At 52.1% G+C, this 70,383-nt stretch overlaps 2 protein-coding genes across 5 annotated transcripts in view; both read left to right on the forward strand.

Annotated features, from left to right (window-relative positions):
- Positions 1–10,689: 10,689 nt before the first annotated feature.
- Positions 10,690–56,288, forward strand: LOC137302470 (uncharacterized). 4 transcript variants are annotated; one of them, XM_067972159.1, is made up of 10 exons: positions 10,690–10,806; positions 25,748–25,875; positions 29,516–29,607; positions 32,028–32,375; positions 36,451–36,768; positions 45,181–45,241; positions 49,939–50,298; positions 51,478–51,597; positions 52,727–52,794; positions 55,862–56,288. In XM_067972159.1, the coding sequence occupies exons 3-7, from the start codon at positions 29,535–29,537 to the stop codon at positions 50,024–50,026; spliced, it is 888 nt and encodes a 295-aa protein (XP_067828260.1). In that variant the 5' UTR covers positions 10,690–10,806; positions 25,748–25,875; positions 29,516–29,534; the 3' UTR covers positions 50,027–50,298; positions 51,478–51,597; positions 52,727–52,794; positions 55,862–56,288. The 4 variants fall into 4 exon arrangements, with proteins under 4 accessions (XP_067828260.1, XP_067828259.1, XP_067828261.1 ...); XM_067972158.1 differs by lacking the exon at positions 25,748–25,875; XM_067972160.1 differs by lacking the exon at positions 25,748–25,875 and having other exon boundaries at positions 55,890–56,288.
- A 12,739-nt stretch (positions 56,289–69,027) lies between these two features.
- The window catches only part of LOC137302177 (leukocyte cell-derived chemotaxin-2-like), a 10,183-nt gene continuing 8,827 nt past the window's right edge, over positions 69,028–70,383 (forward strand). The window contains exon 1 of the mRNA XM_067971840.1: positions 69,028–69,119. The gene's annotated coding sequence lies outside the window, so the exon portion shown is untranslated. The remainder of the gene's footprint in view (positions 69,120–70,383) is intronic.

Below are 70,383 nucleotides of genomic sequence, written 5' to 3' on the forward strand. Positions count from 1 at the left end.
TCTCCCTGTCCCTCTCTCCCTGTGTATCTCCCTGTGCCTCTCTCTGTCCCTCTCTCCCTGTGCCTCTCCCTGTATCTGTCTCTGTGTCTCTCCCTGTGTCTCTCCCTGTGTGTCTCTCTCTCTGTTCCTCTCTCCCTGTTCCTCTCTCCCTGTGTCTCTCCCTGTTCCTCTCTTCCCATGTCTCCCCATGTCCCTCTCTCCCTGTTCCTCTCTCCCTGTGTATCTCCCTGTCCCTCTCTCCCTGTCCCACTCTCCCTGTGTTTCTCCCTGTATCTGGCTCGGTGTCTCTCCCTGTGTCTCTCTCTCTCTCTGTTCCTCTCTCCCTATCCCTCTCTCCCTGTGTCTCTCTCTCTCTCTCTGTTCCTCTCTCCCTGTCCCTCTCTCCCTGTGTCGCTCCCTGTCCCTCTCTCTCTGTCCCTCTCCCCCTGTGTTTCCCCCTGTCTCTCTCTCCCTGTCCCTCTCTCCTTGTGTATCTCCCTGTGCCTCTCTCTGTCCCTCTCTCCCTGTGCCTCTCCTGTATCTGTCTCTGTGTCTCTCCCTGTGTCTCTCTCTCTCTGTTCCTCTCTCCCTGTTCCTCTCTCCCTGGCCCTCTCTCCCTGTTCCTCTCTCCCTGTGTCTCTCTCCCTGTGCCTCTCTCTGTCCCTCTCTCCCTGTGTCTCCCTGTATCTGTCTCTGTGTATCTCCCTGTGTCTCTCTCCCTGTTCCTCTCTCTGTCCCTCTCTCCCGATGCCTCTCCCTGTGTCTCCCTGTATCTGTCTCTGTGTCTCTCCCTGAGTCTCTCTCTCCCTGGCCCTCTCTCCCTGTTCCTCTCTCCCTGGCCCTCTCTCCCTGTTCCTCTCTCCCTGAGCCTCTCTCTGTCCCTCTCTCCCTGTGTCTCCCTGTATCTGTCTCTGTGTATCTCCCTGTCCCTCTCTCCCTGTCCCTCTCTCCCTGTCCCTCTCTCTGTTCCTCTCTCTGTTCCTCTCTCCCTGTCCCTCTCTCCCTGTGTCTCCCTGTATGTGTCTCTGTCAATCTGCCTCTGTCTCTCTCCCTGTTCCTCTCTCTGTCCCTCTCTCCCTATGCCTCTCCCTGTGTCTCCCTATATCTGTCTCTGTGTCTCTCCCTGTGTCTCTCCCTGCGTCTCTCTCTCCCTGTCCCTTTCTCCCTGTGTATCTCCCTGTGCCTCTCTCTGTCCCTCTCTCCCTGTGCCTCTCCTATATCTGTCTCTGTGTCTCTCCCTGTGTCTCTCCCTGCGTCTCTCTCTCCCTGTCCCTCTCTCCCTGTGTATCTCCCTGTGCCTCTCTCTGTCCCTCTCTCCCTGTGCCTCTCCTATATCTGTCTCTGTGTCTCTCCCTGTGTCTCTCCCTGTGTGTCTCTCTCTCTGTTCCTCTCTCCCTGTTCCTCTCTCCCTGTGTCTCTCCCTGTACCTCTCTTCCCATGTCTCCCCCTGTCCATCTCTCCCTGTTCCTCTCTCCCTGTGTCTCTCTCCCTGTGCCTCTCTCTGTCCCTCTCTCCCTGTGTCTCCCTGTATCTGTCTCTGTGTATCTCCCTGTGTCTCTCTCCCTGTTCCTCTCTCTGTCCCTCTCCCCCTATGCCTATCCCTGTGTCTCCCTGTATCTGTCTCTGTGTCTCTCCCTGCGTCTCTCTCTCTCTGTTCCTCTCTCCCTGGCCCTCTCTCCCTGTTCCTCTCTCCCTGTGTCTCTCTCCCTGTGCCTCTCTCTGTCCCTCTCTCCCTGTGTCTCCCTGTATCTGTCTCTGTGTATCTCCCTGTGTCTCTCTCCCTGTTCCTCTCTCTGTCCCTCTCTCCCTATGCCTCTCCCTGTGTCTCCCTGTATCTGTCTCTGTGTCTCTCCCTGAGTCTCTCTCTCTCTGTTCCTCTCTCCCTGGCCCTCTCTCCCTGTTCCTCTCTCCCTGAGCCTCTCTCTGTCCCTCTCTCCCTGTGTCTCCCTGTATCTGTCTCTGTGTATCTCCCTGTCCCTCTCTCCCTGTCCCTCTCTCCCTGTCCCTCTCTCCCTGTCCCTCTCTCTGTTCCTCTCTCTGTTCCTCTCTCCCTGTCCCTCTCTCCCTGTGTCTCCCCCTGTCCCTCTCTCCCTGTCCCTCTCTCCCTGTCCCTCTCTCCTTGTTCCCCTGTCCCTCTCTCCCTGTCCCTCTCTCCCTGTGCCTCTCTCTGTCCCTCTCTCTGTCCCTCTCTCGCTGTGCGTCTCCCTGTATCTGTCTCTGTGTATCTCCCTGTGTCTCTCTCCCTGTTCCTCTCTCTGTCCCTCTCTCCCGATGCCTCTCCCTGTGTGTCCCTGTATCTGTCTCTGTGTCTCTCCCTGAGTCTCTCTCTCCCTGGCCCTCTCTCCCTGTTCCTCTCTCCCTGGCCCTCTCTCCCTGTTCCTCTCTCCCTGAGCCTCTCTCTGTCCCTCTCTCCCTGTGTCTCCCTGTATCTGTCTCTGTGTATCTCCCTGTCCCTCTCTCCCTGTCCCTCTCTCCCTGTCCCTCTCTCTGTTCCTCTCTCTGTTCCTCTCTCCCTGTCCCTCTCTCCCTGTGTCTCCCTGTATGTGTCTCTGTGTATCTGCCTGTGTCTCTCTCCCTGTTCCTCTCTCTGTCCCTCTCTCCCTATGCCTCTCCCTGTGTCTCCCTATATCTGTCTCTGTGTCTCTCCCTGTGTCTCTCCCTGCGTCTCTCTCTCCCTGTCCCTTTCTCCCTGTGTATCTCCCTGTGCCTCTCTCTGTCCCTCTCTCCCTGTGCCTCTCCTATATCTGTCTCTGTGTCTCTCCCTGTGTCTCTCCCTGCGTCTCTCTCTCCCTGTCCCTCTCTCCCTGTGTATCTCCCTGTGCCTCTCTCTGTCCCTCTCTCCCTGTGCCTCTCCTATATCTGTCTCTGTGTCTCTCCCTGTGTCTCTCCCTGTGTGTCTCTCTCTCTGTTCCTCTCTCCCTGTTCCTCTCTCCCTGTGTCTCTCCCTGTACCTCTCTTCCCATGTCTCCCCCTGTCCATCTCTCCCTGTTCCTCTCTCCCTGTGTCTCTCTCCCTGTGCCTCTCTCTGTCCCTCTCTCCCTGTGTCTCCCTGTATCTGTCTCTGTGTATCTCCCTGTGTCTCTCTCCCTGTTCCTCTCTCTGTCCCTCTCCCCCTATGCCTATCCCTGTGTCTCCCTGTATCTGTCTCTGTGTCTCTCCCTGCGTCTCTCTCTCTCTGTTCCTCTCTCCCTGGCCCTCTCTCCCTGTTCCTCTCTCCCTGTGTCTCTCTCCCTGTGCCTCTCTCTGTCCCTCTCTCCCTGTGTCTCCCTGTATCTGTCTCTGTGTATCTCCCTGTGTCTCTCTCCCTGTTCCTCTCTCTGTCCCTCTCTCCCTATGCCTCTCCCTGTGTCTCCCTGTATCTGTCTCTGTGTCTCTCCCTGAGTCTCTCTCTCTCTGTTCCTCTCTCCCTGGCCCTCTCTCCCTGTTCCTCTCTCCCTGAGCCTCTCTCTGTCCCTCTCTCCCTGTGTCTCCCTGTATCTGTCTCTGTGTATCTCCCTGTCCCTCTCTCCCTGTCCCTCTCTCCCTGTCCCTCTCTCCCTGTCCCTCTCTCTGTTCCTCTCTCTGTTCCTCTCTCCCTGTCCCTCTCTCCCTGTGTCTCCCCCTGTCCCTCTCTCCCTGTCCCTCTCTCCCTGTCCCTCTCTCCTTGTTCCCCTGTCCCTCTCTCCCTGTCCCTCTCTCCCTGTGCCTCTCTCTGTCCCTCTCTCTGTCCCTCTCTCGCTGTGCCTCTCCCTGTATCTGTCTCTGTGTCTCTCCCTGTGTCTCTCCCAGTGTCTCTCTCTCTCTGTTCCTCTCTCCCTGTTCCTCTCTCCCTGTGTCTCTCCCTGTTCCTCTCTTCCCATGTCTCCCCCTGTCCATCTCTCCCGTTCCTCTCTCCCTGTGTCTCTCTCCCTGTGCCTCTCTCTGTCCCTCTCTCCCTGTGTCTCCCTGTATCTGTCTCTGTGTATCTCCCTGTGTCTCTCTCCCTGTTCCTCTCTCTGTCCCTCTCTCCCTATGCCTCTCCCTGTGTCTCCCTGTATCTGTCTCTGTGTCTCTCCCTGCGTCTCTCTCTCTCTGTTCCTCTCTCCCTGGCCCTCTCTCCCTGTTCCTCTCTCCCTGTGTCTCTCTCCCTGTGCCTCTCTCTGTCCCTCTCTCCCTGTGTCTCTCCCTGCATCTCTCTCTCCCTGTCCCTCTCTTCCTGTGTATCTCCCTGTGCCTCTCTCTGTCCCTCTCTCCCTGTGCCTCTCCCTGTATCTGTCTCTGTGTCTCTCCCTGTGTCTCTCCCTGTGTGTCTCTCTCTCTGTTCCTCTCTCCCTGTTCCTCTCTCCCTGTGTCTCTCCCTGTTCCTCTCTTCCCATGTCTGCCCCTGTCCATCTCTCCCTGTTCCTCTCTCCCTGTGTCTCTCTCCCTGTTCCTCTCTCTGTCCCTCTCTCCCTACACCTCTCCCTGTATCTCCCTGTATCTGTCTCTGTGTCTCTCCCTGCGTCTCTCTCTCCCTGTTCCTCTCTCCCTGGCCCTCTCTCCCTGTTCCTCTCTCCCTGTGTCTCTCTCCCTGTGCCTCTCTCTGTCCCTCTCTCCCTGTGTCTCCCTGTATCTGTCTCTGTGTATCTCCCTGTGTCTCTCTCCCTGTTCCTCTCTCTGTCCCTCTCTCCCTATGCCTCTCCCTGTGTCTCCCTGTATCTGTCTCTGTGTCTCTCCCTGCGTCTCTCTCTCTCTGTTCCTCTCTCCCTGGCCCTCTCTCCCTGTTCCTCTCTCCCTGTGTCTCTCTCCCTGTGCCTCTCTCTGTCCCTCTCTCCCTGTGTCTCCCTGTATCTGTCTCTGTGTATCTCCCTGTTCCTCTCTCTGTCCCTCTCTCCCTGTGTCTCTCCCTGCGTCTCTCTCTCCCTGTCCCTCTCTCCCTGTGTATCTCCCTGTGCCTCTCTCTGTCCCTCTCTCCCTGTGCCTCTCCCTGTATCTGTCTCTGTGTCTCTCCCTGTGTCTCTCCCTGTGTCTCTCTCTCTCTGTTCCTCTCTCCCTGTTTCTCTCTCCCTGTGTCTCTCCCTGTTCCTCTCTTCCCATGTCTGCCCCTGTCCATCTCTCCCTGTTCCTCTCTCCCTGTGTCTCTCTCCCTGTGCCTCTCTCTGTCCCTCTCTCCCTGTGTCTCCCTGTATCTGTCTCTGTGTATCTCCCTGTGTCTCTCTCCCTGTTCCTCTCTCTGTCCCTCTCTCCCTATGCCTCTCCCTGTGTCTCCCTGTATCTGTCTCTGTGTCTCTCCCTGTGTCTCTCCCTGTGTGTCTCTCTCTCTGTTCCTCTCTCCCTGGCCCTCTCTCCCTGTTCCTCTCTCCCTGTGTCTCTCTCCCTGTGCCTCTCTCTGTCCCTCTCTCCCTGTGTCTCCCTGTATCTGTCTCTGTGTATCTCCCTGTGTCTCTTTCCCTGTTCCTCTCTCTGTCCCTCTCTCCCTATGCCTCTCCCTGTGTCTCCCTATATCTGTCTCTGTGTCTCTCCCTGTGTCTCTCCCTGCGTCTCTCTCTCCCTGTCCCTCTCTCCCTGTGTATCTCCCTGTGCCTCTCTCTGTCCCTCTCTCCCTGTATCTGTCTCTGTGTCTCTCCCTGTGTCTCTCCCTGTGTCTCTCTCTCTCTGTTCCTCTCCCCCTGTCCATCTCTCCCTGTTCCTCTCTCCCTGTGTCTCTCCCTGTGTCTCTCTCTGTTCCTCTCTCCCTGTGTGTCTCCCTGTGTCCCTGTTCCTCTCCCTCTCTGTCTCCCTGTGCATCTCTCTGTTCCTCGCAAGGATCAGTGCTGGGGACTCAGCTATTTACAAACTCTATTAATGGCTTGAATGAAGGGACCGAGTGTATCCAAGTTTGCTGATGATACAAAACTAGGTGAGAAGATAAGTTGTGAGGAGGACACAGTGGGCGTTAAATTGGGCCGTGTAGCGCCCGTTGTTTCGGTGCTACATGACCTCTCTGACATCCAAGATGGCGTCTCGGATGCGCACGCACGTTTCCAGCGTGATGTGCGCCGGACGCCATCTTGATATAGGAGTTAGCGTAGGCGCAGATAACAAACGCTGGAATCATGTAAAGTAGGGAGAAAATGGCTTCAATCAGTGCACAACGCTGATTTAAAGTGATAGACACCAATTTAGCACTTAACGCTCAACTCAACGCACAGTCTTAACCCCAACCGTCTGAACGTGTCTTAGAGTGTCTGGAGGACCCCCCACCGGTGCTATTTAAAGGGACCATGCAGGATTTACAGGTTCGTGGCTGGATTATTGCTTCTGGCTGCCCAGACATTTGTAACTGTTTTTGGAGCTCTCCTAGACTTGAATACTGGGACGCGGGGACATAGCCCAACATTTAGAGCCAGGACACGCAGGAGTGAAGTTAGGAAATGCTTCTACACGCAAAGGGTGGGAGATGTTTGGAACGCTCTTCTGCAGATGGCAGTTGATGCTAGCTCACTTGTGAATATTAAATCTGAGATTGATAGATTTCTGTGAACCAAGGGTATTATGGGATATGGGGCTAAGGCGGGTATATGGAGTTAGGGCACAGGTTCACCCTGATCTCATTGAATGGTGGAACAGGCACGAGGGGCTAAATGCCACCGCCACTTGCTGCCTCTTGATATGCGCCACCTTCTCCTGCAATAAAGTGGGACGTGTGATGTCTGGGTGATGTGCCTATCATGGTTGAATAGCGAGTGTGTGTGGCCTGTGAGTTGTGGGTGGGCGGCTTGAAACAGTGGCAATGTGTAAGGGTGAGAGGAAGCATCTGATTGGAAGAGTTGAGTACTGATGGAAAGAGTTTGTTGGTATGTGGGTGATGGGGGTGTAGTGCCTGGTGCAGTTGGTGGGAGACGCCACTTGACAGTTGACCTCACTCACCTTGACCACTCGTGTCAAAGCATTGAATTTCTTCCTGCACTGCATCCATGTTCATGATGCTGTGCGTCTGGGCATTGACTTCGTCCCCCGCTGCCTCCCACTGCCTTTTGGATATATGTCTGGAGGGCCTCTTGCCACCCCCCTGCCCCCCGCGGATATGGGATATCCCTCCTTCTGTCCACCTCTTGCACCAAGGCCTCTAGTGCATCATCAGAGAACCTTGGTGCACGCCCTCTCACAGGCCTGGTACCAATTCAGATCGGCAGAGCGGTGAGGTCTGGCATGCAGATTGGAGGATGTGGGATTTAGTAGTGCACAACCTTTATTCAATGTTTTAACATAACTCATCAGTGTGTAAACATAAGGATGGGACCTGCACTGTATTTTACGTGTGCGATGTCTGATCTCCGTTCAGACTCCGTGCAGCCAGTAGACTGTTATTTTCAGCAGATACCTTTAAGAGAGTTCTGAGAAACATCCTCCCTTTAAGAGATTGGGCTCCCTCTGTTGGTGAAAAGTGCGAATTGCACTGATTCCAGGTGCAAGGCCTGGAATGAAACACTGATTGCAGGTGAGTCCTCGGGCCGGGTGAAACTCACGTCCTGCCTGCGCAGGGATCATTGGGCGTGGGGTAATATCGCATCACACTACCCGCGCCCAAAAACGGCCCTTATCCAATTTTTCCCCCCCCCCCCAAAGAGTCTGCAAAGGGATATCGACAGGTTAAGTGAGTGGGCAAGAAGGTGGCAGATGGAGTATAATGAGGGGAAATGTGAGGTTATTCACTTTGGTAGGAAGAATAGAAAAACAGAATATATTTTAAATGGTGAGAAACTATTAAATGTTGGTGTTCAGAGAGATTTGGGTGTCCTGGTACAAGAAACACAGAAAGTTAACATGCAGGTACAGCAAGCATTTAGGAAGGCAAATGGTATGTTGGCCTTTATTAGAAGGAGGTTGGAGTACAAGAGTTAGGAGGTCTTACTACAATTGTACAGGGCTTTGGTGAGACCACACCTGGGGTACTGTGTACAGTTTTGGTCTCCTTATCTAAGGAAGGATTTACTTGCCTTAGAGGCAGTGCAACGAAGGTTCACTAGATTGATTCCTGGGATGAGAGGGTTGTCCTATAAGGAGAGATTGAGTAGAATGGGCCTCTTCTCTCTGGAGTTTAGAAGAATGAGAGGTGATCTCATTGAAACATATAAGATTCTAAGAGGGGGCTTGACAGGGTAGATGCTGAGAGGATGTTTCCCCCTGGCTGGAGAGTCTAGAACTAGGGGGCATGGTCTCAGGATAAGAGGCTGGCCATTTAGGACTGAGATGAGGAGGAATTTCTTCACTCAGAGGGTTGCGAATCTTTGGAATTCTCTACCCCAGAGGATGCTCAGTCAATGAATATATTCAAGGCTGAGATGGATAGATTTTTGGACTCTAGGGGAATCGAGGGATATGGGGATCGGGCGGGAAAGTGGAGTTGAGGTCGAAGATCAGCCATGATCTTATTGAATGGCGAAGCGGCTCGAGGGGCCTTATGGCCTACTCCTGCTCCTATTTCTTACGTTCCTCTCTGTGACTCTCTCTCTCTCTCTGTTCCTCTCTGTCTCCCTTTGTCTCTGTTCTTCTCTCCCTATGTGTCTTACTGTTCCCTTCCCTCCATTTCTCCCCTGCTTCCACCCCTACCCTCTATCCTCCACTCGCTCTCTAACCTTCCCTCCATCCTCCCCCTGCCCCCTCCCTTTCCCTCCATCCTCCCCCTGCCCCCTCCCCTTCCCTCCCCTTTCCCTCCATCCTCCCCCTGCCCCCTCCCCTTCCCTCCATCCACCCCTGCCCCCTCCCCTTCCCTCCATCCTCCCCCTGTTCTCTCCCCTTCCCTCCATCCTCCCCCTGCCCCCTCCCCTTCCCTCCATCCTCCCCCTGCCCCCTCCCCTTCCCTCCATCCTCCCCTGCCCCCTCCCCTTCCCTCCATCCTCCCCCTGTTCTCTCCCCTTCCCTCCATCCTCCCCCTGCCCCTCCCCTTCACTCCTTCCTCCCCTGCCCCCTCCCCTTCCCTCCATCCTCCCCCTGCCCCCTCCCCTTCCCTCCATCCACCCCTGCCCCTCCCCTTCACTCCTTCCTCCCCTGCCCCCTCCCCTTCCCTCCATCCTCCCCCTGCCCCCTCCCCTTCCCTCCATCCTGCCCCTGCCCTCTCCCCTTCCCTCCATCCATCCTCCACCTGCCCCCTCCCCTTCCCTCCATCCATCCTCCACCTGCCTCCTCCCCTTCCTTCCATCCTCCCCTGCCCCCTCCCCTTCCCTCCATCCTGTCCCTGCTCCCTCCCCTTCCCTCCATCCATCCTCCCCCTGCCCCCTCCCCTTCCCTCCATCCTCCCCCTGCTCCCTTCATATCCTTCCATCCTCCACTCGCTCTCCTTCCCTCCATCCTCTCTCTGCTTCCCCTTCTCTCCATCCTTTCTCTGCTCCCTCCCCTTCCCTCCATCCTCCCACCCTGCTCCCTCCCCTTCCCTCCATCCTCCACATTCCCTCTTCTTCCCTCCGTCTTCCACATTCCCTCCCTTCCCTCCATTCTCCTCTGGTCTCTCCCCTTCCCTCCATCCTCCAACATTGTCCCTCCCTTTCCCTCCATCCTCTCTCTGCTCCCTCCACTTCCCTCCATCATTCTCTCGCTTCTCTTCCCTCCATCCTTCTACTCGCTCTATCCCCTTCCCTCCATCCTCCACTCGCTCCCTCCCTTTCCCTCCATCCTTCCCTCCTCCCTATCCTTCCATCCATCCTCCCTCTGCTTCTTCCATCCTCCCCTTCTCCTCTCCCCTTCCCTCCATCCTTCCCCTGGCTCCCTCCTCTTCCCTCCATCCCTCTCCAGGTTCCTCCCTTCCCTCCAAACACCCCTTGCCTACACCCCCTCCCTCCATCCTCCACTCGCTCCCTTCCCTTCCCTCCTTTTCTCTCCATGCCCCCTCCCCTGCCCTCCTTCTTCCCGTTGCTCCCTCCTTTTCCCTCTCCCCTTCTTCCATCTTTCCCCTGCTCTCTCCCCTTCCTTCCCCTGCTCCCTCCCCTTCCTTCCATCTTCCCCCTGCTCTCTCCCCTTCCTTCCCCTGCTCCCTCCCCTTCCTTCCATCTTCCCCCTGCTCTCTCCCCTTCCTTCCCTCCCCTTCCTTCCATCTTCCCCCTGCTCCGTCCCTTTCCTCCATCCTCCCTCTGCCTCTACCCCTTCCCTCCATCCTCCACTTATCCCCTCCCCTTCCCTCTATCCTTCCCCTTCCTCCTCCCCTTCCCCTTCCCCTCCATCCTTCTTCTGGGTCTTTTGGAAGTGGCTAGAGTGAGGTCTGTGCCTGCAACAGGGGCAAGGCCCACATGACCATGGAAACGAGGCAGATGAGGGGAGGGTCTCTCTGGCTCTGCTGCCTCATTGCTTCCTTCCTGTGACCCGGGGTGGGAGGGGTGCCCCGTGAAGCTGGCAGTGTGCCTTGCTGATGGCACCCCCTCGGACTGCAGGGCCTGAGGCGGGGGGAGGGAAGGAAGACTAAACCACAGGCTGACATCTCGGGGGGGGTCTCCAACCCTCCAGGATTGTCCTGGAGTCTCCAGGAATTAAAGATTAATCTCCTGGACACCGTGTGTGTGTGTGTTAAAATAAAGCGATAGGAACACTTTTGTTTATTAATGATAAAGATAGCGGAGATGAGCAGAAGAGGCTGAGTGACCGACAGTCAGGAATGATCCAATCCGGTAACGAAGAGTCTGTTGGCCCCCTCCAATCGGCCACGGGGAAGGCGGTGCCTCATGATGATGGACGTGTCGGGCGACCAATGGCGGGAGTGTGGAGGTAGGACGTCATGTGATGAAACTTCTTGGAACGTGTCAAGGAGAATTGGCAACGGTTTTCGGCTTTGGGGAAATCCCAAGTCTCCGCACATTGCTCGGCCTCATTCTTCACTGTCACTCGTGGTGTTAACTCCCTGCCCTCCTCACCTGCTCTTTGGTAAGTGCTAAACATGTGGACAAGTGGACTTGCACACTTCCGTTTTTTATCCTTCAACTGATTTTAACGTCAGCTCTGAGATTATCTGATATTCGACAGAAACCCCAGATGAGTAAAAGGCATCTCTCCCGTCACTGCAAAAAAAATTCTGCTGTTTTCGTAATCCAGCGGGGCGCCAATACAGGGGGAACTAAGTGGGAGGAGTAGTCGTGGGGCTAATACTGGAGAGGCAATTACACTTGATATCTGTGGAGATGCTCCCCTTTATTCCTATTCTGTATCAGTCGCAAATGATGGTGGTAATAATTTTTGGGACACCTTCACGGACGTGATTTATTTTTGTAGATCTGGGGGCTGTAAGATATTACATTTTTGAGACTTTTTACATGGACGTGAATATTTTCTGATGTATGCACTGCTAATTCTCAGAGGGCCTTGAAACTATCAATCAGACACCTTGAGATAATCTGTTACGAACGCAGTAACAGCCTTGTTTCTTGCGACACCACGAAAGATTTTCTCAGACTGGAAGTTAAGAACACAGGAACAGGAGTAGGCCATTCAGTGCAGGGAGCTTTACTCTGTATCGAACCCATGCTGTACCTGCCCTGGGAGTGTTTGATGGGACAGTGTGGAGGGAGCTTTACTCTGTATCAAACCCATGCTGTACCTGCCCTGGGAGTGTTTGATGGGACAGTGTAGAGGGAGCTTTACTCTGTATCTAACCCGTGCTGTACCTGCCCTGGGAGTGTTTGATGGGACAGTGTGGAGGGAGCTTTACTCTGTATCGAACCCATGCTGTACCTGCCCTGGGAGTTTTTGATGGGACAGAGTAGAGGGAGCTTTACCCTGTGTCTAACCCATGCTGTGCCTGCCCCTGGGAGTGTTTGATGGGACAGTGTAGAGGGAGCTTTACTCTGTATCTAACCTGTGCTGTACCTGCCCTGGGAGTATTTGATGGGACAGTGTGGAGGGAGCTTTACTCTGTATCTAACCCATGCTGTAGTTGCCCTGGGAGTGTTTGATGGGACAGTGTAGAGGGAGCTTTACTTTGCATCTAACCCGTGCTGTACCTACCCTGGGAATGTTTAATGGGACAGTGTAGAGGGAGCTTTACTCTGTGTCTAACCCATGCTGTACCTGCCCTGGGAGTGTTTGATGGGACAGTGTGGAGGGAGCTTTACTCTGTATCTAACCCATACTGTACCTGCCCCTGGGAGTGTTTAATGGGACGGTGTAGAGGGAGCTTTCCCCTGTGTCTAATCCATGCTGTACCTGCCTCTGGGAGTGTTTGATGGGACAGTGCAGAGGGAGCTTTACCCTGTGTCTAACCCATGCTGTACCTGCCCCTGGGAGTGTTTAATGGGACGGTGTAGAGGGAGCTTTACTCTGTATCGAACCCATACTGTACCTGCCCTGGGAGTGTTTGATGGGACGGTGTAGAGGGAGCTTTACTCTGTGTCTAACCCATGCTGTACCTGCCCTGGGAGTGTTTGATGGGACAGTGTAGAGGGAGCTTTACTCTGTATCTAACCCGTGCTGTAGCTGCCCTGGGAGTGTTTGATGGGACAATGTGGAGGGAGCTTTACTCTGTATCTAACCGATACTGTACCTGCCCCTGGGAGTGTTTGATGGGACAGTGTAGAGGGAGCTTTACTCTGTGTCTAACCCATGCTGTGCCTGCCCCTGGGAGTGTTTGATGGGACAGTGTAGAGGGAGCTTTACTCTGTATCTAACCTGTGCTGTACCTGCCCTGGGAGTATTTGATGGGACAGTGTGGAGGGAGCTTTACTCTGTATCTAACCCATGCTGTAGTTGCCCTGGGAGTGTTTGATGGGACAGTGTAGAGGGAGCTTTACTTTGCATCTAACCCGTGCTGCACCTACCCTGGGAATGTTTAATGGGACAGTGTACAGGGAGCTTTACTCTGTATCTAACCCATGCTGTACCTGCCCTGGGAGTGTTTGATGGGACAGTGTGGAGGGAGATTTACTCTGTATCTAACCCATGCTGTACCTGCCCCTGGGAGTGTTTGATGGGACGGTGTAGAGGGAGCTTTACTCTGTGTCTAACCCATACTGTACCTGCCCTGGGAGTGTTTGATGGGACAGTGTAGAGGGAGCTTTACTCTGTATCTAACCCATGCTGTAGCTGCCCTGGGAGTGTTTGATGGGACAGTGTAGAGGGAGCTTTACTCTGTATCTAACCCGTGCTGTACCTACCCTGGGAATGTTTAATGGGACGGTGTAGAGGGAGCTTTAATCTGTGTCTAACCCATGCTGTAGCTGCCCTGGGAGTGTTTGATGGGACAGTGTGGAGGGAGCTTTACTCTGTATCTAACCCGTGCTGTACCTGCCCTGGGAGTGTTTGATGGGACAGTGTAGAGGGAGCTTTACTCTGTATCTAAACCGTGCTGTACCTGCTCTGGGAGTGTTTGATGGGACAGTGTGGAGGGAGCTTTACTCTGTATCTAAACCGTGCTGTACCTGCCCTGGGAGTGTTTGATGGGACAGTGTGGAGGGAGCTTTACTCTGTGTCTAACCCATGCTGTACCTGCCCTGGGAGTGTTTGATGGGACAGTGTAGAGGGAGCTTTACCATGTGTCTAACCCATGCTGTACCTGCCCCTGGGAGTGTTTGATGGGACAGTGTACAGGGAGCTTTACTCTGTATCTAACCCATGCTGCACCTGCCCTGGGAGTGTTTGATGGGACAGTGTGGAGGGAGCTTTACTCTGTGTCTAACCCATGCTGTACCTGCCCCTGGGAGTGTTTAATGGGACGGTGCAGAGGGAGCTTTACCCTGTGTCTAACCCATGCTGTACCTGCCCCTGGGAGTGTTTGATGGGACAGTGTGGAGGGAGCTTTACTCTGTATCTAACCCGTGCTATACCGACCCTGGGAATGTTTGATGGGACAGTGTAGAGGGAGCTTTACTCTGTCTCTAACCCATGCTGTAGCTGCCCTGGGAGTGTTTGATGGGACAGTGTGGAGGGAGCTTTACTCTGTATCTAAACCGTGCTGTACCTGCCCTGGGAGTGTTTGATGGGACAGTGTGGAGGGAGCTTTACTCTGTATCTAAACCGTGCTGTACCTGCCCTGGGAGTGTTTGATGGGACAGTGTGGAGGGAGCTTTACTCTGTGTCTAACCCATGCTGTACCTGCCCTGGGAGTGTTTGATGGGACAGTGTAGAGGGAGCTTTACCATGTGTCTAACCCATGCTGTACATGCCCCTGGGAGTGTTTGATGGGACAGTGTACAGGGAGCTTTACTCTGTATCTAACCCATGCTGCACCTGCCCTGGGAGTGTTTGATGGGACAGTGTGGAGGGAGCTTTACTCTGTGTCTAACCCATGCTGTACCTGCCCCTGGGAGTGTTTAATGGGACGGTGCAGAGGGAGCTTTACCCTGTGTCTAACCCATGGTGTACCTGCCCCTGCGAGTGTTTGATGGGACAGTGTGGAGGGAGCTTTACTCTGTATCTAACCCGTGCTATACCGACCCTGGGAATGTTTGATGGGACAGTGTAGAGGGAGCTTTACTCTGTCTCTAACCCATGCTGTAGCTGCCCTGGGAGTGTTTGATGGGACAGTGTAGAGGGAGCTTTACTCTGTATCTAACCCGTGCTGTACCTGCCCTGGGAGTTTTTGATGGGACAGAGTAGAGGGAGCTTTACCCTGTGTCTAACCCATGCTGTGCCTGCCCCTGGGAGTGTTTGATGGGACAGTGTAGAGGGAGCTTTACCCTGTGTCTAACCCATGCTGTACCTGCCCTGGGAGTGTTTGATGGGACAGTGTAGAGGGAGCTTTACTCTGTATCTAACCCGTGCTGTACCTGCCCTGGGAGTGTTTGATGGGACAGTGTGGAGGGAGCTTTACTCTGTATCGAACCCATGCTGTACCTGCCCTGGGAGTTTTTGATGGGACAGAGTAGAGGGAGCTTTACCCTGTGTCTAACCCATGCTGTGCCTGCCCCTGGGAGTGTTTGATGGGACAGTGTAGAGGGAGCTTTACTCTGTATCTAACCTGTGCTGTACCTGCCCTGGGAGTATTTGATGGGACAGTGTGGAGGGAGCTTTACTCTGTATCTAACCCATGCTGTAGTTGCCCTGGGAGTGTTTGATGGGACAGTGTAGAGGGAGCTTTACTTTGCATCTAACCCGTGCTGTACCTACCCTGGGAATGTTTAATGGGACAGTGTAGAGGGAGCTTTACTCTGTGTCTAACCCATGCTGTACCTGCCCTGGGAGTGTTTGATGGGACAGTGTGGAGGGAGCTTTACTCTGTATCTAACCCATACTGTACCTGCCCCTGGGAGTGTTTAATGGGACGGTGTAGAGGGAGCTTTCCCCTGTGTCTAATCCATGCTGTACCTGCCTCTGGGAGTGTTTGATGGGACAGTGTAGAGGGAGCTTTACCCTGTGTCTAACCCATGCTGTACCTGCCCCTGGGAGTGTTTAATGGGACGGTGTAGAGGGAGCTTTACTCTGTGTCTAACCCATGCTGTACCTGCCCCTGGGAGTGTTTGATGGGACATTGTGGAGGGAGCTTTACTCTGTATCGAACCCATACTGTACCTGCCCTGGGAGTGTTTGATGGGACGGTGTAGAGGGAGCTTTACTCTGTGTCTAACCCATGCTGTACCTGCCCTGGGAGTGTTTGATGGGACAGTGTAGAGGGAGCTTTACTCTGTATCTAACCCGTGCTGTAGCTGCCCTGGGAGTGTTTGATGGGACAATGTGGAGGGAGCTTTACTCTGTATCTAACCGATACTGTACCTGCCCCTGGGAGTGTTTGATGGGACAGTGTAGAGGGAGCTTTACTCTGTGTCTAACCCATGCTGTGCCTGCCCCTGGGAGTGTTTGATGGGACAGTGTAGAGGGAGCTTTACGCTGTATCTAACCTGTGCTGTACCTGCCCTGGGAGTATTTGATGGGACAGTGTGGAGGGAGCTTTACTCTGTATCTAACCCATGCTGTAGTTGCCCTGGGAGTGTTTGATGGGACAGTGTAGAGGGAGCTTTACTTTGCATCTAACCCGTGCTGCACCTACCCTGGGAATGTTTAATGGGACAGTGTACAGGGAGCTTTACTCTGTATCTAACCCATGCTGTACCTGCCCTGGGAGTGTTTGATGGGACAGTGTGGAGGGAGATTTACTCTGTATCTAACCCATGCTGTACCTGCCCCTGGGAGTGTTTGATGGGACGGTGTAGAGGGAGCTTTACTCTGTGTCTAACCCATACTGTACCTGCCCTGGGAGTGTTTGATGGGACAGTGTAGAGGGAGCTTTACTCTGTATCTAACCCATGCTGTAGCTGCCCTGGGAGTGTTTGATGGGACAGTGTAGAGGGAGCTTTACTCTGTATCTAACCCGTGCTGTACCTACCCTGGGAATGTTTAATGGGACGGTGTAGAGGGAGCTTTAATCTGTGTCTAACCCATGCTGTAGCTGCCCTGGGAGTGTTTGATGGGACAGTGTGGAGGGAGCTTTACTCTGTATCAAACCCGTGCTGTACCTGCCCTGGGAGTGTTTGATGGGACAGTGTAGAGGGAGCTTTACTCTGTATCTAAACCGTGCTGTACCTGCCCTGGGAGTGTTTGATGGGACAGTGTGGAGGGAGCTTTACTCTGTATCTAAACCGTGCTGTACCTGCCCTGGGAGTGTTTGATGGGACAGTGTGGAGGGAGCTTTACTCTGTGTCTAACCCATGCTGTACCTGCCCTGGGAGTGTTTGATGGGACAGTGTAGAGGGAGCTTTACCATGTGTCTAACCCATGCTGTACCTGCCCCTGGGAGTGTTTGATGGGACAGTGTACAGGGAGCTTTACTCTGTATCTAACCCATGCTGCACCTGCCCTGGGAGTGTTTGATGGGACAGTGTGGAGGGAGCTTTACTCTGTGTCTAACCCATGCTGTACCTGCCCCTGGGAGTGTTTAATGGGACGGTGCAGAGGGAGCTTTACCCTGTGTCTAACCCATGCTGTACCTGCCCCTGGGAGTGTTTGATGGGACAGTGTGGAGGGAGCTTTACTCTGTATCTAACCCGTGCTATACCGACCCTGGGAATGTTTGATGGGACAGTGTAGAGGGAGCTTTACTCTGTCTCTAACCCATGCTGTAGCTGCCCTGGGAGTGTTTGATGGGACAGTGTGGAGGGAGCTTTACTCTGTATCTAAACCGTGCTGTACCTGCCCTGGGAGTGTTTGATGGGACAGTGTGGAGGGAGCTTTACTCTGTATCTAAACCGTGCTGTACCTGCCCTGGGAGTGTTTGATGGGACAGTGTGGAGGGAGCTTTACTCTGTGTCTAACCCATGCTGTACCTGCCCTGGGAGTGTTTGATGGGACAGTGTAGAGGGAGCTTTACCATGTGTCTAACCCATGCTGTACATGCCCCTGGGAGTGTTTGATGGGACAGTGTACAGGGAGCTTTACTCTGTATCTAACCCATGCTGCACCTGCCCTGGGAGTGTTTGATGGGACAGTGTGGAGGGAGCTTTACTCTGTGTCTAACCCATGCTGTACCTGCCCCTGGGAGTGTTTAATGGGACGGTGCAGAGGGAGCTTTACCCTGTGTCTAACCCATGCTGTACCTGCCCCTGCGAGTGTTTGATGGGACAGTGTGGAGGGAGCTTTACTCTGTATCTAACCCGTGCTATACCGACCCTGGGAATGTTTGATGGGACAGTGTAGAGGGAGCTTTACTCTGTCTCTAACCCATGCTGTAGCTGCCCTGGGAGTGTTTGATGGGACAGTGTAGAGGGAGCTTTACTCTGTATCTAACCCGTGCTGTACCTGCCTTGGGAGTGTTTGATGGGACAGTGTAGAGGGAGCTTTACTCTGTATCTAACCCGTGCTGTACCTGCCCTGGGAGTGTTTGATGGGACAGTGTAGAGGGAGCTTTACTCTGTGTCTAACCCATACTGTACCTGCCCTGGGAGTGTTTGATGGGACAGTGCAGAGGGAGCTTTACTCTGTGTCTAACCCATGCTGTGCCTGCCCTCGGAGAGTTTGATGGGACAGTGTCGAGGGAGCTTTACTCTGTGTCTAACCCATGCTGTACCTGCCCTGGGAGTGTTTGATGGGACAGTGTGGAAGGAGCTTTACTCTGTGTCTAACCCATGCTGTACCTGCCCTGGGAGTGTTTGATGGGACAGTGTAGAGGGAGCTTTACTCTGTATCGAACCCGTGCTGTAGCTGCCCTGGGAGTGTTTGATGGGACAGTGTAGAGGGAGCTTTACTCTGTATCGAACCCGTGCTGTAGCTGCCCTGGGAGTGTTTGATGGGACAGTGTAGAGGGAGCTTTACTCTGTGTCTAACCCATGCTGTCGCTGCCCTGGAAGTGTTTGATGGGACAGTGTAGAGGGAGCTTTACTCTGTGTCTCACCCATGCTGTACCTGCCCTGGGAGTGTTTGATGGGTCAGTGTGGAGGGAGCTTTACTCTGTGTCTCACCCATGATGTACCTGCCCTGGGAATGTTTAATGGGACGGTGTAGAGGGAGCTTTACTCTGTGTCTAACCCATGCTGGACCTTCCCTGGGAGTGTTTAATGGGATGGTGTAGAGGGAGCTTTAATCTGTGTCTAACCCATGCTGTACCTCCCCTGGGAGTGTTTAATGGGACGGTGTCGAGGGAGCTTTACTCTGTGTCTAACCCATGCTGTACCTGCCCTGGGAGTGTTTGATGGGACAGTGTCGAGGGAGCTTTACTCTGTGTCTAACCCATGCTGTACCTGCCCCTGGGAGTGTTTAATGGGACGGTGCAGAGGGAGCTTTACCTTGTGTCTAACCCATGCTGTACCTGCCCCTGGGAGTGTTTGATGGGACAGTGTGGAGGGAGCTTTACTCTGTATCTAACCCGTGCTATACCGACCCTGGGAATGTTTGATGGGACAGTGTAGAGGGAGCTTTACTCTGTCTCTAACCCATGCTGTAGCTGCCCTGGGAGTGTTTGATGGGAGAGTGTAGAGGGAGCTTTACTCTGTATCTAACCCGTGCTGTACCTGCCTTGGGAGTGTTTGATGGGACAGTGTAGAGGGAGCTTTACTCTGTATCTAACCCGTGCTGTACCTGCCCTGGGAGTGTTTGATGGGACAGTGTAGAGGGAGCTTTACTCTGTGTCTAACCCATACTGTACCTGCCCTGGGAGTGTTTGATGGGACAGTGTAGAGGGAGCTTTACTCTGTGTCTCACCCATGCTGTGCCTGCCCTCGGAGAGTTTGATGGGACAGTGTCGAGGGAGCTTTACTCTGTGTCTAACCCATGCTGTACCTGCCCTGGGAGTGTTTGATGGGACAGTGTGGAAGGAGCTTTACTCTGTGTCTAACCCATGCTGTACCTGCCCTGGGAGTGTTTGATGGGACAGTGTGGAGGGAGCTTTACTCTGTATCGAACCCGTGCTGTAGCTGCCCTGGGAGTGTTTGATGGGACAGTGTAGAGGGAGCTTTACTCTGTATCGAACCCGTGCTGTAGCTGCCCTGGGAGTGTTTGATGGGACAGTGTAGAGGGAGCTTTACTCTGTGTCTAACCCATGCTGTCGCTGCCCTGGAAGTGATTGATGGGACAGTGTAGAGGGAGCTTTACTCTGTGTCTCACCCATGCTGTACCTGCCCTGGGAGTGTTTGATGGGTCAGTGTAGAGGGAGCTTTACTCTGTGTCTCACCCATGATGTACCTGCCCTGGGAATGTTTAATGGGACGGTGTAGAGGGAGCTTTACTCTGTGTCTAACCCATGCTGGACCTTCCCTGGGAGTGTTTAATGGGATGGTGTGGAGGGAGCTTTAGTCTGTGTCTAACCCATGCTGTACCTCCCCTGGGAGTGTTTAATGGGACGGTGTCGAGGGAGCTTTACTCTGTGTCTAACCCATGCTGTACCTGCCCTGGGAGTGTTTGATGGGACAGTGTCGAGGGAGCTTTACTCTGTATCTAACCCGTGCTGTACCTGCCCTGGGAGTGTTTGATGGGACAGTGTGGAGGGAGCTTTACTCTGTATCTAACCCGTGCTGTACCTGCCCTGGGAGTGTTTGATGGGACAGTGTAGAGGGAGCTTTACTCTGTGTCTAACCCATACTGTACCTGCCCTGGGAGTGTTTGATGGGACAGTGTAGAGGGAGCTTTACTCTGTGTCTCACCCATGCTGTGCCTGCCCTCGGAGAGTTTGATGGGACAGTGTCGAGGGAGCTTTACTCTGTGTCTAACCCATGCTGTACCTGCCCTGGGAGTGTTTGATGGGACAGTGTGGAAGGAGCTTTACTCTGTGTCTAACCCATGCTGTACCTGCCCTGGGAGTGTTTGATGGGACAGTGTGGAGGGAGCTTTACTCTGTATCGAACCCGTGCTGTAGCTGCCCTGGGAGTGTTTGATGGGACAGTGTAGAGGGAGCTTTACTCTGTATCGAACCCGTGCTGTAGCTGCCCTGGGAGTGTTTGATGGGACAGTGTAGAGGGAGCTTTACTCTGTGTCTAACCCATGCTGTCGCTGCCCTGGAAGTGATTGATGGGACAGTGTAGAGGGAGCTTTACTCTGTGTCTCACCCATGCTGTACCTGCCCTGGGAGTGTTTGATGGGTCAGTGTAGAGGGAGCTTTACTCTGTGTCTCACCCATGATGTACCTGCCCTGGGAGTGTTTGATGGGACAGTGTAGAGGGAGCTTTACCATGTGTCTAACCCATGCTGTACCTGCCCCTGGGAGTGTTTGATGGGACAGTGTACAGGGAGCTTTACTCTGTATCTAACCCATGCTGCACCTGCCCTGGGAGTGTTTGATGGGACAGTGTGGAGGGAGCTTTACTCTGTGTCTAACCCATGCTGTACCTGCCCCTGGGAGTGTTTAATGGGACGGTGCAGAGGGAGCTTTACCCTGTGTCTAACCCATGCTGTACCTGCCCCTGGGAGTGTTTGATGGGACAGTGTGGAGGGAGCTTTACTCTGTATCTAACCCGTGCTATACCGACCCTGGGAATGTTTGATGGGACAGTGTAGAGGGAGCTTTACTCTGTCTCTAACCCATGCTGTAGCTGCCCTGGGAGTGTTTGATGGGACAGTGTGGAGGGAGCTTTACTCTGTATCTAAACCGTGCTGTACCTGCCCTGGGAGTGTTTGATGGGACAGTGTGGAGGGAGCTTTACTCTGTATCTAAACCGTGCTGTACCTGCCCTGGGAGTGTTTGATGGGACAGTGTGGAGGGAGCTTTACTCTGTGTCTAACCCATGCTGTACCTGCCCTGGGAGTGTTTGATGGGACAGTGTAGAGGGAGCTTTACCATGTGTCTAACCCATGCTGTACATGCCCCTGGGAGTGTTTGATGGGACAGTGTACAGGGAGCTTTACTCTGTATCTAACCCATGCTGCACCTGCCCTGGGAGTGTTTGATGGGACAGTGTGGAGGGAGCTTTACTCTGTGTCTAACCCATGCTGTACCTGCCCCTGGGAGTGTTTAATGGGACGGTGCAGAGGGAGCTTTACCCTGTGTCTAACCCATGCTGTACCTGCCCCTGCGAGTGTTTGATGGGACAGTGTGGAGGGAGCTTTACTCTGTATCTAACCCGTGCTATACCGACCCTGGGAATGTTTGATGGGACAGTGTAGAGGGAGCTTTACTCTGTCTCTAACCCATGCTGTAGCTGCCCTGGGAGTGTTTGATGGGACAGTGTAGAGGGAGCTTTACTCTGTATCTAACCCGTGCTGTACCTGCCTTGGGAGTGTTTGATGGGACAGTGTAGAGGGAGCTTTACTCTGTATCTAACCCGTGCTGTACCTGCCCTGGGAGTGTTTGATGGGACAGTGTAGAGGGAGCTTTACTCTGTGTCTAACCCATACTGTACCTGCCCTGGGAGTGTTTGATGGGACAGTGCAGAGGGAGCTTTACTCTGTGTCTAACCCATGCTGTGCCTGCCCTCGGAGAGTTTGATGGGACAGTGTCGAGGGAGCTTTACTCTGTGTCTAACCCATGCTGTACCTGCCCTGGGAGTGTTTGATGGGACAGTGTGGAAGGAGCTTTACTCTGTGTCTAACCCATGCTGTACCTGCCCTGGGAGTGTTTGATGGGACAGTGTAGAGGGAGCTTTACTCTGTATCGAACCCGTGCTGTAGCTGCCCTGGGAGTGTTTGATGGGACAGTGTAGAGGGAGCTTTACTCTGTATCGAACCCGTGCTGTAGCTGCCCTGGGAGTGTTTGATGGGACAGTGTAGAGGGAGCTTTACTCTGTGTCTAACCCATGCTGTCGCTGCCCTGGAAGTGTTTGATGGGACAGTGTAGAGGGAGCTTTACTCTGTGTCTCACCCATGCTGTACCTGCCCTGGGAGTGTTTGATGGGTCAGTGTGGAGGGAGCTTTACTCTGTGTCTCACCCATGATGTACCTGCCCTGGGAATGTTTAATGGGACGGTGTAGAGGGAGCTTTACTCTGTGTCTAACCCATGCTGGACCTTCCCTGGGAGTGTTTAATGGGATGGTGTAGAGGGAGCTTTAATCTGTGTCTAACCCATGCTGTACCTCCCCTGGGAGTGTTTAATGGGACGGTGTCGAGGGAGCTTTACTCTGTGTCTAACCCATGCTGTACCTGCCCTGGGAGTGTTTGATGGGACAGTGTCGAGGGAGCTTTACTCTGTGTCTAACCCATGCTGTACCTGCCCCTGGGAGTGTTTAATGGGACGGTGCAGAGGGAGCTTTACCTTGTGTCTAACCCATGCTGTACCTGCCCCTGGGAGTGTTTGATGGGACAGTGTGGAGGGAGCTTTACTCTGTATCTAACCCGTGCTATACCGACCCTGGGAATGTTTGATGGGACAGTGTAGAGGGAGCTTTACTCTGTCTCTAACCCATGCTGTAGCTGCCCTGGGAGTGTTTGATGGGAGAGTGTAGAGGGAGCTTTACTCTGTATCTAACCCGTGCTGTACCTGCCTTGGGAGTGTTTGATGGGACAGTGTAGAGGGAGCTTTACTCTGTATCTAACCCGTGCTGTACCTGCCCTGGGAGTGTTTGATGGGACAGTGTAGAGGGAGCTTTACTCTGTGTCTAACCCATACTGTACCTGCCCTGGGAGTGTTTGATGGGACAGTGTAGAGGGAGCTTTACTCTGTGTCTCACCCATGCTGTGCCTGCCCTCGGAGAGTTTGATGGGACAGTGTCGAGGGAGCTTTACTCTGTGTCTAACCCATGCTGTACCTGCCCTGGGAGTGTTTGATGGGACAGTGTGGAAGGAGCTTTACTCTGTGTCTAACCCATGCTGTACCTGCCCTGGGAGTGTTTGATGGGACAGTGTGGAGGGAGCTTTACTCTGTATCGAACCCGTGCTGTAGCTGCCCTGGGAGTGTTTGATGGGACAGTGTAGAGGGAGCTTTACTCTGTATCGAACCCGTGCTGTAGCTGCCCTGGGAGTGTTTGATGGGACAGTGTAGAGGGAGCTTTACTCTGTGTCTAACCCATGCTGTCGCTGCCCTGGAAGTGATTGATGGGACAGTGTAGAGGGAGCTTTACTCTGTGTCTCACCCATGCTGTACCTGCCCTGGGAGTGTTTGATGGGTCAGTGTAGAGGGAGCTTTACTCTGTGTCTCACCCATGATGTACCTGCCCTGGGAATGTTTAATGGGACGGTGTAGAGGGAGCTTTACTCTGTGTCTAACCCATGCTGGACCTTCCCTGGGAGTGTTTAATGGGATGGTGTGGAGGGAGCTTTAGTCTGTGTCTAACCCATGCTGTACCTCCCCTGGGAGTGTTTAATGGGACGGTGTCGAGGGAGCTTTACTCTGTGTCTAACCCATGCTGTACCTGCCCTGGGAGTGTTTGATGGGACAGTGTCGAGGGAGCTTTACTCTGTATCTAACCCGTGCTGTACCTGCCCTGGGAGTGTTTGATGGGACAGTGTGGAGGGAGCTTTACTCTGTATCTAACCCGTGCTGTACCTGCCCTGGGAGTGTTTGATGGGACAGTGTAGAGGGAGCTTTGCTCTGTATCTAACCCGTGCTGTACCTGCCTTGGGAGTGTTTGATGGGACATTGTAGAGGGAGCTTTACTCTGTATCTAACCTCGAGCCAGTTTCACCATTCAGTTTGATCATGGCTGATCTGTATCTTAACTCCATTTACCTGCTTTGGTTCTGTAACCCTTAACACCCTCACCGAACAAAAATCTCTCCATCTCAGTTTTGAAATTTTCAATTGACCCCCAGCCTCAACAGCTTTCTGGGGATCGAGGGGATGTTACTGCCCCAATAATCGTGGGGAGTTTCTTTCGGATCAACATGAATTCCTGATATTCTCAGAGTTTTTTTAAAAAATTCCTTGTAGAAGGAAAGTCTGAATGCCTTTCCAATAAGATGGTTGACATTTTGTCCTTGACCTTGTGTGACTCAGCATCTTAGTCATTGAGAAAGAAAGAAGGTGTGGTTTTGACTCCATCTATCACGACCCCAAAGCGCTTCACAATTGAGTGATTTTGAAGTGCAGTCATTTTTGTAATGTAGGCAACGTGGAGCCAATTTGCGCACAGCAAGATCCCACAAACAGCAATGTGATAATAGCCTGTTTTTGGTTGTTGGCTGAGGGACAAATGTTGGCCCAGGTCACCAGGTGAAACCCCGCCCCTGCTCAGTGCTGTGCAATTTTTTACACCAACTTTAGAGGGGTAGACGATGGCACCTCCGACAGTGCACCAACTCCCTCGGTACTGCACCGGGAGCGTCAGCCCAGATTATGTGCTCAAGTTTCTGGAGTTGTGACGCTGGCCTCTACCCTGAGTGCACCTCATAGAATCTTACAGCACAGAAGGAGGCCTTTTGGCCCATTGTTCCTGTGCTGGTTCTTTGAAAAGAACTATCCAATTAGACCCACTCCCTCCTGCTCATTCCCCATAGCCCTGCAAATTTTTCCTTTTCAAGTATTTATCCAATTCCCTTTTGAAAGTTACTATTGAATCTGCTTCCACCGCCCTTTCAGGCAGTGCGTTCCAGATCATCACAACTCGCAGCCCTCACTGTCCCCCCCCCAGGCCTCTCAGTGTGAGGTGGGTGTAGGCCGCAGCCATCACTGTCCCCCCAGGCCTCTCAGTGTGAGGTGGGTGTAGGCCGCAGCCATCACTGTCCCCCCAGGCCTCTCAGTGTGAGGTGGGTGTAGGCCGCAGCCATCACTGTCCCCCCAGGCCTCTCAGTGTGAGGTGGGTGTAGGCCGCAGCCATCACTGACTCCCCAGGTCTCTCAGTGTGAGGTGAATGTAGGCCGCAGCCATCACTGTCCCCCCAGGTCTCTCAGTGTGAGGTGAATGTAGGCCGCAGCCATCACTGTCCCCCCAGGTCTCTCAGTGTGAGGTGAGTGTAGGCCGCAGCCCTCACTGTCCCCCCAGGCCTCTCAGTATGAGGTGAGTGTAGGCCGCAGCCATCACTGTCCCCCCAGGTCTCTCGGTGTGAGGTGAATGTAGGCCGTAGCCCTCACTGTCCCCCCAGGCCTCTGGGTGTGAGGTGGGTATAGGCCGCAGCCCTCACTGTCCCCCAGGCCTCTGGGTGTGAGGTGGGTGTAGGCCGCAGCCCTCACTGTCCTCCAGGCCTCTGGGTGTGAGGTGGGTATAGGCCGCAGCCCTCAATGACCCCCCAGGCCTCTCAGTGTGAGGTGGGTATAGGCCGCAGCCCTCACTGACTCCCTCCCTGTGGCTGATTCCTCTTTCCCAAACTGATCCACCATGAGTCTTGACTCTGGATTCTTGCCCAGGAGTTGTGAACCGAAAAGGAGAATTGGCTTGGACATGTTTCATCAACATGGGTTTGACCCGTTTTTGTGACCCTGCTGTCACTCAGGAAAGACGAGAGAGTCCAAAGCCCATTTAGTCCCTTCTCCGCACAGTCCTACAGGACTATGTCCTGATAGAGTCATACAGCACAGAAGGAGGCCGTTCGGCCCGTGTCAGCCTTGGCTCCATGCTAGTAATCTCGCCGATTTATTGCCCATCCCTAGTTGTCCGGAGAAGGTGCTCCCAGAATGGTGTCCGGGAAGGAATTCCAGGATATCGACGCAGCAACAATGAATGAAGAGCAGTAACAGTCCCAGTCAGGATGGGGTGTGACGTGGAGGGGAACTTAGAGGTAATGGTTCCCATGGCGATGCTTCTCAGCGGGGGCTGCGAGGTGCTGTTGAATTAACATAAGAACATAAGAAATAGGAGCAGGAGTAGGCCAATCGGCCCCTCGAGCCTGCTCCGCCATTCAATAAGATCATGGCTGATCTGATCCTAACCTCAAATCTAAATTCATGTCCAATTTCCTGCCCGCTCCCCGTAACCCCTAATTCCCTTTACTTCTAGGACACTGTCTATTTCTGTTTTAAATTTGTTTAATGATGTAGCTTCCGCAGCTTCCTGGGGCAGCAAATTCCACAGACCTACTACCCTCTGAGTGAAGAAGTTTTTCCTCATCTCAGTTTTGAAAGAGCAGCCCCTTATTCTAAGATTATGCCCCCTCGTTCTAGTTTCACCCATCCTTGGGAACATCCTTACCGCATCCACCCGATCAAGCCCCTCCACAATCTTATATGTTTCAATAAGATCGCCTCTCATTCTTCTGAACTCCAATGAGTAGAGTCCCAATCTACTCAACCTCTCCTCATATGTCCGCCCCCTCATCCCCGGGATTAACCGAGTGAACCTTCTTTGTACTGCCTCGATAGCAAGTATGTTTTTTCTTAAGTATGGACACCAAAACTGTATGCAGTATTCCAGGTGCGGTCTCACCAATACCTTATATAACTGCAGCAATACCTCCCTGTTTTTATATTCTATCCCCCTGGCAATAAAAGCCAACATTCCGTTGGCCTTCTTGATCACCTGCTGCACCTGCACCTAAGAAGATAGAAAGAACTTGCATTTATATAGCGCCTTACACAACCTCAGGACATCCCAAAGTGCTTTACAGCCAATCAAGTACTTTCGAAGTGTAGTCACTGCTGTGATGTAGGGAAACGCAGCAGCCAATTTGTGCACAGCAAGATCCCACAAACAGCAATGAGATAAAAGACCAGATCATCTGTTTTAAAGATATTGGCAGCTGAGTGTAGGCCAGTGCCCTCACTGCCTCCCCCTCGGGCACATGGTGACAGGTCGGTGTAGGCTGCAGCCCCGCTCCAGAGACTCGAGCACATAATCAAGGCCGACTTTCGGATGAGACGTTAAACCGAGGCCCCGTCTGCCCTCTCAGGTGGATGTTAAAAATTCCACATGGCCACGATAGGAAAAAGAGCAGGGGAGTTCTCCCCCGTGTCCTGGGGCCAATATTTATCCCTCAACCAACATCACTAAAACAGTCATTATCACATTGCTATTTGTGGGATCTTGCTGTGCGCAAATTGACTGCCGTGTTTCATGACAACAGTGACTCCACTTCTAAAATACTTGATTGGCTGTAAAGCGTCCCCAAGTCGTGAAAGGCGCTATATAAATGCTTTCTTTCTCTTCGTTTTGTTAGGGCTCTTTGGTGCCATACTCTGAGGGGCAATTACTTTCAGCCCTCCTCAGAGATACAAAAATAATAAAGACGCCACACTGCCCTTTAGTAATAGTAAACCTGGGCCAGCGTGCATGAAACAAAAGTCGTATGTGGGGCTTTGTCCACCCAGAGTTGGTACACGTCACCTGCACACTGCTTGCAGTAAAGAAAGAATTTCATTATCTCAGGACGTCCCAAAGCACTTTACAGTCAGCGAACTACTTTTGAGGTGGTAGTCTCTGTTGCCATACACGTCAGTAAGAGAAGATCTAATGAACTGTAGCAAGGTTGTCCGAGATATGTTTTGCAAGGTTGTCCGAGATATGTTTTGCATCCCCTATAAAATTCAACCAGGATCAAAGGAAATCAAATTAGTATCTTTCACAATCGCACAAGGTTATCTAACATCTAAGATTTCAAAACACAGCAGGTTCTTGCTGATCAGAGCCGTCATGTCCCAGTAGGCCGGCAGGATGGCTTCGCTTTTCTCCCAGATGTAAACAGTTTCCCGCACTTCATTCAATTGGGAGACTGGGTCGCTGGATTTTGGGTAAATTTTATATTAAGGTGTGAATGGAGTAAAGGGGTTCTTGTTTGCGGAGGGCGGCAGGCCAGGGTTTAACAGTCGGGGACGTTAGGATGGATGAATACTCTAAAAGTTTTGTGGAAATTAGGGCCTGTTTACACAAATCTTTGCCTCAGGAGATTAAATGGGTGGGTAGAGTCCACAATAGGGGAGAGAGTACATGGGCTGTGGGAGGAGATTAAATGGGTGGGTAGAGTCCATGATAGGGGAGAGAGTACATGGGCTGTGGGAGGAGATTAAATGGGTGGGTAGAGTCCACTATAGGGGAGAGAGTAATAAGACCATAAGAGATAGGAGCAGGAGTAGGCCATTCGGCCCCTCGAGCCTGCTCCGCCATTCAATGAGATCATGGCTGATCTGATTTTTACCTCAACTCCACTTTCCCGCCCTTTCCCCATATCCTTTGACCCCCTCGCTGATCAAAAATTTGTCTAACTCAGCCTTGAATGTATTCAATGACTCAGCCTCCACAGCTTTTTGGGGTAAAGAATTCCAAAGATTCACGACCCTCTGGGAGAAGAAATTCCTCCTCATTTCTGTCTTAAACGGGCGACCCCTTATTCTGAGACTATGCCCCCTAGTTTTAGATTCCCCCATGAGGGGTAACATCCTCCCAGCATCTACCCTATCGAGTCCCCTCAGAATCTTGTATGTTTCAATAAGATCGCCTCTCATTCTTCTAAACTCCAATGAGTATAGACCCAACCTGTTCAATCTTTCCTCATAAGACAACCCTTCCATACCCGGAATCAACCGAGTGAAGCTTCTCTGAACTGCCTCCAATGCAAGTATGTCCTTCCTTAAATAAGGGCACCAGAACTGTACGCAGTACTCCAGGTGTGGTCTCACCAGCACCCTGTACAGTTGTAGCATGACTTCCCTGCTTTTATACTCCATCCCCCTAGAAATAAAGGCCAATATTCCATTTGCCTTCCGGATTACCTGCTGCACCTGTATGTTGACTTTCTGTGTTTCATGTACAAGGACACCCAGATCCCTCTGTACCGCAGCATTTTGTAGTATTTCTCCATTCAAATAATATTTTGCTTTTTATTTTTCCTCCCAAAGTGGATGACTTCACATTTTCCCACATTATATTCCATCTGCCAAATTTTTGCCCATTTGCTTAACCTGTCAATATCCCTTTGCAGACACTTTGTGTCCTCATCCTCAGGAGATTAAATGGGTGGGTAGAGTCCGCGACAGGGGAGAGTGTACATGGGCTGTTGAAGGAGATTAAATGGGTGGGTAGAGTCCGCGACAGGGGAGAGTGTACATGGGCTGAGGGAGGAGATTAAATGGGTGGGTAGAGTCCGCGACAGGGGAGAGTGTACATGGGCTGAGGGAGGAGATTAAATGGGTGGGTAGAGTCCGCGACAGGGGAGAGTGTACATGGGCCTTTTTGGCTTAATGGCTTTTTCTCATTTCACGATTTCTTCAACCAAATGCACTTATTTGCCCATTATCTCTGAGCCTTTGGCTAAATTGAAACTCACCCAAAATCTACTGGGTTTGTCTCGAGTCTCGGCTATGAAAGTCAGAGACCAGTAATGGGAGAGAACAGGAGGCAAGAGGAGCAGAGAGAGGGTGCAGGCTTAGATTAGTGTGAAAGTGTGGAGTTCAGTCTGTACAAGATGTCAAACCACTGTCTCATTGCAGGTCCAAGTAATCCCGTTCCATGAACTGCTGGTCTGGTCTCGACTGTTACATTCCAGTCTGGCTGCTATTGATACTTGGATTGTTCACTGTTGGTAAGAATCTGCTCCATACAGAGAATGATTTCCCTTTCAATATTTACTAAAGGTGCCCTTCCACAAAGCTCCCTCTACACCGTCCCATCAAACACTCTCAGGGCAGGTACAGCACGGGTTAGATACAGAGTAAAGCTCCCTCTACACCGTCCCATCAAACACTCCCAGGGCAGGTACAGCACGGGTTAGATACAGAGTAAAGCTCCCTCTACACTGTCCCATCAAACACTCCCAGGGCAGGTACAGCACGGGTTAGATACAGAATAAAGCTCCCTCTACACTGTCCCATCAAACACTCCCAGGGCAGGTACAGCACGGGTTAGATACAGAGTAAAGCTCCCTCTACACTGTCCCATCAAACACTCCCAGGGCAGGTACAGCACGGGTTAGATACAGAGTAAAGCTCCCTCTACACTGTCCCATCAAACACTCCCAGGGGCAGGTACAGCACGGGTTAGATGTAGCATAAATCTCTTAGGATTCTCACCCCACTGCTGACGTCACACTGCGAAGGCTGTTAAAATGATTTAAATGAGTCAAGGCTGGAGAAAATGGCTCTGTTTGGGGGCGCCCTGCCCTGGCTGCTGAAAGTGCCCTCACACAGATGATGTACGCAGAGTTCGCCCCAGTGTGAATACCTGGGGGTGGGCCCTTTAATTCCAACATCAGAACTCGTGCAAGCTTTTCAGGCGGGGCTGACAGCCGAGCAGGTTCATAAGAACATAAGAAATAGGAGCAGGAGTAGGCCAATCGGCCCCTCGATCCTGCTCCGCCATTCAATAAGATCATGGCCGATCTGATCCTAACCTCAAATCTAAGTTCATGTCCAATTTCCTGCCCGCTCCCCGTAACCCCTAATTCCCTTTACTTCGAGGAAACTGTCTATTTCTGTTTTAAATTTATTTAATGATGTAGCTTCCACAGCTTCCTGGGGCAGCAAATTCCACAGACCTACTACCCTCTGAGTGAAGAAGTTTCTCCTCATCTCAGTTTTGAAAGAGCAGCCCCTTATTCTAAGATTATGCCCCCTAGTTCTAGTTTCACCCATCCTTGGGAACATCCTTACCGCATCCACCCGATCAAGCCCCTTCACAATCTTATATGTTTCAATAAGATCGCCTCTCATTCTTCTGAACTCCAATGAGTAGAGTCCCAATCTACTCAACCTCTCCTCATATGTCCGCCCCCTCATCCCCGGGATTAACCGAGTGAACCTTCTTTGTACTGCCTCGAGAGCAAGTATGTCCTTTGGCCAGGTCACCTCTCCCGCAGCGACGTCAGATGCGAGCGAAGCTGTTGCTTTTGCGCTGGAGAGGGATGGAGCAAGGAACCCCAGCAACTCCATCCCCTTCCTCCCCTCTCCAACGCGGCCCAGCTCCCCCACCCCACCCTAAATTAATGGGCCGGGGATCAGGGCTGCAATCGAAGGGCAGGACTCTCCGCTCCCCTCTCGCCACCAGAGATCTGCCAGCACCGTGGTGACGGGGTGGGTTGGCCCCAGGGCCGAGCCGAGTTGCTAGCCACTGGAGCCCCCTCCCCCCATGCCGTGACACGGATTGAGTGTTTTACTCGCCGTGCCGCTCGCTGCGTCTCCTCGCGCCCCGCCGTGGATGGTTCCGTGTTACGGACCCTCTGCGCGCTGTCTCTCTGGTCAAAGAACAACTTTCCGTTCTTCCCTTGCCGCTTTGTTCCGTTTGGATTCTGTGCTGCTTCCCGTCGGATACCAGGGCCTGTATTGGGAAGCAAGGAGAGGGGTTGTCCAAACGGTTACAGCCCTAACTCTCCAACCCCCCCCTCCACTCCTCACGCTGCGGCCCTTTGAAAACTCGACACCACCCACAGTACGTGTAATCAGGCCCGTCTCAGCAGGCTCCGTCCTGTTGAATCAGAGACTTTTGCAGCGCGGAAGGAGTCCATTCGGCCCGTCGACCCCATGCCGACTCTCCGAAGGGGCTGCCCACCCGGTCCTGTTCCCGCGCCTTTTCCGCATGAAAGCTCTGCTTGCCCGGGTGTCCAACTCAAGCTCGTCCAAAACTCGCCCCCCACCAACCGCCCCCCCCCAACTCTGTAACCTCCTCCAGCCCTACAACCCTCCGAGACCTCTGCGCTCCTCTGATTCTGGCCTCGTGTCCATCCCCCCAAGTCCTTCGCCCCGCCATTGGCGGCCGTGCCTTCAGCCGTCCAGGCCCTAAGCTCTGGAATTCCCTCTCTCTCCTCCTTTAAGACCTACAACCTACCTCTTTGACCAAGCCTTTGGTCATCTGTCCTAATATCTCCTTGGCATCAAACTTTGTGTGATGTCGCTCCTGTGAAGCACCTTGGGACATTTTACTCTGTTAACGGTGCTGTATAAATGCAAAGTTTTGTTGTTCTTGTTGGAAGCTATGCCAATGTAATAATGGAGTACATCCATCCCACAGGCCAGTCCGTGTGTACCGAGCACAGCTTAAAACATCAGGCAGTATGTGGAGGGACTGCTCTCCTTCCTTGTCATTTTACAGGTGGAGGAGAGCAAGCAGAGGTTACCTGGCAGAAAAAAGTTGCTTCTTCTGATCTGGTGGTCCATGCAGAACCTCCCAGCAGTGCCCAGGACATCATATATAAGCACAGAACAGGAATTCAGCAAGATTGGAACAAGAAAAAAGATGCTGAGCTGACTATCAGGGGCATTACGTCGCAGGACGGAGGCACATATATCTGCTACGTCCGTCTACATCCGGAATCCAAAAGTGAAACGTGCTCTGAAATATGCCTGGAAGTAAATCGAGGTGAGGAGATTTTAATGGCAACGGGGCGGGGTGTAGCCTTTCCAAAGCTGAAAGGGTCATTTTGCCTGGCTTGCCTGCAAAGCAAAGTTTGCCAGATGCAAGCACGGACCAGAAGTAGGGTCACCCTCTGATTCCCTGACCCCATTAGTTAGGTGGATAGACTGGAGAAGCTGGGGTTGTTCTCCTTGGAACAGAGAAGGTTGAGAGGAGATTTGATCGAGGTATTCAAAATCATGAAGGGTCCAGACAGAGTAACTGTTCCCATCGGTGGAAGGGTCAAGAGCCAGAAGACATAGATTTAAGGTGATTGGAACCAAAGGTGACATGAGGAAAAACTTTTTGTGCAGTGAGTGGTTAGGATCTGGAATGCACTGCCCGAGGGGGGTGGTGGAGGCAGATTCAATCATGGCCTTCAAAGGGGAACTGGATAAGTACTTGAAAGGAAAAAAATTGCAGGGCTACTGGGATAGGGCGGGGGAGTGGGACTAGCTGGATTGTTCTTGCCACAGAGCCGGCATGGACTCGATGGGCCAAATGGCCTCCTTCCATGCTGTAACCTCTCTATGATTCCATGCTGGTTACTAGCGAGGCAGCCCACTGTCGGCTGGGTTTAGGAAAATGGCTCGTATCAAACTCCTCCCCACAATTTACATAGAACCGTCAACCCATCTATATAATATGTTTCAAATCTTACATCTGCACGCAATTCCTGTCAACCTTTTTCCGTTATAAAAGTCCTATTTATAATGCGAATTGCCTATGTAAATTTATTGCACTGTAACTACACGCTCCCCTGCAATGGCACAAGTCAGGAGTGTGATGGAATACTCTCCACTTGCCTGGATGAGTGCAGCTCCAACAACACTCAAGAAGCTCGACACCATCCAGGACAAAGCAGCCCGCTTGATTGGCACCCCATCAACCACCCTAAACATTCACTCCCTTCACCACCGGCGCACAGTGGCTGCAGTGTGTACCATCCACAGGATGCACTGCAGCAACTCGCCAAAGCTTCTTCGACAGCACCTCCCAAACCCGCGACCTCTACCACCTGGACGGACAAGAGCAGCAGGCGCATGGGAACAACACCACCTGCACGTTCCCCTCCAAGTCACACACCATCCCGACTTGGAAATATATCGGCCGTTCCTTCATCGTCGCCGGGTCAAAATCCTGGAACTCCCTTCCTAACAGCACTGTGGGAGAACCTTCACCACACGGACTGCAGCGGTTCAAGAAGGCGGCTCACCACCACCTTCTCAAGGGGCAATTAGGGATGGGCAATAAATGCCGGCCTCGCCAGCGACGCCCACATCCCATGAACGAATAAAAAAGATTGTGATACTGCAGCAGCACCACTGGAAGGGAGGGAGTAATTGCAGTGTGACAAGTTTGCACAGGCAGCTTCTATCATAAATGTGGAGATAGGAATTTATAATACAAATATAAAAGTACGGACAGAATATGTGACTTCAAAGAATTACTTCTTATGAGCGGCTGCAGAAGAGATTTACTAGAATGGTACCAGGGATGAGGGACTTTAGTTACGGGGAGAGACTGGAGAAGCTGGAATTGTTCTCCTCAGAGCAGAGAAGGTTAAGGGGAGATTTAATAGAGGTGTTCAAAATCATGAAGGGTTTTGATAGACTAAATAAGGAGAAATCGTTTCCAGTGGCAGAAGGGTCGGTAACCAGAGGACACAGATTTAAGGCGATCGGCAAAAGAGCCAGAGGCGACATGAGGAAACGTTTTTTTACGCAGCGAGTTGTGATGATCTGGAACGCGCTGCCTGAAAGGGCGGTGGAAGCAGATTCAATAGTAACTTTCAAAAGGGAATTGGATAAATACTTGAAGGGAAAAAATTTACAGGGCTGTGGGGATCGAGCAGGGGAGTGGAACTAATTGGAGAGCTCTTTCAAAGAGCCGGCACGGGCATGATGGGCCGAATGGCCTCCTTCTGTGCTGTACCTACTGTGATGCTTCTGCTCACCCTTGGCCCAATTACCTCTCCCACCTTGCTTCATCTGAAGGAGTCACTTGGTCTTAACAACCAGTGAGCAACGCCACGGGAGATCAGCTAGAGAAAGAAAGAGTTGCATTTATATAGCGCCTTTCACGACCTCAGGGCGTCCCAAAGCGCTTTACAGACAATTAGTTACTTTTGAAGTGTAGTCACTGTTGTAATGTAGGAAACGCGGCAGCCAGTTTGCGCACAGCAAGATCCCACAAACAGCAATGTGATAAATGACCAGGTCATCTGTTTTCAGTGATGTTGTCCGAGGGATAAATGTTGGCCCCAGGACACCGAGGAGAACTCCCCTTTTCTTCTTCGAAATAGCGGCCGTTGGATCTTTTACGTCCACCTGAGAGGGGCAGACGGGGCCTCGGTTTAACGCCTCATCCGAAAGACGGCACCTCTGACAGTGCAGCACTCCCTTGGTACTGGCACTGGGAATATCGGCCTGGATTTTGTGCTCTGGAGTGAAACGTGAACCCACGACCTTCAGACTTGAAGGGGAGAGAGCGACCCACTGAGCCAAGGATGAAACCTTGACATTAGTCTAAAATAAAGTGCTCAGCATCTCTTAAAATAGCAGCGGGCGGCAATTGATACTCACATGTTCAACATTCATCTGGTAGGACCAGCGAAAATAACTGCGGGCTACTTTCATTTAATACTTAGATTAATTGCAGTGGTGTTTGAGGGTAAATTTTCCGTTCTTGCCGATTCCAGTTCAAAGCATTGGACGACAGGAATACATATTGGAATCAAAAGCAAAATACATATTTGAATATTGGACATGCTGTGTAGTGGGAGCTAGAATCAGAACTGTTGCATCCAACGTTCTGATATGCACATCAGAGAGTGCGACAACTGAAAATCAGAGAGATAGCGATTCCTATAATGGCCAAGGTCCATCTAGTTCGCCTGAAACCATCCTGGTAGTCGCATGATACGACGATAATGCAGTCGTTGATTAATCGTAGCCATCAATCTCTATCGATTAGCCCACAACAGACCCAGACATGAGGAGAGGAAAACCCCCAGTGGTGGAGAGCTTTGGGAACCAGAGGTCCAAAGTCACCTTTTTCCTCCCAAGGATGCTACAGATAATGCCCTCAGATAATGAAGCAGTCCGAGCCCGCATGCAGCAAGACCTGGGCAACATCCAGGCTTGGGCTCATAAGTGGCAAGTAACATTCGCGCCAGACAAGTGCCAGGCAATGACCATCTCCAACAAGAGAGAGTCTAACCACCTCCCCTTGACATTCAACGGCATTACCATCGCCGAATCCCCCACCATCAACATCTTGGGGGTCATCATTGACCAGAAACTTAACTGGACCAGCCGCATAAATACTGTGGCTACAAGAGCAGGTCAGAGGCTGGGAATTCTGTGGCAAGTGACTCACCTCCTGCCTCCCAAAGCCTTTCCACCATCTACAAAGCACAAGTCAGGAGTGTGATGGAATACTCTCCACTTGCCTGGATGAGTGCAGCTCCAACAACACTCAAAAAGCTCGACACCATCCAGGACAAAGCAGCCCGCTTGATTGGCACCCCATCCACCACCCTAAACATTCACTCCCTTCACCACCGGCGCACCGTGGCTGCAGTGTGTACCATCCACAGGATGCACTGCAGCAACTCGCCAAGGCTTCTTCGACAGCACCTCCCAAACCCGTGACCTCTACCACTTAGAAGGACAAGGGCAGCTGGCACATGGGAACAACACCACCTGCACGTTCCCCTCCAAGTCACACACCATCCCGACTTGGAAATATATCGGCCGTTCCTTCATCGTCGCTGGGTCAAAATCCTGGAACTCCCTTCCTAACAGCACTGTGGGAGAACCGTCACCACACGGACTGCAGCGGTTCAAGAAGGCGGCTCACCACCACCTTCTCAAGGGGCAATTAGGGATGGGCAATAAATGCCGGCCTCGCCAGCGACGCCCACGTCCCATGAACGAATAAAAAAAAAACTTACCTTATATCATCAATGTAACGTCTTGTGTGTTCACATGCGTCTAGCTTCCCCTCGTCCCAGTCTGTCTTGTTCCAATGTTCGCAGGTGAAGATGCTGTCTGGGCAGCCTCCTCCCAGGTTACTGTGATGGCTGGTGAAGTGTTGGAGCTCCACTGCGGCTTTAACCCAAACTGCTTCAATTCAACGGCATCGGCCGTGACGTGGAGTTACGGCGATGGTTCATCTGACGACATTCTCGTGCGCAATGAAAGGATTTCGACGGCAGCGTTCTGGGATGGGAATCGCATGGTGAGGTTTGAACCTGGCGATGGAAGTGCCACCCGAGGAGGTCAGTACCAATGTTGTCTTGGTGATGACCCCGCCCGACCAAAGAGGTGTGCGTTCATGAACGTCACTGTCGCCGGTAAGTCTAATCTGAGTCTCCCCTTACTTTGTCCTTCCTCTATCATTCGTCACGCCCGCCAGCACCTCAGGGAACAAACGGGGTTAGATTTTGCCGCCCATTCCGGCAGTGAAGAGGCTGCCACCATTTTGAGGCTCAGTTAAATTGGGCAGGCGAGCCGCGCCCCGCAGATCGAAGCCTGAAAATCGGGCCGGAGGCTGACGCCGGGAAAGGAAATTGCGGGGGCGGGGCGTTGGGAGGTGGGGTGGGGGGGGGGGGGGGCGGGGGTCGCGATCGCTGTGGGTGGGGGGACCCGGGGCCTCTTCTCTCCCGTCGCCCGTGGAGCCTGCAGTGCGTGGGTTTCCGACCAGTTCCTCCCGACACTGGTGATCGGGGGGGTGGGGGGGGGGGGGGCGCGGGGAGATACTATTTACGGCCCAGAAGCCCGATTTCCGTAACATATCGCCTGAATCAGGCGGGCGCTGCGGACACCCCAGCAGTAGGCCCCTTTTAAAGTAGCACCGGCCGCGTCACGTGCTGTTACCGGGGGGGGGCGGTGAGGCCACCGGCCTCCATTTTGAGGCCACCGACCTCCATTTTGAGGCCGCTCCTGCCCTATTAACTGCGGGCGAGGGCCACTCGAAAACGAATCACCCCCCCTCTCCCTCCCTCCCACACACACACACAGCGGGACCGATTTACATCCCCCCCCCCCCACCCACCCTTGACCCCCCCCCCCCCCCGGTTTTCGGACGGGAACGGAGCAGGCAAAATGGCTGCTGGCTCCTCGCCGCTCCGTTCCCGCTGCCCGTCCCTCGCCCGCCCGCCATTCCAATCCAGTCGTGCAAAATGGGCGCCAGAGCGGTCCCTGGTCTCAGCCGGGCGTGCCAACGGGCGGAGCTCCTCTCGTTGGTACTCGGCCGAAACCAACCGGGCTCTGAAAGCCAGCGCGGAGAGCGCTCGGCGAGACGGTAAAACGTGTTTCAACGATATCTCTGGAATCAGGAGGAACGTTAATGCCCCGTCCTCTCGTCCCGCTCAATTCCGGTGCCCCCCATGTGCTTTCCCCTCGGATTATCTCCCCCTCCCCCACTGAAGGCTCCATATAAGTTGAAGGAGAGACTGTTCCCCATCTCCCCCAATTGGCGAGTACCGGTTCAGTGGGGACTTTGGTTGGCGGGGGGGCTTTGGTGGTGGGTTTGGGGGAGAATGGAGTCTCAGGTAGGAGTTGGAGGGGGTGTGGGTTGGAGAGGGGGGGATGAGGGGGTGAGTGCGGGAATGTGCGGGGGGGAAGTGCGGACGCAGGTGGGAATGGGTGCGGCGGGGGTACGGGGGGCGAGTGGAAGTGTGCGGGGAAGTGGGGGCTTGGGTAGCAGTGAGTGGGAGCAGAGGGAATGAACCAGAGGGTTTAGTTCATATGGACACTGGTGTGCTGACCGGGCCGCTGTAAGACCATCGACATGGGTTTGCATGATAAACTCTTAACACTTGGCCACTCAATATTTGAAGTGATTGTGAGTTGTTCCAGTTCGTTTTTTAACAACTTCCACTGATGTTCATCCAATAGAGTCAACAAGTGGTGCTGAGGCAGGACTCGGAAGGCACTGCCAGTACTCCGCGGCTCTGTTACTGGCTGAATTCTTCCTCATTGCTGCTATCTTAACTGGACCAGCCATATAAATACTGTGCCTACAAGAGCAGGTCAGAGGCTGGGTATTCTGTGGCGAGTGACTCACCTCCTGACTCCCCAAAGCATTTCCACCATCTCCAAGGCACCAGTCAGGAGTGTGATGGAATACTCTCCACTTGCTTGGATGAGTGCAGCTCCAACAACACTCAAGAAGCTCGACACCATCCAGGATAAAGCAGCCCGGCTTCTTTGACAGCACCTCCCAAACCCGCGACCTCCACCACTTAGAAGGACAAGAGCAGCAGGCACATGGGAACAACACCACCCGCACGTTCCCCTCCAAGTTTATACCCACCCCCTCCCACCTCGCCCCCAAGTACGGAAATTAAATCTTTCAGTCCAGCGAATCGAAACCATTTATCACGCGTCTGAGTTGTGATTCCTGTAAGAATATTGGAAATAGGGAAAAATTGACGTCTTTTTCTTGGTGCTACTAACCATCGTGCTCTGCGGGCCGTGCTGCCTATTTTGCCGAGCATGTGGCTTAGTCTGCTTAGTAAACTGTTAACCTTTGACTTGTGACTGACCCTTGTCATCCTCCTTGCTGGACAAGGCCGCTGTGTGATAGAAGGAGAACAATAATCCAAGAGATAACGGGTTACTTGACCGTCCCCAAACACGCTGTGGTAAAACTAAAGTTCGCAGTGGGTTGGGGGTCAGGTTTCACGTTTTTAACAATTCACCCCCCTTTTCCAACCCCCCCGCCCCCCATGACCCACTCCCGCCCCTCATTGGGGATGGGTTAAATGGACTGGTCTTCTCCTCCTGCAACTCACTCGGGCGGGATTAACCACTTCACACAGAGCCTTGTGCATCAGGAGCCCCATCTCGAGAATCCAGGCACAGAGCTCAGCCCGAGGGGGCAGAGATGACCGCCCTGAGCTGGGAAGCCCACAGACCCAGACCTCAGGGACCCCAGTCTTCAAAGGAACAATGGCGCGGGAGCGATAATCTCATGCCCTGACAGTGCAGAGGTGGTTTCCAGGTGGTTCAGATGATGGGGAACTCAGAAGTCGTCACTTGGAAGTCACAGTTGGACGAAACTTCCTCGCGACCTGCAGGAACGCCCCTGGAGAGAGGGGACATCCCGGGAAACCCCCACAGCAGCAAGACGGCCGGGGGGTGGGGGGCGGGCGGAGTCTTCTCGGGACATTGGTGGCTTCCAGAGTGGCAGCGACCGATAGTCAATGGATGCCCTGAGGGTCAGCCCAAAGCTGCAGACTTTCACTGGGCTTCCGTGACCTGGTTGAGTCATTGGGGCCGATTTTAGGATGGCCAAGCGGGTGCGTTCGGGGCAGGGGGGGGCCCTCCTAAAATCGGGGAATCCCGGAGCGGGTCCGGAGCCCCGGCTCCAACACGCCCACTTCCGGGTTCCCCGATGACGCGTTCGGGTGCGCGCGCAGCTCCCGCATGCAGGACTCCCACCGGCAATTAAAGCCGGCCGGATGACCATTTAAATACTTACTTACCCAGTTGAGATACTTGACAGACCTCATTGACTGGAGATTTTGGCAGGGGTGCAATTTTCATGGATCCTCAGTGTGTTTCCCTGTTGGAACAGACAAGTTTCAGTCAGCAGCCAGTGGGAGATGCAAAGGATTATTTTGACACTTGGGAATATCTCATTTATTGCACTCTGTCACTTCCACTCAAAATTATTAATTTATACCCTGAGCTCTGCTGTGCAAACACATTTACCGACTTTGCGGACCCCCTCAAACTCACACCGTCAGGATGGGGACGAGCAACATCACCAGCCTCGCCAGGCTTGCCGTCCACCTCCGCCACGTGGAGCTCCACACAGTGCTGCGTCACAGGTACCTGCACAAAATATCCCCATCAACTCACACACCATCCCGCCTTGGACATATAAAACCACAGCCTTCCCCTCCTCAACCCTCTCCCGCCGCGACCTCTCCCCGCCGCGACCTCTCCCCGCCGCGACCTCTCCCCGCCGCGACCTCTCCCCCACCGTGACCTCTCCCCCACCGCGACCTCTCCCCCACCGTGACCTCTCCCCCACCGCGACCTCTCCCTCACCGCGACCTCTCCCCGCCGCGACCTCTCCCCCACCGCGACCTCTCCCCCACCGCGACCTCTCCCCGCCGCGACCTCTCCCCGCCGCGACCTCTCCCCGCCGCGACCTCTCCCCCCGGGATCTCTCTCTCCCCCACGATCTCTCTCCCCCGCGATCTCTCTCTCCCCCCCCCCGCGATCCCTCTCTCCCCCCCCGCGATCTCTCTCTTCGCCCCCCGCGATCTCTCCTCCCCCCCCCTCCGCGATCTCTCTCTTCCCCCCCCGCGATCTCTCTCTCCCCCCCCCAGCGATCTCTCTCTCCCCCCCCCGCGATCTCTCTCTCCCCCCCCGCGATCTCTCTCTTCCCCCCCCCGCGATCTCTCTCTCCCCCCCCCCGCGATCTCTCTCTCCCCCCCCCCGCGATCTCTCTCTCCCCCCCCCGCGATCTCTCTCTCCCCCCCCCGCGATCTCTCTCTCCCCCCCCGCGATCTCTCTCTCCCCCCCCGCGATCTCTCCTCCCCCCCCCTCCGCGATCTCTCTCTTCCCCCCCCAGCGATCTCTCTCTTCCCCCCCCCGCGATCTCTCTCTCCCCCCCCCCGCGATCTCTCTCTCCCCCCCCGCGATCTCTCTCTCCCCCCCGCGATCTCTCTCTCCCCCCCCGCGATCCCTCTCTCCCCCCCCGCGATCCCTCTCTCCCCCCCGCGATCCCTCTCTCCCCCCCCGCGATCTCTCTCTCCCCCCACCGCGATCCCTCTCTCCCCCCCGCGATCCCTCTCTCTCCCCCCCTGCGATCTCTCTTTCCCCCCCCGCGATCCCTCTCTCCCCCCCCCCCACCGCGATCTCTCTCTCCCCCCCCCCCGCGATCTCTCTTTCCCCCCCCGCGATCCCTCTCTCCCCCCCCGCGATCTCTCTTTCCCCCCCCGCGATCCCTCTCTCCCCGCCCCCCCCCCGCGATCCCTCTCTTCCCCCCCCCCCGCGATCTCTCCCCTCTGATCCCCGATCTCCTCGGTCGCTGGGGACCAGCCTCTCAATCTGTCTGGCTGCCGAGAGGCAAACGGAGTAAAAAATTTCTAAGCAGGTCCTGCCGTTAAATTCGGCAGAGCCTCCGCCTTCCCGGTCTTTCCAGGTTTCCGGGGGCTGACACTCACCCTCATATCCCTCCCCTCCGCCCCATAAATATTGGGGCTGTTACTTCAACACAGGAAGGATGCAGGGAATTAAATTACGAAAAAAACATTAATTATAAATAAACAGTGCTGTTAAAGAGAGGGAGGGTCTCTGTCAGTGATGTTTCACCATGAACCATTCAGCTTTGGAAATCGCCAACTGTCCCTTGTTTTGGGCCTTTGGTCCCAATCACACCTGGGATTGAGGCCTCCCACCTGTAGAGAGGGCTGTTCCTCACTGTGCAACACTGCGCTCAATGGGCCCCCATCGACAATAGGATCCCGTCACCCGGGCTGGGGCTCTGCACTCTGCTAATATATGCCCCACCCTCGGTCCCCGTACTCCCCCCACCCTCGGTCCCCGTACACCCCCCACCCTCGGTCCCCGTACTCCCCCCACCCTCGGTCCCCGTACTCCCCCCACCCTCGGTCCCCGTACTCCCCCCACCCTCGGTCCCCATACACCGCCCCCACCCTCGGTCCCCGTACTCCCCCCACCCTCGGTCCCCGTACTCCCCCCACCCTCGGTCCCCATACACCGCCCCCACCCTCGGTCCCCGTACTCCCCCACCCTCGGTCCCCGTACACCCCCCACCCTCGGTCCCCGTACTCCCCCCACCCTCGGTCCCCGTACACCCCCCACCCTCGGTCCCCGTACTCCCCCCACCCTCGGTCCCCGTACTCCCCCCACCCTCGGTCCCCGTACTCCCCCCACCCTCGGTCCCCGTACTCCCCCCACCCTCGGTCCCCGTACACCCCCCACCCTCGGTCCCCGTACTCCCCCCACCCTCGGTCCCCATACACCGCCCCCACCCTCGGTCCCCGTACTCCCCCCACCCTCGGTCCCCATACACGGCCCCCACCCTCGGTCCCCGTACACCCCCCCACCGCCAGTCCCACACTCCCCCCACTCTCAGTCCCCACACTCCCCCCACTCTCAGTCCCCACACTCCCCCCACCCTCGGTCCCCGTACTCCCCCCACCCTCGGTCCCCATACACCGCCCCCACCCTCGGTCCCCGTACTCCCCCCACCCTCGGTCCCCGTACACCGCCCCCACCCTCGGTCCCCGTACTCCCCCCACCCTTGGTCCCCGTACACCCCCCCACCGTCAGTCCCACACTCCCCCCACTCTCAGTCCCCACACTCCCCCCACTCTCAGTCCCCACACTCCCCCCACCCTCAGTCCCCACACTCTCCCCACTCTCAGTCCCCACACTCTCCCCACTCTCAGTCCCAATACTCCCCCGACTCTCAGTCCCCACATTCCCCCCACTCTCAGTCCCAATACTCCCCCGACTCTCAGTCCCCACATTCCCCCCACTCTCAGTCCCAATACTCCCCCTGCCCTCAGTCCCCACACTCTCCCCACTCTCAGTCCCAATACTCCCCCCACTCTCAGTCCCCACATTCCCCCCACTCTCAGTCCCAATACTCCCCCCACCCTCAGTCCTCACACTCTCCCCACCCTTAGTCCCAATACTCCCCCCTACCCTCAGTCCCCACACTCCCCCCACTCTCAGTCCCCACATTCCCCCCACTCTCAGTCCCAATACTCCCCCCTACCCTCAGTCCCAATACTCCCCCCACTCTCAGTCCCAATACTCCCCCTACCCTCAGTCCCAATACTCCCCCTACCCTCAGTCCCAATACTCCCCCTACCCTCAGTCCCAATACTCCCTCCACCCTCAGTCCTCACACTCTCCCCGTTCTCAGTCCCCACACTCCCCCCACTCTCAGTCCCCACACTCCCCCCGTTCTCAGTCCCCACACTCCCCCCGTTCTCAGTCCCCACACTCCCCCCGTTCTCAGTCCCCACACTCCCCCCCCGTTCTCAGTCCCCACACTCCCCCCGTTCTCAGTCCCCACACTCCCCCCCGTTCTCAGTCCCCACACTCCCCCCCCCTTCTCAGTCCCCACACTCCCCACACTCCCCCCCCTTCTCAGTCCCCACACTCCCCCCCCTTCTCAGTCCCCACACTCCCCCCGTTCTCAGTCCCCACACTCCCCCCGTTCTCAGTCCCCACACTCCCCCCGTTCTCAGTCCCCACACTCCCCCCGTTCTCAGTCCCCACACTCCCCCCGTTCTCAGTCCCCACACTCCCCCCGTTCTCAGTCCCCACACTCCCCCCGTTCTCAGTCCCCACACTCCCCCCACTCTCAGTCCCCACATTCCCCCCACTCTCAGTCCCAATACTCCCTCCACCCTCAGTCCTCACACTCTCCCCACCCTCAGTCCCAATACTCCCCCCTACCCTCAGTCCCCACACTCCCCCCACTCTCAGTCCCAATACTCCCCCCTACCCTCAGTCCCAATACTCCCCCCTACCCTCAGTCCCCACACTCCCCCCACCCTCAGTCCCCACACTCCCCCCACCCTCAGTCCCAATACTCCCCCCACTCTCAGTCCCCTGGGCACAGTTAACAGTGTAATTACCAATAGAATACGTCAGCGAGCCCCACCTTGGGCTTTACTGGCAGTCTGGGTTGTTTGCAGACCTGTGTTTCTCTTAGCAGCGGGTTCTGCTCTACACAAGTGGCTAAAAATCGAAGTGTTTCTTATACTGAATGAGGCGGTAATGGAACCCCCTGCTGCTCGGATTTACTTGTCTGGAAGGTGTGATGGACATTTCACATCGCACAAGTGTTGCAACATTTCACACCGCATAAGTCGAGCATGGCCGAGCCCTGACTGGAAATTTCGGTCTGATAATATCTGCGGTGCAAAGTGTCACAGAGCTCCATCTAGATCTGCCTGAGCAGTTCGCTTTTGGTGGAGGATGCAGGACGTCTGGCTGCTTTACATAGAACGCATGGTTCGGAAACAGAATGGCCGGTTTCTGTGCTGTAAATTCTACCTGATTCGATGCGAGGTTTCCTGCTGGTTCCCATCTCCTTGCTGAGTTGCCGAATCTTCCCCCTCATTACCTCCAAAAGCCTTCTGGCACTTGCAAATGTACAATGGCTGGCTGGGTGAAGTTGGGGGGGAAGCAGGCTTGGCGGCGGGGGAGGCGGGGTGGGTGGTGAGGACTCTTTTTTTTAATCTTGTCTCGCTCACTTTGACATTGGCCAGCGTTCCTCGGAACATTCCTCCCTCCCTCCCAGTCGCCCCTGAGCTCCGACTCTCACCGCGCTCCGCCCCCACCCCCGATTTACTCCACCTCCCTGCTTCCTCGCTGCGTTGAAATCCAGAGCAATCTATGCTGACGCTCCCAGTGCCGGTACTGAGGGAGTGCTGCACTGTTGGAGGTGCCGTCTTTGGGATGAGACGTTAATCCGAGGCCATGTTTGCCCTCTCGGGTGGATGTAAAAGATCCCAAGGCCACTATTTCGAAGAAGAGCAGGGGGAGTTCTCCCCGGTGTCCTGGCCAATGTTTATCCCTCAACCAACATGACGAAATCTGGTCATTATCTCATTGCTGTTTGTGGTATCTTGCTTTGCACAAATTGGCCCCCACATTTTCCTACATCACACAACAGTGACTACACTTCAAAAAAAGTAGTTTATTGGCTGAGGTTGTGAATATAATGAAAAAAGTTTGTTCTTTCTTTCTTTCTAAAGGACATTCGCCTGAGACCCTGCATCATCCAGCTTGCTTACCTCTTCTCCTGGCTCGTGCTAGGTAAGAACTGGCCACTGTCTGAGGCTGAAGCAGACTGCAACCTCGGCATCCTATTGGACCCTGAGCTGAGCTTTTGACCCCCATGTCCTCTCCGTCACCTCCGTGGTATCGCCCGTCTCCAACCCTGCCTCAGCCCATCTGCCACTGAAACCCTCACCAATGGCTTTTGTCACTTTCAGACTCGACTACTCCAATGCTCTCCTGGCTGATCTCCCGTCTTCCACCCTCCATCAAATTCAGCTCAGCTAAAATTCCGCTGCCTGTATCCTAACTCGCACCAAGTCCCGTTCACCCATCACCCACTGTGCTCGCTGACCCACATTGGCTTCCAGACCGGCAATGACTCGAATTTAAAATTCTCATCCTCGTGTTCAAATCCCTCCATGGCCTCGCCCCCTCCCTATCTCTGTAACCTCCTCCAGCCCCTACAACCCTCCGAGATCTCTGCTCTCCTCCAATTCTCACCTCTTGCGCATCCCCGATTTCCATCGCTCCACCATTGGCGGCCGTGCCTTCAGCTGCCTAGGGCCCTAAGCTCTGGAATTCCCTCCCTAAACCTCTCTGCCTCTCTCTCCTCCTTTAAGACGCTCCTTAAAACCTACGTCTGTGACTCCTGTCCTAATATCTCTTTACGCGTCTCGGTGTCAAATTTTTGTCTGATTGTGCTCCTTTGAACCGCCTTGGGGACGCTTTACTACGTTAAAGGTGCTAAATAAAACATACGAACGTAAGAAATAGGAGCAGGAGTAGGCCACACAGCCCCTCGAGCCTGCTCCACCATTCAATAAGATCATGGCTGATCTTCGACCTCAACTCCACTTTCCCGCCCAATCCCCATATCCGTTATTCCCCTAGAGTCCAAAAATCTATCGATCTCAGCCTTGAATATACTCAACGACTCAGCATCCACAGCCCTCTGGGGTAGAGAATTCCAAAGATTCACAACCCTCTGAGTGAAGAAATTCCTCCTCATCTCAGTCCTAAATGGCCGACCCCTTATCCTGAGACCATGACCTCTAGTTCTAGACTCTCCAGCCAGGGGAAACAACCTCTCAGCATCTACCCTGTCAAGCCCCCTCAGCATCTTATATGTTTCAATGAGATATTGGAACCTCTCATTCTTCTAAACTCCAGAGAGAAGAGGCCCATTCTACTCAATCTCTCCTCATAGGACAACCCTCTCATCCCAGGAATCAATCTAGTGAACCTTCATTGCACCGCCTCTAAGGCAAGTATATCCTTCCTTAGATAAGGAGACCAAAACTGTACGCTGTACTCCAGGTGTGGTCTCAACAAAGCCCTGTACAATTGCAGCAAGACTTCCTTACTCTTGTACTCCAACCCCCCTGCAATAAAGGCCAACATGCCATTTGCGTTCCTAATTGCTTGCTGTACCTGCATGCCAACTTTCTGTGTTCCTTGTACAAGGACACTCAAATCTCTCTGAACACCAACATTTAATAGTTTCTCACCATTTAAAATATATTCTGTTTTTCTATTCTTCCTACCAAAGTGAATAACCTCACATTTCCCCTCATTATACACCATCTGCCACCTTCTTGCCCACTCACTTAACCTGTCGATATCCCTTTGCAGACTCTTTGTGTCCTCCTCACTGCTTACTTTCCCACCTAGCTTTGTATCGTCAGCAAACTCGGATACATTACACTCAGTGCCGTATAAATGCAAGTTTTTGTTGTTTGAACCATTTGGCCCCTGGTACCTCACCTCAGTGACCACTCCTCATCTGCGAACCCAGGCGGAGTGCGTCAGGCAATTCTACTGTCAAGCACGGTCCTGCGCTCGTGACTTCTGCCCGTTCCTTCGAATTGCTGCCGTCACCGGCAAAGCTTTGACCATGTTTGTTCTGATATCCTGTCACACGGCCCACAAACCGCAGGGCAGGCCTGCTTCAAAGAACCACAAACATCCTGTGAGGCAACACACGACGAAAAACATTCAGGTCTGTTAAACGGACTCGTCGCCCAGAGGGAGAAGGGGCACTGAGGTCAAACTACACAGCGATAGAAGGTAAAGAGAAACACCCATCCCTCTCCAGGCCAGGAGAAATGAACCAAAAAGTCCTCCTGTGGTCTTTCATCGTCCTGTCCGTCTGCTTTGGCCTTGATCCTCAAGGTAGGGGATATAATCTGAATCTATCGACGATAAGGCTACTGTTCTTGCCTCCTCACCATTAATGGTTTCATCTAATCCCGATCTGTTATCTTGAGATGAGGGGAGATTTAATAGAGGTGTTCAAAATCATAAAGGGTTCAGATAGAGTGAATAAGGAGAAACTGTTTCCAGTGGCAGAAGGGTCGGTAACCAGAGGATGCAGATTGAAGTTAATTGGCAAAAGAATCGGAGGCGACATGAGGAAAAAGTGTTTTTCACGCAGCGAGTTGTTATGATCTGGAATGTGCTGCCTGAAAAGGCGGTGGAAGCAGATTCAATAGTTATATAAGGTATTGGTGAGACCGCACCTGGAATACTGCATACAGTTTTGGTGTCCATACTTAAGAAAAGACATACTTGCTCTCGAGGCAGTACAAAGAAGGTTCACTCGGTTAATCCCGGGGATGAGGGGGCGGACATATGAGGAGAGGTTGAGTAGATTGGGACTCTACTCATTGGAGTTCAGAAGAATGAGAGGCGATCTTATTGAAACATATAAGATTGTGAAGGGGCTTGATCGGGTGGATGCGGTGAGGATGTTCCCAAGGATGGGTGAAACTAGAATGAGGGGGCATAATCTTAGAATAAGGGGCTGCTCTTTCAAAACTGAGATGAGGAGAAACTTCTTCACTCAGAGGGTAGTAGGTCTGTGGAATTTGCTGCCCCAGGAAGCTGTGGAAGCTACATCATTAAATAAATTTAGAACAGAAATAGACAGTTTCCTAGAAGTAAAGGGAATTAGGGGTTACGGGGAGCGGGCAGGAAATTGGACATGAATTTAGATTTGAGGTTAGGATCAGATCAGCCATGATCTTATTGAATGGTGGAGCAGGCTCGAGGGGCCGATTGGCCTACTCCTGCTCCTATTTCTTATGTTCTTATGTTCTTAACTTTCAAAAGGGAATTGGATAAATATTTGAAGGGGAAAAATTTGCAGGGCTTTGGGGGAAAGAGCAGGGGGGAGTGGGACTAATTGGACAGCTCTTTCAAAGAGCCGGCACGGGCATGATGGGCCGAATGGCCTCCTTCTGTGCTGTAAGATTCTATTCTGTGTAAGATTTGCAGGTTTTTTTTTAATCCGGCCGTTAGAATTGCTACAGTTCATCAGGGGCAGGATGGTTGTAACAGGGACACAGCACAGTGCAATAAAAACACAGGCCCCCCTTTGAAGGCTGCTTCAACTGTTTTGTTAAACTAGGCGGCTGTCAGGGTGGGTTTTGAGTCAAAAGTTGCAGCAAAGGCAAGAAGTTGGCGTTTGGAATTTGCTCTTTGGAATGATCAGGCATCGTGGAGTTGGGAAAAAAGAAATCTTATTTTTAAATTGCTGTTTTCCAAAGGTAAACACGAGAGGGAGAAAAGGTAATTCGGCCCATCGGTTCCCCACCCACCCACCCACCCACCCAACCCAGTGCCCCGGGGACCGACATTGACCCTAACCGCCTGTCCGCCCACCCGGGGGGGAGAACCGAGTCGATGGGCGGTTAAAATCGATCGGGTGCCTAACCCGCCCAGATCCCGCCATCTTCAATTTTAACCTGCTCTGCGCCGCTGAGTTACACTGTACGGTTTAGAACTGAACTTGCAGCAAGAGCTGCTTTGCATGGAGGCGAACACCAGATATGTGCGGGTAGATTTTCTAGTTGGCGTCTGGCCTTACGGACTGGCTGCCCGTTGAATACACTGCGTGGTTTTCATTTAGGAATATAGGGACAGGAGGAGACCATTCAGCCCCTCGGGCCTGCTCCGCCGTTCAATTAAACTGTGGCTCATCTGTACCTCAACCCCATTTACCTGCCTTGGTTCCATCTCCCTTGATCCCCTTACCTGGCAAAAATCTATCCATCTCAGTCTTGAAAGTTTCAATAGACCCCCCCCCCCACAGCATCCACGGCCTTTTGGGAGGGGAGAGTTCCAGATTTCTACGACCCTTTGCGTGAGAATGTTTTCCTGATTTCCCTCCTGAATGGCCTGGCGTTAATTTTAAGATTATGTCGCCCTTGTTCTTGATTTCCCCCGCCAGAGGAAAGAGTTTCTCCGTATTTACCCTATCGAGTCCTTTTAAGATTTGAAACACCTCGATCAGATCACCCCTCGACCTCCTGTCCTGGGGGGGGGGTCGCAAGCTAAGTCGATGCGACCTGACTTCAGAGTTTGACACCCGGTATCATTCTGGTGAATCCGCGCTGCACCCCCTCCAAGATCCTTCCTGAGGCGCGGCGCCCAGAACTGAAGGCAGTCGCTCCAGATGGGGTCTAACCAAGGCTCTGTACAACTGAAGCATCACCTCTCACGCATTTGCAGTCCAGTCACTTTGAACGGTTTCTACAGCTAACCTCCAATCCACAACTCAAGTTTTATCCCTGGATGCCAAGTTGAAAATCTACCCCATGGCCTCAGCAAGTGAGGCCTCCCTCCCCCCGCACCACGAGATGGGAGGCGGGCAATGATCCTACCGTGTAGTAAGACTGGCCAATTATTTAGGAGTTACTCCAAAAAAAAAACCTTTTATTTCGCTCTTTCAGCTGCACAGGCAGGAATGCTGGTCTCACAATCGCCCTCTACTCTCTCCGTCAAGCCAGGGGCAGACGTGCTTGTAAATTGCAGCTTTAAACTCCGAGTGGCAGAAGCATTCATCGACTGGAAACAGGGAAATGTCACACTCGTCACCTGTAAGATCAGGCAAGCGAAAGATTGTTGCACGGTTCCTGAAGACCCGAGATTTAATGTCAGCGTTGATTGGAAAACCCAAATCTCCACTTTACAGATCAGGAACGTTGAGCTGAAGGACGACAAGGTTTATTATTGTCACTTGCAGAGAGAAAAACCACTTCCAATCAAACAGGGACAGGGTGATGGGACAAACCTTACCATCGATGCACAAGGTAATACTGCTTCTCGGTGATTTTATAAACAAACAAGAGTAAAGAACTTGCATTTATATAGCACATTACATGACCTCAGGATGTCCCAAAACGCTTTACAGCCAATTAAGTACTTTTGAAGTGCAGTCACTGTTGTAATGTAGGAAACGTGGCTGCCAATTTGCGCACAGCAAGATCCCACAAACAGCAATGAGATAATGACCAGATAATCTGTTTTACTGATGCTGGTTAAGGGATAAACAGGACACCGGGGGAGAACTCCCCCCGCTCTTCTTCGAAATAGTGGCCATGGGATCTTTTACGTCCACCTGAGAGGGGCAGACGGGGCCTCGGTTTAACGTCTCCTCTGAAAGACGGCACCTCCGACAGTGCGGCACTCCCTCAGTACCGGCACTGGGGAGCGTCAGCCTGGATTTTGTGCTCAAGTCTCTGGATTGGGACTTGAACCCACGACCTTCTGACTCGGAGGGGAGAGTGCGACCCACTGAGCCTCGGCTGACACCTGAGGGGCCTGGGGGCTGGGGTTGGCTAAGTCAGCATTCGATCAGACGGGGTGGGGGGGAGCTCAGGGGAGTAGGACAGACCAGGGGAGTAGGGCGCACAGCGGCTGCAGTGTGTACCATCCACAGGATGCACTGCAGCTACTCGCCAAGGCTTCTTCGACAGCACCTCCCAAACCCGCGACCTCTACCACCTAGAAGGTCAAGGGCAGCAGGAACATGGGAACAACACCACCTGCACGTTCCCCTCCAAGTCACACACCATCCCGAATTGGAAATATATCGGCCGTTCCTTCATTGTCGCTGGGTCAAAATCCTGGAACTCCCTTCCTAACAGCACTGTGGGAGAACCTTCACCACACGGACTGCAGCGGTTCAAGGCGGCGGCTCACCACCACCTTCTCAAGGGGCAATTAGAGATGGGCAATAAATGCCGGCCTCGCCAGCGACGCCCACATCCCATGAACGAATAAAAAAAAAACAGAAAGTGTGATAGGTTTTTCTCCCCCAACAGTCTGTCCAGATGGAAAGTTCCAGTAGGATTATTAGCCAATCCAGGACTGAATGTAAAATCGGTCCAAGCAGCCCTGACTTTGGACGAACTGTCGGGAGTGTGATGAGGGACATCTCTCGGTGAAGTGAACCTGCATTTAATGTGAAGGTTCGAACTCTTTTTCAGATGAAAGATCACCTGATCTTTATAAGGCTCCGTATTGGACACTGACAGGTCTGCTGGTCGCTGGGATGCCCCTGTGCGTGTTGTGTATAAGGTGTCTCCTGCTTAAAGGCAACAGACCGGGTAAGTATAGCCTGCCAGTAAATGGTTATTTAAATGTCACAGAACTTACAGACACGGAGGCGAATGTTAATGCCCGGGGTCCAGTCCTGGGAGCTGCTGAGGAGGTTTATTTCAGTTTGGCTGTAGAAAGACAAATGTTGGCCAGGACACTGGGAGAACTCCCCTAATCCTCTTCAAATAGTGCTGTGGGATCCCTTCTATCCGTCTGACAGCCATTCACACTCACTGCCCTAGGCTCAGACAATGAGTGACCACTTACGTGAGGCGCTAGAGGGTCACCCATGGAGTTGGTCCCCCAACAGCAGACAGTGGTGCAGGTTGAGAGACAGATGTTCACCAGGACAAACTCCCCCGCTCTGCTTCGAAATAGTGCCGCGGAATCTTTAACGGGGCCCCGGTTTAACATCTCATACCGAAAGACGGCATCTCCGACAATGCGGTACCGGCACTGGGAGTGTCAGCCTCGATTATGGGCTCGAGTCTCGGGAGCGGGGCTCGAAGCAATGACCTTCTGACCCGGGGGGGGGGGGGGGGCAAGAGCAGTACCCACTGAGTCACAGCTGACATTCTGTCGGGCTCCCTCCAGTTCCCGACTTCAGGTTGGAGTGATTGTCACTAATTTTGCTGTCAGAACCAAGGCGCACCGTTTGTGCCTCAGCAATCCTACAGTCCAGATCTCTGCTCCACCAGGCATCAGCCTTACCTTTCTCATTCCTTCTGTCTGTTGCATTGATCCTCCGATGGTCCCTCTCTGAACTTCCCACTCTTGTTCCTCCCGAGCTCCAGATATCACACCAATCATTGTCCACGCTCTCCGTGCTGTTTGCGTCCTCGCCGTGTTGAAACAAAGACCCACTGCACAGCCTCCATCTCCAACTCATTCTATGCCTTCCTCCTACAACCTTACGGGGCCTCCTTAAGCCCTAAGCTCATTGTTGCCGAGCTATTGCGTTCTGATTTACCTCCTCCTCCTCTTTTCAGCCCTACGCTCAGTTAGGGAGATTTGAGAGCAGTGCAAGCTGTATGGATTATGTTTTAAGGGGTTGATATGAAGGACCCACTGGCCTTTTCTCCTCCCCCTACCCCCTCCGTTCATTCTTATCTACTGATATTTGTGCGATTCTTGCAGGAGCGAGATCAGGATCACAGGAAGGTGGAGAAGGAGATGACGACTGTACCCGACCAAAGGAGAATAAGGCAAGTTTGTCCTGCAATTTACAGAGGGCAGTTTCGGTACAAATAAGGGGCTTTTTGCCACAAGAAACCTGTCCATTTTTGATGGACCTCACCCCCCGCCCTCTCACCGCACTCTCCAGACCAATTTTAACCATTTGCCTCAGTGCCCATCCCTGATCATTTATTTCATGCGGTACATTTGCTGAAACCCTTGGCAACCAGTTAATTTGTTTGTGACCCTTGTACCATTAACATTGTTGTTTGGGATAACTCCAGATGGTTTTTCTTTCTCCAGGGCCCCATTTACAGGGGTGGGGGGTGGGGGGGCAGTAGGGAGGTGGGGGGAGGTTGGAGGGCGAGAGATTCTGTTGAATCACCATTTTCTACCATTAGATATTCAAAGAACGATAGAGGCAGAGGGAGAGACACAGAGAGACAGAGAAATAGAAAGATATAGAGCGAGATAGACATAGCTAGATAGACAGATAGAGAGATAGACAGACAGATAGATAGATAGATAGAGAGATAGAGAGAGAGATAGGTAGACAGACAGATAGATAGATAGATAGATAGAGAGAGATAGATAGATAGAGAGATAGACAGACAGATAGATAGAGAGAGAGATAGATAGAGAGATAGATAGACAGAGATAGAGAGATGGATAGATATATAGAGAGATAGACAGATAGAGAGATAGATGGGGAGATAGATAGATAGGGAGATAGATAGATAGGGAGATAGAGAACTAGATAGAGAGATAGAGAGAGATAGGTAGACAGACAGACAGATAGACAGACAGATAGATAGGTAGAGAGATAGATAGGCAGACAGATAGATAGGTAGGTAGACAGACAGACAGATAGACAGACAGACAGATAGATAGATAGATAGACAAGTAGACAGACAGACAGATAGATAGGTAGACAGACAGATAGATAGACAAACAGACAGATAGACAGACAGACAGATAGATAGATAGATTAGATACAGAATGACAGACAGAGTGAAGCTCCCTCTACACTGCTCCATTAAACACTCCCAGGGCAGGTACAGCACGGGTTTGACACAGAGTAAAGCTCCCTCTACACTGTCCCATCAAACACTCCCAGGGCAGGTACAGACAGACAGAGGGTGATAGACAGGCAGAGGAAGATAACGTCAGAGAGAGAGTTAGAGGGACAGAGAGAAATAAACAAAGAGAGAGACTGAGAGAGAGACTGAGGGAGAGACTGAGGGAGAGAGAGCAGGACAGAGAGAGAGAGCGACTGAGAGAGATAGAGATAGACAGAGGGGCAGAGAGAAATAGAGATAGACAGAAAGAGATAGAGACCGAGTCAGACTCTAACAGCTATGGGGTAAATGTCCCATTAGTGTATCATATCAGACAAGGAGTTTGTGTGATAGTTAACACGTTGGGTGCTCTCCCTACTGCTCACCAGTACTGACTTGGAACAGTCAGGATGAATCATAGAAAGGTTACAGCACGGAAGGAGGCCATTCGGCCCATCGAGTCCATGCCGGCTCTATGAATGAGCAATCCAGCTAGTCCCACTCCCCCGCCCCATCCCCGTAGCCCTGCAAATTTTTTCCTTTCAAGTACTTATCCAGTTCCCTTTCGAAGGCCATGATTGAATCTGCCTCCACCACCCCCTCGGGCAGTGCATTCCAGATCCTAACCACTCGCTGTGTAAAAAAGTTTTTCCTCATGTCACCTTTGATTCTTTTACCAATTACCTTAAATCTATGCCCTCTGGTTCTTGACCTTCCACCAATGGGAACAGTTTCTCTCTATCTACTCTGTCTAGACCCTTCATGATTCTGAACACCTCAATCAAATCTCCTCTCTGTTCCAAGGAGAACAACCCCAGCTTCTCCAGTCTATCCACGTAACTAAAGTCCCTCATCCCTGGAATCATTCTAGTAAATCTCTTCTGCACCCTCCCGAAGGCCTTCACATCTTTCCTGAAGTGCGGTGCCCAGAACTGGACACAATACTCCAGTTGTGGTCGAACCAGTGTTTTATAAAGGTTCATCATGACTTCCTTGCTTTTGTACTCTATGCCTCTATTTATAAAGCCCAGGATCCCGTAAGCTTTTTTAACCGCTTTCTCAACCTGCCCTGTCACCTTCAACGATTTGTGCACATATACCCCCAGATCTCTCTGTTCCTGTACCTCTTTTAGAATTGTGCCCTCGAGTTTATATTGCCTCTCCTCATTTTTTCTACCGAAATGCATCACCTCGCATTTGTCTGCGTTAAACTTCATCTGCCACATGTTCGCCCATGCCACCAGTGTGTCTATATCCTCTTGAAGTCTATCACTATCCTCCTCACTGTTCAAAACTTGGAAGAGTAGTGTGTCATCTGCAAATTTTGAAATTGTGCCCTGTACACCCAAGTCCAGGTCATTAATATATATCAAGAAAAGCAGTGGTCTCAGCACTGACCCCTGGGGAACACCACTGTACACCTCCCTCCAGTCCGAAAAACAACTGTTCACCACAACTCTCTGTTGCTTAACCAATTCTGTGTCCATGTTGCTGCTGCCCCTTTTATTCCATGGGCCACAATCTTAATAGCAAGTCTACCATGTGGCACTTTATCTTTTTGAAAATCTACATATACCACATCAACTACATTGCCCTCATCTACCCTCTTTGTTACCTCATCAAAAAACTCTATCAAGTTGGTTAAACATGATTTGCCTTTAACAAATCCGTGCTGGCTTTCCCTAATCAATCCACACTTATCCAAGTGACTGTTAATTTTGTCCTGGATTATTGTTTCCAAAAGTTTCCCCACCACTGAAGTTAAACTGACTGGCCTATAGTTGCTGGGTTTATCCTTACACCCTTTTTTAAACAAGGGTGTAACATTTTCAATTGTCCAGTGTCTGGCACCACCCCCGTACCGAAGGATGTTTGGAAGATTGTGGCCAGTACCTCCGCAATTTTCACCCTTACTTCCCTCAGCATCTGCGTGGCCCAGGGCCACGCCTGGTGGGGCAATCTCCCGCTGCGCCATTGGCGTAGACAACTTATAAACGGGGGCTTGATAAACCATTTAACGTCTCTGTGATCTGCCCAGCTCCTCATGATGAACCAATGGCCCGCAGGTGAGACGTCGTACAGTGAGAGCACAGTGCAAGTGGGGAGATCGGAGTCAGCTCAGCCCACCAACGAATCTGGAAGCGATGCGATCTATTCACAAATCTGTCACAGCACAACACAGCGCGTTCAAACTTTGTACGAGCAAATTGGCTCCTGAAATAAGCTCTGAGAAACAAACAGTGGTTCGGCCGCACTTGATGGGAATCACCCTCTTGGCTGCGTCGATGACAGAAAGGACCGTGCATAAACCCGGATATTTAAAGTAAGAACGACCTGCTTCAGGAGGGGGAGGGGGAGCAATCATTACCATCACCGTTTGCAAAAAACGCATACAGCTTGTGTTTGTTCATTGCCTCAGGGCTTCTGGAAACATTTCACAACCAATAAAGTACTTTTGAAGTGCAGTCAGTGTCTTTTCTTTGTGGGCAAACGCGCCAAGCAATTTGCACATAGATAGAGAGAGAGAGAGATACAGATAGAGATAGGGAGAGATAGATAGAGAGAGAGAGAGAGAGAGACACACACAGACAGGGATAGGGAGAGACAGAGAGAGACACACACAGATAGAGATAGGAAGAGACAGAGAGACACACACAGACAGGGATAGGGAGAGAGAGAGAGACACACACACAGACAGGGATAGGGAGAGAGAGAGACACACACACAGACAGAGATAGGGAGAGACAGAGAGAGACACGCACACAGACAGAGATAGGGAGAGACAGAGAGAGAGAGATACACACACAGATAGAGATAGGGAGAGAGAGTCACACACAGACAGGGATAGAGAGAGACAGAGAGAGACACACACAGGCAGGAATAGGGAGAGATAGAGAGAGAGAGACAGACAGGGATAGGGAGAGAGAGAGAGAGAGATACACACACACCGATAGAGATAGGGAGAGACAGAGAGAGAGAGACACACACAGATAGAGATAGGGAGAGATAGCAAGAGAGACATACACAGACAGACAGGGATAGGGAGAGACAGAGAGAGACACACACACACATAGAGATAGGGAGAGATAGAGAGACAAACACACACAGATAGAGATAGGGAGAGACAGAGAGAGAGACGCACACAGATATAGAGAGGGAGAGACAGAGAGAGAGAGAGACACACACACATGGAGAGACAGAGAGAGAGAGACAGAGAGACACACACAGGGATAGGGAGAGACAGAGAAAAAGACACACAGACAGCTAGAGCGAGGCAGAGAAAGGCAGAAAGACAGATAAATAGATAGAAAGATAGATAGAAAGATAGACAGGCAGAGAAACATAGATACAGACAGACAAAGGCAGAGAGAGAGAGAATGAGAGAGACAGACACACAGAGGAAGAGAGAAAGAGATAGAGACAGAGAGAGAGACAGTTAGAGAGAGATCGAGATGGACAGATATAGAGACAGACAGAGACAGATAGTGAGAGATAGGGAGAGACAGAGGCAGATAGAGACAGAGAAAGAGACAGACAGACAGAGAGAGAGAGACAGATAAAGAGAGACAGAGAGAGACAGAGAAAGAGAAGGAGAGAAACAGAGAGAGAGACAGATAAAGAGACAGAGAGAAACAGGGAAAGAGACAGACAGATAGAGAGAGACAGCGAGAGACAAGAGAGAGAGTGTACACAGACACATACACCATTCAGCTGGGGTCCTTGTGGTGATCAGGAGCAGGAACCAGTGCTGATTGTTCCCTGACTTGTTCCAGGGCTGCTGAGGTCAATTGCAGCACCCTTTTGCCACAGCCGGGGAGATCAGTTAATCGGACGCTGGGATCTCCCCGATCTGTCAGGTTGAGTTGTACACTGAGCTGTGCCTTTATCAGTTCAGCCCTGTGGCCGTACAGACACCAACAGGTGTGACTGAAAGAAGGAGGCCAAAAAGTCCCATGCCCAGGCGCACTCCGCTGGTGAACCGTCAGTACTACACTCTACTGGTAGTCCACGCTCCCACACCCCCGCGGGGAGCTGCCGATCTCAGGGAGTAAAAGTAACATTCAGCAACAGCGACTATGAATCCCAATGAACGAATGGGACCACTTCCTTTGCCCCATTGGCGTCACATATGTCAATCTTGTAAGCAGAAATGCCACTTAAATATTGTTGAGCTATCTCAGTGAAGAAGCAAGAATCATCGAGAAGGGCCAGAGCGATAGTGAAGGGATAAGAGTCATCTTGAAGGGTCAGGGCCATGGTAATGGGTCATAGTAAAGGGTCTCAGGAGATTAAATGGGTGGGGTAGAGTCCACAGTAGGGTAGAGTCTACATGGGCACAGGAAGGAGATTAAATGGGTGGGGTAGAGTCCACAGTAGGGTAGAGTCTACATGGGCACAGGAAGGAGATGAACTGGGTGGGGTAGATTCCATGATAGGGTAGAGTGTACATGGGCACAGGAAGGAGATGAAATGGGTGGGGTAGAGTCCATGATAGGGTAGAGTCTACATGGGCACAGGAAGGAGATTAAATGGGTGGGGTAGAGTCCATGATAGGGTAGAGTCTACATGGGCACAGGAAGGAGATTAAATGGGTGGGGTAGAGTCCATGATAGGGTAGAGTCTACATGGGCACAGGAAGGAGATTAAATGGGTGGGGTAGAGTCCATGATAGGGTAGAGTCTACAAGGGCACAGGAAGGAGATTAAATGGGTGCTTTGTTTGCTCTTTATATGGCCTTATTAACCTGTGTTGCTACTTTTAATGATTTATGTATTTGTACCCCTAAGTCCCTTTGCTCCTCTACCGCATTTAGACTCTTAATTTCCAAGGAGCATGTGGCCTCCTTATTCTTCCCACCAAAATGCACCACCTCACACTTATATTTCTCCTGGACTTTATTGCTCACCATATTAAATATTTCCCACTGTTGTTTTATCTCCTTATTTGTCAATAATTTTTCCAGTTTATTTTCCCTGGTCCCATTCTCATCCCACCCAAAATCAGGTTTGTTTCCAATATATTACTTTGGCCTTTGTCTTACTTATGTCCTTCTGAATCTTTATCTTAAACCTTATTATGTTGTGATCACTATTGCCTAGATGTTCCCCTACTCTTACTTCCCTTATCTGCTCTGGTTCATTTCCCATTACCAGATCCAGCAGTGCTTCCTCTCTTGTTGGGCTTCTTACGTATTGAGTGAGAAGGGAGTCCTGAACACAGTGTAAAAACTCCATTCCCTTCTCCCTACTTCTTCTTGCCAGTTTATTTGAGGGTGGTTGAAATCTCCCATGACTATCATTCTATGGTCTTTTACACTTCATAGATTTGCTTACATATATCTTCCTCCACCTCCCTTCCACTATTAGGTGGTCTGCAGAATACCCCTATTGGCGTCTATCGATCCCTTACCTTTTATCTCATAGAAACATAGAAAATAGGAGCAGGAGTAGGCCATTCGGCCCTTCGAGCCTGCTCCGCCAATCAATATGATCCTGGCTGATCCTCTATCTCAATACCGCATTCCCGCTCTCTCCCCATACCCCTTGATGCCTTTTGTGTCTAGAAATCTATCTGGCTGGTCCTCTATCTCAATCCATTTGGATTCTGCTTCTATCTTAGTGTTGGCTTTCTCCCTTTTTTCTACTGCCACTAAGTTATCTCTAACCAGTAAAGCCCCCGCACCCACCCCCTTCTTCCTCCCCTATCCTTTCTCAATATGTTATAACCTGCAATATTTAATTGCCAGTCCTGTTCTTTTTGGAGCCATGCTTCAGTATTTCCTACGACAGCTGGTTCCTCGCTATGTATTATTGCCTCCAGTTCCCCGGTTTCATTTCAGAAGCTGTGTACATTGCTGTACAGGCAATTTAATTTGCTTTTATTAGTCGTTCCTCTGACTTTATTTTTACAGTTTCTCTTCCACAACTGTATTTGTTCCCTAACTGTTTATGTTACCTTTATAGGAACATAGGAACAGGAGTAGGCCATTCAGCCCCTCGTGCCTGCTCCGCCATTTGATAAGATCATGGCTGATCTGTGATCTAATGCCATATACCTGCCTTTGGCCCATATCCCTTAATACCTTTGGTTGCCAAAAAGCTATCTATTTCAGATTTAAATTTAGCAATTGAGCTAGTATCAATTGCCGTTTGCGGAAGAGAGTTTCAAACTTCTACCACCCTTTGTGTGTAGAAATGTTTTCTAATCTCGCTCCTGAAAGGTCTGGCTCTAATTTTTTAGACTGTGCCCCCTACTCCTAGAATCCCCAACCAGCGGAAATAGTTTCTCTCTGTCCACCCTATCCGTTCCCCTTAATAGCTTATAAACTTCGATCAGATCACCCCTTAACCTTCGAAACGCCAGAGAATACAACCCCAATTTGTGTAATCTCTCCTCGTAACTCAACCCTTGAAGTCCGGGTATCATTCTAGTAAACCTACGCTGCACTCCCTCCAAGGCCAATATGTAATTCCTTACCTTGGTCTGACCTTTGCACTCATCTCCTGATTCTTTTATCGCTAGACTTATGTTATTTCTACCAGATCCCTCACCCCCGTCTTACCAATTTAGAGCCTTTAGCCACAGCCCGATTTATCCTTTCCGTTACGGCCTCCGTCCGATCCCGGTTCAGGTGGAGCCCGTCCCAGCCATTCATCTCCTTCCTGCCCCAGTACTGGCGCCGGTATCCCATGAAATGGGACCCCTCCTTCCCACCCCACTCTTCCAGCCACACATTCACCTTCCTGATCTATCTATCCCTATGCCTATTAGTGGCTCGGGTAGTAATCCCAAGGTTACCACCCGTGAGGTACTGCTTCTTAATTTAGTTCCTAACTTCTCACACGTCCTCCTTGTTCTTCCTTAAGTCTTTGGTTCCGACACGGACCACGACAACTGGATCTTCCCCCCCCCCCCTCCATTTCCAAGTTCCTCTCCAGTTGCTCCGAGATATCCTTTATCCTTGCACCAGGCAGACAACACACCCTCCTGGACTCCCGGTCGTGACTGCCGAGATGCTATCTACTCCCTAAGTATCAAATCCCCTCTCACTCCCTTGCCATGGAGGGAGTGCAACAAAGGTTTACCAGACTGATTCCTGGGATGGCAGGACTGACGTATGAGGAGAGATTGGGTCGACTAGGCCTATATTCACTCGAGTTTAGAAGAATGAGAGGCGATCTCATCGAAACATATAAAATTCTAACAGGACGAGACAGACTAGATGCAGGGAGGATGTTCCCGATGGCTGGGGAGTCCAGAACCAGGGGTCACAGTCTCAGGATACGGGGTATGCCATTTAGAACCGAGATGAGGAGAAATTTCTTCACTCAGAGGGTGGTGAACCTGTGGAATTCTCTACCACAGAAGGCAGTGGAGGCCAAGTCATTAGATGTATTCAAGAAGGAGATGGATATATTTCTTAATGCTAAAGGGATCAAGGGATATGGGGAAAAAGCGGGAACAGGGTACTGAGTTAGACGATCAGCCATGATCATTTTGAATGGCGGAGCAGGCCCGAAGGGCCGAATGGCCTACTCTAGCTCCTATTTTCTATGTTTCTATGTTACAGCACTTTAGCTGTAGGTCCAGGTAATTCTTAAAAGAGTTGAGGGTCCCTGCCTCTACCACCAATTCGGGCAGTGAATTCCATACACCCACCACCCTCTGGGTAAAAACGTTTTTCCTCATGTCCCCTCTAACCTTCCATCAATCAGCTTAAATCTATGTCCTCCAGTTCTTGAACTCTCTGCTGGGGGAAACAGGTACTTCCTGTCTACTCTATCTGGGCCCCTCATAATTTTCTGGGCGTCTGCTCCATGCATCCACTATCTACAGGGGGGAAGGATTTCCCTAATCTCTAAACCTTGTGCCAACAGGCTTGTGAATTTCCTACAGTACCCTCTAATTATTACTAATATCACAGTTTGATTTCAGTATCATGTTTGTTTGTAAAATATTTTAAATGGACATAAGTGAAAAGAGAACATGTGAATTAAGATTGACGCAAAATGAAATCTGAAAGTTTATAATGGGAGTATTTTGACAATTTTAATCAGCGTCTGATATAAACGGAACTCACCACGCGACTGTTCCGTTTTGCCAAAATGGCCATTGGGTTTGTCTCTTGGAGCCAGTAATGGTCAGTGCCTGTCATGTAATCTATCTCATCGACATAAATTGACCGAACCTGCTCAAAATCCTCTTCTTTAGCCAGGCAAAAGTCCAGCTCCGACGCTGAGTACTTGACATAGTCAAGTGAAACACAAAGATTAATATCATCGCTGAATATGCCGTGAGGTTTGGGTTTTGATTTAGAGACAGAATGTGTTGATCCCGGGCCTCAGGGGCTGCCTGTCACTCAGGCACAAAGAGCCGTGTTTATTTAGGTTTGATGGTTCACGTCTGGGCCACTAGATGGCAGGTGAGTCGACAAGCAACAACTTGCATTTATAAAGCACGTTAAACATGGAAAAACAATCGAAACCGCTCATGCCCTGTCTGTCTCCGCCCAGAACCTGTCTGACCCTGCTCACACCCTGTCTGACCCTGCTCACACCCTGTCTGTCTCCACCCAGACCCTGTCTGACCCTGCTCACACCCTGTCTGTCTCCACCCAGACCCTGTCTGACCCTGCTCACACCCTGTCTGTCTCCACCCAGACCCTGTCTGACCCTGCTCACACCCTGTCTGTCTCCACCCAGACCCTGTCTGACCCTGCTCACACCCTGTCTGTCTCCGCCCAGACCCTGTCTGACCCTGCTCATGCCCCGTCTGTCTCCGCCCAGACCTTGCTAGAACCTAATTTGATAGTCATTTAAATTACATTGAATTCCCTGGATAATTCATGCATATTCTTGGCGGTCCCGTTGGCAGTTAACACAGCGACTGATTGGCTTACACCAGTAATTCTGACACTAATAATCGTGACAATGTCACACTGTACTTAACGAGCTCCTCGTAAGGCTCAGCTTGTTTCATGTCCTTTCATTTTCTGTCACCCAAGTTCACTGACTCGAAATAAATCACGCACAGCGTCGCAAACCCAAGTCTGTTCTCCGTGGCGAGGGGTGAGCGTGCGATCGAACCATCAGAAACCTCACATGCTTCCTATCGTTCGCTAAGTGGGATAGGTGCCTCAGCTCTCAGAATACTGTATTTTCAGACGGAACCAAACTAGGAGGGGCAGTCGAATCGGGGGGGGGGGTGGGGGCGGACAACCCAGAAACTGCGGAACGAGGGGCAAAGTGGGTAGAAAAATGGCCGACACACGCACTCCACGAATGGCGAAGACGTATCCGAGAATGAATTTGAAAGAGAACGCGGAGGCACAACAGGTCCAACCAACAGCGAGCAGCAATCAACAAAGCCGATACAGGGTTGAACCACGGAGGAAAAAGCAAGTTTACAAGTCAGAGGAAGTCGTGTTCAAACTGGACAGGGTTGTGGTCAGATCGCTCCTGAAGTACAGTGTCCAGTTCTTTTTGTTTTACAGCACAGAAGGAGGCCGTTCGGCCCATCGTGCCTGCGCCGGCTCTGCGATTAGCCCCACCCCCCTTCTCTTTCCCCATAGCCCTGCAGATTTCTCCTTTACACGTATACAGTATTTCTCCGACTCCCTCTTGAAAGTCACTATTGAAGCTGCTTCCGCCACCCCGCAGCGGGGGACGAAGTCAATGTCCAGACGCACAGCATCATGAACATGGATACAGTGCAGGAAGAAGTTCAATGCTTTGACACGAGTGGTCAAGGTGAGTGAGGTCAACTGTCAAGTGGCGTCTCCTACCAACTGCACCACACACTACACCCCCATCACCCACATACCAACAAATTCTTTCCATCAGTACTCAACTCTTCAACCAGATGCTTCCTCTCACCCTTACACATTACCACTGTTTCAAGCCGCCCACCCACAACTCACAGGCCACACACACTGGTAGCTATTCAACCATGACAGGCACATCACCCAGACACACGTCCCGCTTTCTTGCAGGAGAAGGTGGCACACATCAGGAGGCAGCAAGTGGCATTTAGCCCCTCGAGCCTGTTGCATCATTCAATGAGATCATGGTGGACCTGTGACCTAACTCCATGTATCCGCCTTAGCCCCATATCCCTTAATACCCTTGGTTCACAGAAATCTATCAATCTCAGATTTAACATTCACAATTGAGCTAGCATCAACTGCCGTCTGCAGAAAAGCGTTCCAAACATCTCCCACCCTTTGCATGTAGAAGCATTTCCTAACTTCACTCCTGCACATCCTGGCTCTAAATGTTAGGCTATGTCCCCGCGTCCTAGTATTCAAGTCTAGGAGAGCTCCAAAAACAATTATAAATGTCTCGGCAGCCAGATGCAATAATCCAGCCACTAACCTGTAAATCCTGCATGGTCCCTTTAAATAGCGCCGGTGGGGGGTCCTCCAGACACTCTCAGACACGTTCAGATGGTCGGGGTTAAGACTGTGCGTTGAGTTGAGAGTTAAGTCCCAAAATGGTGTCTATCACTTTAAATCAGCGTTGTGCACTGATTGAAGTCATTTTCTCCCTACTTTACATGATTCCAGCGTTCGTTATCTGCGCCTGCGCTAACTCCTATATCAAGATGGCATCCGGCGCACATCACGCTGGAAACGTGCGTGTGCATCCAAGACGCCATCTTGGATGTTGGAGAGGCCGTGTAGCACCGAAACAACGGAGGGTACACGGCCCAATTTGGCGCCTCTACTGTTTTCAGCCTTGATGCTGCCCTGTACTGGAGACCATTCAGCCTTCATCTGGTGCCATGATATCGCCTGTATCTGAACTGGATTTTTTTTTAAAAAAATGATAATCCCTCTGAAATGTTAAATTCAGCATTTTTCCTCAGCAATAAACCAACAGGGCTGTTTACGGACTGGTCACCAAAAATTGGAGGGCAGAGAGTGAGAGAAGTCCCAACTCTGACCCTACCAACAAGTCCTTAATTGACTGAGATTTCCTCCATGGATATAAATTCATCCCGTAAAGTGATTCTTGTGCGTTATTAACATACTCTGCGATTCACTGCTGTCCTGGTTCAAGGGTTGAGCTCAGTCCATCGAGATTAATCATTGAAGACAAGAGTTGAGAAAGGATTGGAACCAAAGCAGTGCCACATCAGTTAGTGACCCCAACGCGGTTACCTGGGCTGAGAGTCATTCACCAGTAACTCCTGTAACTCAGCATTTATCCAAGAATCATACAGCACAGAAGGAGGCCATTCGGCCCATCGCGCCTGTGCCAGCTCTTTGAAAGACTAATCCAATTCGTCCCACTCCCCCATCTCTTACCCCGTAGCCCTGCGAATTTTACCTTTTCAAGTATTTATCCAATTCCCTTTCGAAAGTTACTATTGAATCTGCTTCCACCGCCCTTTCAGGCAGCGCGTTCCAGATCATCACAACTCGCTGCGTAAAAAAAGTCAGTGCATGTTGTTAAAGGAGGAAAGAACTTTCTAGTGCCCAATCCCCATAAAATGTGGCTCCCTGGGAGTCTTTGATGGGACAGTGTAGAGGGAGCTTTACTCTGTATCTAACCCGTGCTGTACCTGCCCTGGGAGTACTTGATGGGACAATGTAGAGGGAGCTTTACTCTGTATCTAACCCGTGCTGTACCTGCCCTGGGAGTGTTTGATGGGACAGTGTAGAGGGAGCTTTACTCTGTATCTAACCCGTGCTGTACCTGCCCTGGGAGTGTTTGATGGGACAGTGTAGAGGGAGCTTTACTCTGTATCTAACCCGTGCTGTACCTGCCCTGGGAGTGTTTGATGGGACAGTGTATAGAGGGAGCTTTACTCTGTATCTAACCCGTGCTGTACCTGCCCTGGGAGTGTTTGATGGGACAGTGTATAGAGGGAGCTTTACTCTGTATCTAACCTGGGCTGTGCCACACTGCGGAATTCTTGCTGGGTTCAATTTTAGGACCAGTCTCCCTCCAGTTCCTCGTCCAATTGGTCTTTCTTCTGCCAGTCCAAACAGTGGATGTCAGCAGGAGGTCTAACCTCACCCGACCTCCACCCATGCCTTTGTCCTACTGCAATCACTAGCCAATGTACAGTTAGCAGAGACCTGTCCGGGTCAGGGGCCTTGAGACCTGTAGTAGTAGTAGTAGTCTGGACTGCAGCCAAAGCTGAGAGCAGCCAACTCAGCACAAGCCAGGGACTGACCCTGAAGCTTCAGTAGTCTGTCAGGTCGTGGTTGCTCACCGCCTTAACCAGTTGACCTCTGACCCCGGGAACACACGGTTTGCCGACACGTGCTCCCGTTTTCTCCGCCTCGGACTTCCCTCAGCTCCACGAGCGGGATCGTCACCAAAGGAAAAGGGCCAAAAAGTGACGGAGTGCCGTTAGCTTCCCTGTCATCAGCGAACATCAATCGGTGTCCTTTGTATCAATCGATTCACGGAGTGCAGCCAACGCACGGAGGACAGCAGGCCGAGAACCCCCAGCCCTCCTGCGTTCGCCGGGGCAGGGTTGAGGGGAGCAGCAGTCGGCTGCAGTGCCCATGCGGTTTGGTGTGGAAATGTCAACCCGGGGTCAGTAGATAGGCACGTGAAGGAGAAAGGAATAGAAGGACATGATGGGAGGGTTGGATGAAGAGGGCTGGGAGGAGGCTCGTGTGGAGCATAAACACCGGCACGGACCAATCGGGCTGTAAATTCTATGCAAGAGAGTGAGGAGAGAGGTTTAGGTTATGGAAGCATTGATTGCTTTGCCGCAAAGGGTGGTTGAGGTAGAGACCATTGCACCTTTTAAGGGAAAAGCATTTGAAGCAGAGGAAGATAAGGGGAGAGAGCGGGGCAGTGGGATTGTTGTTGGTTTGCTCTACCAAAGAGCCGGCACAGACACGATGGGCCAAACGGCCTCTTTCTGTGCTGTACACTACTATGGTTCCAGTTTGGCAGGAATTACACACAAAATGTCAGACAGGAAGAACAACAACTGGTCCATCTAGCCTCGCCCATACAGTTGTGATGCCTTATACGTCATGATTAATACACTCCATACCCCTCCAGTTGTCATGCGACCTCCTGGGCGAGATTAAAACCCCAAGGCCAGTTAGTGGGAAAAAATCTGGAAAGTTTCTCTCCGTTCCCCCTAGGCAATCAGGAGATCACATTGCCCATGATTTGCATTTCTTGATACCCACCTCTTGTACGATGTGATCTCCGCCCCAGCCACGAACTGGGCCAGGTCCCTCTTGAAGTGACTCAGCGCTCACCGCACAAGCCGGCAACTTGGTTCCTTGACTCTACTATTCTCTGGGGATAGAAGAACCGCCTAACGTCTAACAGAGGCTCAAACCTCTTTCCTCCGCACTCTGGTCGCTCTGAGATGTTCCCCGAGGTTCCATCACAGGGATTAATCATTGAAGGGAAGACGTCAAAAGATTGAAAACCAACGTTGCGTCATGTTGGTTAATGGCCATCGAGGCGGTGGCCTTGGCGAGGGTTAGCCTGCGGTAAGGGACTAAGTTCATGGGGAATCAGTCATTGAATGACCTTAAATATCCCCATAATCCCTGCTCATTGCCGACATTTCCCAACCAGCTTCACTGCACGCTCAGTGCTTCTGGTTAAACAGTAAACGTTGGTAAATAGTAAGGTGAGGAGAAGCATAAGCCCCTTCAGATAAACAACGGGAGGGCATGGAGCAGGGCAAACCCTAAATTTGGCTGCTCTAATTGGCCAGTCGGGTAGCGACAATCCCCTCCTCCTACCCACCCCCCATCAGTAAAACACATTCCCGGATTGCCCCCACCTCAGAGTGTTGACTCCAGACTCTGCAGTGAGTGGGTGTCGCTACGTGTTGGGGTAAGAACCATGTCTGTTGAAATCATTTACGGTTAATCTCACTCTTTGTTGGCCTCCCTGCAGGCTCCGCGGGTTAGTGACCCTCATCCTGAGCCAGAGACGTCAAGAAGGGTCCAGGCTTGGTGGCTGCTCTGCGCTGAGTTAACTGATCTCATTTGGTGCTGTAGGGTGGGGGGATGTTACAGCTCACTGGTAGGAGAAGAATCAGTCAGGGTTCCTGCTTCTGATCTCCATCCAGTGGGCTTCAGTTGGAAAGTGCCTCCATTGTGCCCAATTCCAGATACCACACTTTAGGAAGGATGTCAAGGCCTTGGAGAGGGTGCAAAGGAGATTTACCAGAATGGTACCAGGGATGAGGGACTTCAATTACATGAAGAGACTGAAGAAGCTGGGATTGTTCTCCTTAGAGTAGAGAAGGTTAAGGGGAGATTTAATCGAGGTGTTCAAAATCATGAAGGGTTTTGATAGAGTAAATAAGGAGAAACTGTTTCCAGTGGCAGAAGGGTCGGTAACCAGAGGACACAGATTTAAGGTAATTGGCAAAAGAACCAGAGGGGAGATGAGGAGACATTGTTTTACCCAACGAGTTGTTGGGATCTGGAATGCGCTGCCTGAAAGGGCGGTGGAAGCAGATTCAATAATAACCGTCAAAAGGGAATTGGATAAATACTTGAAGAGGTAGAAATTTGCAGGGCTATGGGGGAAAGAGCAGAGGGGAGTGGGACTAGTTGGACAGCTGTTTCAAAGAGCTGGCACAGGCGAGATGGGCCGAGCGGCCGCCTTCTGTGGTGTAATAATTCTATGCAGCCGTGGGAAGGCAGAATGGGGTCGGGATTTGATGTCTCGCATGGTCAAGCTGCCTGTCACTCATTATCTAGGGTCACCCAGGAGGAGCGGCCACCCTGAACCCTTGGGGTTTGCGGCTCAGCTCCCATTGAGCCATGACTCCAGGAAAGGACGGAGAAGTGGGTGGGGGTGGAGAGAGAGAATAGGGAAAGATTGCACAGTTTGAGCCCCTAACTTCAGCTGAGAGTCCAGGGCAGTACTGAGGGAGTGTCAGAGATGGGACGTTAAACCGAGGTCCTTTACTGCCCTCTCAGGTGGACGTAGAAGATCCCACAGCACCAATCAAAGAGTAGGCCAGTTCTCTAGTTGTCCTGGGCCGATATTCCAGCCTCAAGCAACATCACTAAAAACAGATTAATTGGTCATTTGCCTCATTCACGATTTGCGGGATCTTGCTGTGCATAAATTGGCACATTTGCCAACCAAGCGACAATGACCGCCCTGAGGGTACTGAATGGGTTGTGAAATACCTGGGCCACCTCGGTAAAATGATATATGCGAGTCATTTCTTTAATCTAGGACACGGTGTTTTGGAAAAGTGTGACTGTTGCCGTGAGCCGTGCTCGACATCTCGAAGACTGACGCAGGTTGAAGTCCGAAGGTTGGGTAGATGAGGTGTTGGTGAGAAGGAGCCTTTGGGCCTCCAGTCACGTGGGCTGTCTCATTGTACGGTGAAGGGGGGCTCCATTCCAATCCTCCCGTGGATGAGATTACTGAGAGTGGGATAAAACCAGAAAATGCTGGAAATACTCAGCAGGTCGGGCAGCATCTGTGGAGAGAGAAACAGTGTTAACGTTTCAGGTCGATGACCCTTCGTCAGAACTGGAAGAAGCTGAAGATTAAACAGTTTTTAAGCAAATGCAGAGCCGGGGAAAGAGGAGGGAGGGAAGGGAGGGGAGGAAAGAACAAAAGGGGAGGTCTGTGATAAGATGGAGGGCAGGAGTGATTAAATTACAAAAGGGGATGATGGTGCGAGGCACGGAGGGTGGGAATGGGACAGATAAAGAAACAAAAGATGGGTCTAGAGGAGCTGTAAATGGCAACAGCAGAACCATCACCATCACCCGCTGTCTGAGAAAATGGGAGAAGTGGTTCTGATCTGAAGTTATTGAAATCAGTGTTGAGTCCGGATGGTTGTAAAGTCCCTAATCGAAAGATGAGGTGCTGTTCCTCGAGCTTTGCGGAAGCTCAGACACAGACAGAATGCGGAACGTCACATCTGAGGGTGGAATTACTCCCTTTAACCACTCCCAGACCCCTTTAACCACTCACTGCCCCTTTAACCACTCCCAGACCCCTTTAACCACTCCCAGACCCCTTTAACCACTCACTGCCCCTTTAACCACTCACTGCCCCTTGAACCACTCCCAGACCCCTTTAACAATTCCCCATCCCTTTACCAATTTCTAGCTCCCTTTAACCAGTCACTGCCCCTTTGAACACTCACTGCCCCTTTAACCACTCACTGCCCCTTTAACCACGCACTGCCCCTTTAACCACACACTGCCCCTTTAACCACTCACTGCCCCTTTAACCACTCACTGACCCTCTGACCACTCACTGCCCCTTTAACCACTCACTGCCCCTTTAACCACTCACTGACCCTTTAACCACTCACTGACCCTTTGACCACTCACTGCCCCTTTCACCACTCACTGCCCCTTTAACCACTCACCGACCCTTTAACCACTCACTGCCCCTTTGACCACTCACTGCCCCTTTAACCACTCACTGCCCCTTTAATTGCTCACTGCCCCTTTAACCACTTACTGCCCCTTTAATTGCTCACTGCCCCTTTAACAACTTACTGCCCCTTTAACTGTCACAGCCCCTGCAACCACTCAGCAGACTAAGGGTAAAAGCTAGATCGAGGTGTGTAGAATAT

The sequence above is a fragment of the Heptranchias perlo genome, chromosome 35, assembly GCF_035084215.1.
Source record: "Heptranchias perlo isolate sHepPer1 chromosome 35, sHepPer1.hap1, whole genome shotgun sequence".
Taxonomy (NCBI): Eukaryota; Metazoa; Chordata; class Chondrichthyes; order Hexanchiformes; family Hexanchidae; genus Heptranchias; species Heptranchias perlo.

What these genes read in the sequence shown, in the direction of transcription:
- LOC137302470 (XM_067972159.1), top strand. Translation starts at nt 29,535, where the DNA reads ATGAACTGCTGGTCTGGTCTCGACTGTTACATTCCAGTCTGGCTGCTA. An exon ending in ACTTGGATTGTTCACTGTTG is followed by an intron (nt 29,608 to 32,027) that starts GTAAGAATCTGC and finishes TCCATCCCACAG; the next exon opens with GCCAGTCCGTGTGTACCGAG. An exon ending in ATGCCTGGAAGTAAATCGAG is followed by an intron (nt 32,376 to 36,450) that starts GTGAGGAGATTT and finishes CAATGTTCGCAG; the next exon opens with GTGAAGATGCTGTCTGGGCA.